We start from the raw sequence: 72,089 nt of genomic DNA, 5'->3' as shown, positions 1-72,089 counted from the left end.
ACTTAGGCACTACCTAACTTGTGCCATGCCCTATTTGGACCTTGATTGTTAATGTTTATTTTTTATTTTATCTCTTTAATCTTAGATTTGTTTGTGATTGCACGTGATTCATTCGTTTGTTAACATGCTTTCTTCTTTTGGATTAGATTGATCCATCCGAGAAATTGGATCCTGAAGTTGAAGACATTCTTGTGGATATAGCAGATGAATTTGTCGAGTCTGTGAGTAGTTGCACTTCCTGTTGATTTCTTTTTTGTTGATGTTAGCATGCTTTCACAAATGTAACAATGCTGCTGATGTTACGATTTTCCCTGCTAGCTAAATATGTTTTCCCCCCTTCTTCCAAGTGCTCGTGATTCTTGAGTCCATGCCAAAAGATGCTGGGCATTAAAACTAGCTCATGCACAGATTATAAATTCATTTCATTTTATAAGGAAAGGATTAGAAGTATGAAAGGGTGGTTCTAGCGAGGCTTTACAACTTGATTGCAAGCCTTGAATTGATTAGTATTTCACCTCTGTAATTATGTCTAGGCTGTGTATGTCTTCTATTAGTTCTCTGGATCAATCCTAAATTATGGTCTTATTATTTTCTTCTTTACCAGATTACAACATTCGGTTGCTCATTAGCTAAGCATCGAAAATCGGAAACTTTAGAAGCAAAAGACTTACTTCTACATCTTGGTTAGTTATACAAGAGAAATCCTGTAAGGTTTATATTCTCAGCTTGCTCATGTATGATCCTTATCTTATTCTACTGTCATATTCAATGCAGAAAGAACCTGGAACATGACACTTCCTGGATTTAGCAGCGATGAGATTAAAACCTTCCGAAAACCGGTAAGAACTTGCTTGGATTACTTCTTGAATTTCATCTTTCAATTGCAATAAAAACGGTAAAACGTTGTTGTCGTGTGACCGAAGGCCACGGGTTCGAGTCTTAGGAGCGGCCTCTTGCCAAATAAATTGGCAAGGGAAGGCTTGCTCCCAGTGCACCCTTGTGGTGGGACCCCTCCCCGGACCCTCGCTTAGCGGGGACGCGTAATGCACCGGGCCGCCCTTTAATTGCAATAAAAACTAAGCCTGATTCTGACAAACAAACTTACTTGGATTACTTGTTTGCATCTTTCAATTGCAATAAAATTCTGACAAACAAACGCATTTCTTTACCATTTTCACCTTTTTGCTGAACATTTTATTTTGGTTGTATTTCAGTTTACAAATGATATCCACAAGGAACGCCTTGCAGCTGTAAGTTTTTCTTCTTTTAGTATCAAATCCGATGAACACGTACCTATATATCACCTTCTCTTTATCTCTCCCTATTTTGTAAATTTTGATCTTTCTGCATCGTTTTGGCAGATTAAAAAGTCAATCTTGGCATCTGAGGTACAAGGTGCTAAAATCACTGGTGGGCAAGCTGCTGGAAGTGCAAAGAGTAACATGACTAAGACATCAGCAAATGCCATGATTGCGCCTAATGTTAAAATTCGTGAAGTTACTTAATGGTTAGTATTGGGTGCTGCATGTGAGCAACTTTTTGGCTAGACAGGTATCGTCTATGCAAATAGTATAAAGTTGTCCTTGTAGTATGAAACTCGCGTTTTTTTATTTTGATCCTCATAAACTATTTGAATAGGAATAAGGTATCAAAATAAGCTCAAGATTTTTGGAGAGTTAATTTAACCCCCCACATACAAAATAGTGTAATTTCAGTCCCAATGTTTGTTAAATGGTGCAATTAAAGGCCTCACAAACAGAAATCGCCGCATCAGATTATTTCTCTATAGCTACTCTCCAGAATTTCCAACCCCTAACAACCCAGGCGTAACAACTCAATAATCTATGTTAATTTCTGTTAGTGAAGCTTTTAATTGCATCATCTGATAAACTTTGGGACTAAAATTGTATGGTGCGACTAAATTAGCTTTTCTCCATATTTTATCCCATTTGAATATGATGGTGCTGGTATAGTAATAAATAGTATTGGTTGGAAATTTTAGTAATACAAGGCTCCTGATTATTCCGATTTTGGTGGATTGAACTCGCTCATCTACTATTTCAACACATCAAATCCCGTATAATTTAGTTTTAGTCAAATTAAGTCCTGCTTGCCAAATTAGTTAGCTATAACATCTAACAATTTAGTTAAAAGCATGTTATTCATTTTATCTATGTCTAAAAGTGTACTTTTTATAATTCAAAATCATTTTAAAAGTTTCTTTGTAGCTGCATCATACATAAAGAACTATTTTCAAATTGTTAAAAAATGCAAATTTTGAACTCAACTAAAATAAGTAACACTGTATTAACCGAATTGAGTTTAAAGTCGACTTTTCTATTTATCTCGGACTTATACACTATTAAAAGTAAAAGATCATACCTCAACATGCTTTTTGCCTAGTTATTCTGCTTTTAGCATATATTGCTGTATCTGACATGATTTAGTTGTCAAATGGTTGCAGGTGGAAAATTGGGCAAGAAAGCAATGATAAGAAATCAGCTAAATTTTGTCTGCCTTGATTGAAAAAACAAGGCATGTGAATCTTTTCATTTCATGTATAAAGTGCCACAAAAGGATTTTAATTTTAAAATGTAAAATATACTCTTTTTAACGAATGAGAGAAGGGGAAGTAAGTTTGCACGGGCAATTCTTTTGTCAAATGCCATTCTTTTAGCTGTGGATATTGCAGAAAATCATGTTTGCTAATGTGGTTCTTTTGGTAATTACAAGTTTTGTTTCCCTCTATCTAACAATGAGTTGAAGTCAGCTAATGCTATATCTCATAAGTCTGGTTGAATTTGAATCTAATCTAATGGCTGGCTTGGAAGTTAAAGAAAGAACAATGAAACATGGCTGCAGTGACGGAGCCTAAGATGAGGGTCCAGGTGTGCAATTTCGGGACTCATTTCAGATGCTCTGCCTGGAATCACCCCTCTAGAGTGAATTACGGTGGCCGGAGTGCAATGGACTGTGCGTACCCCTTCCTCCGCAACTCACCTGTAAGGAAGTGGAAGGCAACCCGCATGTTCCTTCCAAAAACAGCTTATGATCCAAGAAAAAAAATTAGTCAATATCAAGAGCTATCAATGAAAAAAAAACCCAGATTTTTTTAAAGAAAATATGTAAAAAGAGTCAAAAGCCCCCGCTAATTTTAGTATACGTTTGTAGTACTATTTCATTATGTAATGTTAAGATGATTGGATTGATTAAAAAACCGTAATTGATTAAAAAGCACGTAAAAGGTTGTGGGTTCAAACCCTTGAACCTCAATTTTTAGTCTAATTGATTTTTTTACTAAACTATTTTTTTTTCCAAATATAATTTTTAGAAAATTAATATTGGAAGTATAAAACATTAAATATATATATTTTCAGGTTTAGCACTTTTTTTTAGTATACAACACACCAGCGTTATTTTTAGAAAATTAAATATGTTTACATTTTTTATGTTGGACCCTTTAAATTTTTTAGTCACAAACCAAAACGAAGTAGTTTTATTATGTTGGAGGCTAAAAAAATTTACCACAAACTATTGAGCTAAAATTAGTCCTGTAAGTGTGAAATCCTAGCTTCACCAATAGTATTAAACATTTCACGTTGCTAAATTAAGAAGTAATACGACTTCTTAAATTGAGAGGCAATACTCTCATTTTGAAGTATCTTTTGGAGTGAGTTAGATTTTCATTTACCAAATTTTATAAATAGAGGTTACGTGCTTTATGAAATTTGCAGTTAAATAATATATTTATTAGTTTTTTAATTAAACAATACTTATGGTTTATTTAATTTATAAAATCGGAACTTATATTTTGAATAATTTATAAAGTCAATTTTTTAATTGTTCGAAATCATTCTCTTTTAAATAAATAAATACACTATAATCAAAGCTTTCAAAAAAAAATACACTATAATCAATTTTTAAATCATGGAAACTGTTTATAAAAATCAACCGTAACACAAGATTTATTTATTTTGTATGTTTTTTAATTTTATTTCTGAACAATAAGAACAATAATAATTTGGCATGTGTAAGCACATGCATTCGGTAAGGATGATGATGTGTGCCTCAGCAAACAGCCAAAAGTCCACTCAATCCATTTCCACGTGTATACCATGTGTTCTTGTTGACGTCTCAACTGAAAATTATACTAAAAGAAATGTTAGTTAAAAAAAAAAGATTTTATTCATTATTTGCAATATATGTTTTAGAACAAAAATAAACATTTAAAAATAATTGCCTAGTTTGAATTCTTATTATGGTAAATTTCAAATAAAACTCATACGGTTTCACTAATTTTCAGATAAAGGATTGTAATGTACTTTTTGTCAAAACAAATATTGAAGTTTTCAACTTTAGCAAAATAAACTTTTTGATTGATACTATTAAAATCACCCTTGACGCCGGCTCCACCCTTGAGTAGAATTTGTTCGGTACTTGATAGCCCCCCCTAATTATAATATATTAATGCGTTTTGTAGTATTTTAACAATATGTTGAAATGGTTGGGTTGGTTAAGAGATTTGTTTTGTTATGAAATGTCATGGGTTCAAACCCCCTCAACTTCTTTTTTTTTTTTTTTGCTATTATTTATCTAATTGAATTTTTCCTTACAATTTTTTTAAACTTTTTTTTTCCAAATATAATTTTTAAGCAATTGATGTTGGATTTATAAAAACATTAAATATTTCTACTTCTTTTAGGCTTAACATTTTTAATTTTTTAGCATTAAAAACGATAAAAAATTTAGGTGTCTTAGTTTAGGAAATTAACATTGGACATACAGAAAATTAAATAAGTTTACGCTTTTCACATTGATCAAATTGAAGCAGTTTAATCATGCTAGAGGCTAAAAAAATTTTCCAACCCTAACGGGCTAGACTTTAAAAAATTACCACAAACTACACAACTAAAATTAGCCCCCCCAAACCTCAAATCCTGGCACTACCACTGCTTGACGACTTCAAAAATGACATATTTTAAGAACTAATAATATTCTAAGCAACTTTAATTCTTCAACTTTTTTATTTTAAGATTATTTAGATGATGTTTGGTAAAGAGAGAGAAAGTTCCAAAAAAGATGATTTTCGAAAATCGAAAATGTAGTTCCGTAAAAAAATATGACATTGAACAACTTTAATTCTTGAAAATTTTCATTTTCAGAACGTTAAAGATGGTTTTAATAGCATTAATCTAAGTGTGAAACCTCAATCATCGTTTGACAAAAAGTAAACCACAGTCTTTTATCTAAAAATTAGTGAAACCACAGAGGTTTTATTTGAAATTTACCCTTCTTATTATTATTCCTATCAACTAGGCATATCCAATTGTGCCATTTTAGAAATTTTTCTTAATTTATGCACTTAACATATATTTAATTTTTTTACATAAAAGATATATATTACAAAACAGATGAAACATTACAAATAAAGGAGGTGGATTATAAACCACATGCCACGATTAGACACAGAACCAGTTGTTCGGACAAGAGAGTGAGCAGACATATTCGTTGATCTCTGGGCAAAACAAAGACTACTACTATCTATTTCATCCATAATGGACTTGCAATCATCGATGACAACACCTAATAGTGAAGTATGTCGAGTTGGTCGGGATCAAAGTTAACCTTTAGCATGCTGGTTAGTGGATGTGACCAGCCCATAGCAGCAAGAGCATCCGGGCAATATTTATGAGGCATGCTCAAACATATATGTTGCAAGAACTGCTAAAATCATGAGTTAGAATAGAAAATTAAATCCAAAATATCACATGCTTATATCTGTTAATATATACGAACCAGAAATATTTAACTAGACAAAAGCAGAGTAATCGAAGAACATATTCATTAGTAGAGAGAATAAACTAAACACGACACTCTTTGCTACTTCTTCTTTAATTTTAGAGCTTAAGCATCAAAAAAATTAGGGATGAAACACAAACCTGAAGAGACCTGGAGCTTTTGTTCTTCCTCGAGACCTAGATTTTCTTCCAGGCCATGAGTAGTTGCCAGACTTAAGAAAACAACCACGAGAGAAGAGGGATTGGGTCTGAAAATGAAAGATGTCGAATAGGAGGGTGGAATTTGTGGATCGATCTCTGGAAGCCATTAGGAGAGAGAAGCATTTTAGGGTTTTTGCAAAGATAGTTTGGGTTTTTCTGATTTTTGTGTTCTCTATTTATATTTTTTATTTCTTTTTTTATTTTCTTTTTTCCCCAAAACTTTGCAACATGGTACATAGTTGGTAAATGAAAAGAAGGTTGCTAAAATGGGCAGGATTTCTCCCTCCATTTTTTGCAACAACGAAATATTATTAGCAACGGAATCAGTCGCTAAGTTAGCGACTGATTTTTATCCGATCGCTAACTCGCTGTTTTCTTGTAGTGAATGATGAGAATGATCCAACTTTCGAGCCTGTTTCCATCGAGAGAGAAGTGTAGTACCGTTAGTGAACAAGATCGGGGGCTGACACAAAGTGGTTATTCCATACCCAATTATTATCATCCGTCCAAAGGACCCAACAAATCATATCTGCCACTTCCATTTCGCGACCGAGTAATATAGTCCCAAAATGTGAGGAAGCTCTAGAACTAGGCACTAATGTCCCTATAGCTAAGAACTGCCAAATGTGCCTTGCCTTTCTACACCCTAACTAATGTATGAAAACTATCTTCGATAGCTTGGCCACACTAGGGACAAATTTCTTTAATCGGCACGTGCCGAGCTGCTAGAGATTTTTTCGTTGGAAGGCAATCAGTAAACGCACTCCACATAAGGTCCTTGACCTTTGGTGGGAGAGCCAGACTCCATAAATAGTTCCAATTGAGAATGGGTGGTTGAACATTAGTCACGGTCACAAGACGCATATATCCACTCTTCACAGTGTACTCCCATGTGTTTTCATCCACCCATAACCAGCAATCCTTGATGCGATGTTGAGAAACAGGGATTCGGCTAATCAACAATATGTCCCTTATGCTAAAATTTTGAGCTATAGCAGCTGGATTCCACAAACATGTCTCCTAGTCCCGCAAGATTGAGACTTGAGTATCAGCTGAAGCATTACTGGGATACTTTCAACATACGGATTATCCTTATTCGGAAGCCAAGAGTCTGCCCATAAAGATATCACATCCATCCCCGATTGATCATATTGCACCAGCCAGCACAAGATCCGGAGCTATAAGAATACTTTGCCAAATGTAGGTGGGGTTATTACGAAAAGTACCTTCCTGAAATGTATGCGAAGGGTAATAACGAGCCTGAAAAACCCGAGCCACTAGAGAATCAGGGTTAGTTAGTAGTCTCCACCCTTGTTTTGCAAGTAGGTTAATGTTAAACAAGTGAAGTTTCCCGAATCCCATACCTCCAGATTTCCAATGAATTCCTTTATTATCTGAACCAGACGATCCCCATCAGAATGAGCTCATCATCCTCTCTAGATCAGAGCAAAGTATGTTGGGGAGAAAGGATAAACCCATGGCATATGATGGTAGTGCCTGAAATACTGACTTGATATACACCTCCTTCCCTGCACATGAAAGAAATCGAGACCTCCAACTTTTCATTATATTTTAGACCATATCTGCAAGGAAATTAAATACCTCAGTCTTGTTTTGCCCAATCAAAGAAGGTATGCCAAGATACTTCCCACGATTAGTAACCAGTGAGACACCCAAGTGACTGCTCAAAGCATGACAAACATCATCAGAGATGTTCCTGCTAAAGAAGATTGAGGATTTAGAATTTCCCGACAATACTCTACGATGGCGGACGTTTTGGGACCTCAACTTCATCCGCCTGCATCACAAGGCCTACTACATTTTCTGCTTCCAGGGTGATATTCGCACCGCAGGTATGCGAATTCCTCCATATTCGGATTCAGCGAGATGTTCATTGTCAAGGCTTGAAAACAGGTAAAGAGGGAAGGCAGATATAAGGTGTAAGTGGCAGCGGCAGGATATGGAAGGGAGAGAGAGAAAGAACAACGATGCAGAAAGGCGGCGACCAGAATTTAGGATTGAGAAAAGACGGCGCAGACTCGACAAAAGCGAGAGATTCTTAGATTCTTTAATGAAGTTATTACTTATTTAACTATAAAACTTGTCTTCTTTTAGATAAAACTTACTTAAACTATCCATTAACGGTGCGTTTGGTATTCTACGGGGATATGAATAGGGGATAGAGGTTGGGATATGAATAAAGATAAAAGATTGGGATAAAGATAAAAATAAGATATGAGGGTTTATTAACCCATATTTGTTACGTAGGATATGTATAAATTATTCATTTTACTATATTCCCCCTATCCAAATTTAAATAGAAGGTATATAATATTGTAGTATCAATATGGACCGAAATTAATTAAATTTAATCTATCAACCTAACTTGAGAAATACTTGGAACACTGTATTAAAATTTTAAAATACAAAAAAATGGAATAATTTGAAACATACTTGGAACACTGTATTAAATTTTCAAAACACAAAAAATAAATTAACTAATATATTTAAAATGATAGATTAAATTTAATTAATTTTATTGGACATTTGATAACTCGGGAAAAAATCCTTGATCGGAGCACGTCCCTGTGAGGCGCCGTTGGGATCGGCCGGGGACACTCCGATGCCAAAGTCAGTAAGGAAGATCAAGAGAGCAAACTGAATTGACAAAGAGTAAGTGAATGTGTACCTTGATAGCCTAGGGATGTAGGCTATATATAGCTAAGAAGTCGTAACCTTCAGCAACTAGAAGGTCTCCATTAATGCTCCATTAATGGCGGTTACAGGTTATCTTTAACCTGGCGGTTAGCTAATTGATAGCTCATTAATGGTCTTTATGGCCGAGTCGGCGGTTTGCCGTTACTGTGATGAATCAGGTGAAAGAGGAGATTCGCCTCATAGGTTCGCCAGCGGATCTCACTGAGCTGAACCGTGGAGATCCGCCATCTGGTTCTTCTTGCGGCGTTCTCAAGGTGAATATCCCTTTTGGTCCTTGGTATAATATTCTGTCAGTAAGATGAATATCCCTTTTCGTATTCATTGATCCGTCAAGGCGTATGTACGCTCTCCTTGAGAGCTATGGCGGGTCTCCGCTACTCGCTCTCATCGGGCGTATCTCGTTATGGCGTATCTCGCCATGGTCCACGTGGCGTGGCATAATGCTAGAGACTCTTTCCTTTTCCTCATTATTTGCATATTCTCCACTGCATTAATTATCATTAATTCCACATTAATCATGTATAAATATCTCTTTTAGAAGGAATAATGGTTTGCCATTATTTCTATTAATTTTCCCTTATTCCTTATTCAAGAATAATTTGGGTTGTTATCAGAAGCCCCCCCTAAAGGTATAAAAAGCTCTTTAGGGATGTCTAAATGGTGTTTTATTTTTCTATCTTGGAGGAAAGTGGACCCGCCCTAGATGGGGGATCACATATGGATATGATACGCTTTTAGGGGATTTTCCTTCTTCGTGGATAGGTGGCCAACCGTATCCATTGTTAGCCTCTAGGGGCTTCTTGAGAGTTATATTTCCTTTAGAAAGGAATAACCTGCCCTTTATGGGACCATTTGTTCCTACCGCATAGGATTATGATTCGCCTTAGGGACTTCTTTTCTTCAGTTCTGCCATATTGAGGAGAATGACCCGCCCTTAGGGATCAGTAAGAATGATCAGCCATTTAGGGACTTTTGTGCATTTTGTGGAGGCGAGACTTTGTTATTTCTATGATGAAGATGAGGATTCATTACTTTGATGAAGACGAGGCTTCATTAATTGGATGAAGACGAGACTTCATTAATTGGATGAAGACGAGGCTTCATTGATTGGATGAAGACGAGGCTTCATGAATTGGATGAAGACGAGGCTTCATGAATTGGATGAAGACGAGGCTTCATTACTTGGAGATGAAGACGAGGCTTCATTACTTGGAGATGAAGACGAGGCTTCATTGTTTGGAGATGAAGACGAGGCTTCATTATTTGGAGATGAAGACGAGGCTTCATTAGTTGGATGAACCCTTTGCTATCCAGAACTATTTTTACTAATGCATTATATCTTTTAGCAAGTAATTTTCTAGAATCTAGTTTAGGATTTCTCCGATTGTTTAGGGTAGGTGGCCAGCCGTACCCCAATGTGTGAACCTTTGTGAAGGTTTAGAAGCTGTTCTATTCCTTCTAGAGGAAGTAAAGCTGCCTAGGGGATCAACTTGCTACCTATCTTTGAGGTGAAGCGATCCGCCCGTAGGACTTGTGAACCCTTCTTTGGGAAGGGAGTGAGAGAGTGTAAAGTCCTTGCGTCCAAGGAATGTTTTAACTCTTTCTCGAATGGTGATCATCTAAAGATGGATCCGCCCATGAGAATGTTCTCCTATCTTTGAGGAGAAAGTTGAGGGTGTAATGATCTCATGTTTGAGACGATTTTAACCCGCTTTTGATGGTGGTCAATCCTTTTCCTGTCTTTGAGGAGAGAGTTGAGCTCATTTGAAAGCTCCTGAGGGTCTGTGCTTCTTATCTTTGTGGAAAGGGGATCCGCCCGTGATGGGATCAATTGTCCTATCTTTGAGGTAATTGATCCGCCTGTGGAACTTTTCATTCGCCAGCCACTGGGCGTATATCAGCACTAAAAGCTAGGCAAATGAATATAAAAAGTATGGCGAGAAAGAATAAATTATAAAATATAGGATACTATAATAGTTTAATGCACATATAAGAATATGTAAAAATACTGATTTTTAGGCCCATGGTTCCGTCTTTTCTGAGCAACTAGAACCGCATCCTCAATGATGTTTAACTTATGAATAATCACATCTGGGCTTACTCATGTGGGGATCTCATTCTTCTATGTAAATATGCTTTCAGATTCAATGAGAACTTTTTTAACATCCTCTTTGATCTCAAGTTTTAATCTTTTGGCGATCCGCACCCGCTTTCCATCAGCAATAAGGAGCGTTTCTGTGTCGCCCATAGTTGTAGTGACAAGTTAATATTTCTCACATTCGTCCTCTTTGGATTGTGGGCGGATTGATAGTGACGCCGAGTATAAGTCTCTTTAGCCACTTTTTGGTTCCCGCTAATCATTACTCCTCCTTTGCTGGTGGGAATGTACATTGTCAGACAACGGATGGAAATTAGGGCTGCAACCTCTGGCCCTTGGTCTGGATAGTGTGACCCGTCACTCCAATGATGTCAACAATGGTTGTTTCTATTTGGATCAGATCAACCTTTAGTTTGGCGAATGCACCTATGGTGATGACATTGCAAGAACTACCCGTGTCTACCATTACTAGCTTCATTTCATCTCCCATCCTTCAATTGTCAACGCATCTGTATGTGGAGAGATTACTGGACCTGTTTCAGCAAAAGGAGTAATGGAGGGATGTTTTATCCAGAGCGGATATTTTTGCTTTTTCCACGGATGGCTGATACACTGGTCCATCTGATATGACATTAATGACACTTTTGAATTTATTTTTGGGATCTGTCTTTTGCTTGTCATCTTGTTATTTGTTATTCTGGACAAAGCTATCTAGTTTGCCAGCTCCCAGCAAGCTTCAGTGTGGTGGCCAACCAATGTGGTGGCCAACCTGTAGTACGCTTTGGCGTTTCTTCCAACGGTTACATGCTCCCCTCCTTTGGGTTCGGGATATGTAATGTCCCGCTTATATTGAATCTTTTCTTTTATATTGTGGCAAGTTGGAAGCTTTAAACATTCTGTCCGCTTCGTACCCCAGGATCCGTGCTGTGAATGGCGAATTCATGTTAACTTGATGGCGTACCTTTCTGCATTGTTCTCTTGTCTATATAGAGCGGCATGCACTCGCCTTTCCATCTCATCATTCGTGTGTTCAATGTTGAATCATGATGGTGAAGCCGGTTCTTGATCTTGATCTCGATCATGTTGAGGTTATGCTTGGAGATATGGTTTAACGCGGATGGATGTTGTCACAACCGTGGGAGCCATTTTATCTAGCTTCTGATATCTTTTTTCTGCATCCTTCAACATTTTGCTAACATAATAGATGGAGAACTGCTGACCTTCTTCTTCTTGAATATCCACGGTGCACATAGCTTTATCCATGACAGATTGATACAAATGCAGGTCTCCCCTTCAGATTGGTCTGCTCATCAAGGGTGGTTCTGCTAGGAATTGTTTTATACCTTGATATGCTTGTTGACAATCTTTCTAGTACGATGATCCGCCCGTTCAACCTCTGGATCTTTCTCACCCATATTGGGGCTTTCATTTAGGCGCTCTTTTCACCTTTTTCCTCGCATGGCGTTTATTTAGGCGCTCTTTTCACCTTTTTCCTCGCAAGGCTTTTATTTTATCTGGATTTGCTCTAACTCCTTTTTGGCCAATGACATAGTCAAGAAATTTTTCTGAAGTGACTCTGCATATACACTTCTTTGGATTGAGCTTTATTTTTCATATCAGTGTTTGCACTGGTTGTAGTATTAGCAACTCCCTTGTACCTGTGGGTTAGCACTGAAAGAACTCCAGAAGTGGGGCATACTCTGTCCATTATTAAAAGATTGTGGTAAGTCATAAAAGCTATATTCACTTACCTTGGGGATCAATGGCTTGATCCATGGAACATACTTCATAGCAAAAGAATGTTTACATTTGCCTTGTTGGCAAATATCATGTATGATGCAATTCTCTTTATGGAATTTTTAGTTCATCTTGGAATCAACTTAATAATTCCTTCATGTTGGTCCCTGACTCTAGAATGAACTTAGTCAAAGGATAAAACCGAGTAAATATTATATGTCAAACAAATTCATAATAGAATTTTAATCGTGCTTGTTTTAATAATAATATCACGTATAACGGTCATAACCATAAAGATTGCTACTGCACATGAATATCATAATGAATTCTTAATAAATAACCATAATGAGAATGGTTTAAGAATAATGTCCTTTTGTATTTCAATGCGCATTAATATCCAAGATAGCATATTTATTTTAAACGCCATAAAAGTTATGACATTCTATATTGGGTAAGATATCTTACATAGTTGCTATTTACTTGCAATTAATATTGTGCATCCATACATTAATGGCATTCAGAGATCATTAAAGCCTCATTTGAATGAGGTGTAATTAAAGAAAGGTGAGTGATGATTTAATAATATAGTTATATATAAAATTACTCTTATATCATTTCATTTGTACGAATAAAATAAAAGAGAAAGGGTAATTTTGGAAGAAAAATACATGTACCATGATTCTCCTCCAATTCGGGGTGTATGGAAAATTACCCAAAATTCATCCTCACATACATTCATATACCATCATCCAAACAATCTTTAAGGAATTCTCATGTATATCCTAAGAACTTTGCATAAATTAATGTTCTTATTCAAAACTGACGCTTACACTCTTTTGTAGTTAGCTTAGAACATGAAAATTTTGTTTATCGAATTTGGTAATTCATCATCCCAGAATGGCCTTAATAGTTAGGGACAATTACATGATAATCACAAATTGATTCAATATGTTCAATTCTCTTACGTTGGTAAAAGAAATTCTAATAATGTCAGATAAACAGTTTTTATATGAATAAACACATCCTTGTAAAAAAGGGAATGAAATAACTGTTTGACAAAACAATATTCAAAAATATGAATTTTTGATATTAAAAGTACTATATAGGAGAAAAGCCATATATAGATGGTGAATTGTACAAGGAAAAACCAAATATGATTTTTTTTGTAATTTCTTCTAATAGTTATATGCATGTTCATCCAAAAGACCGACCAGATCTAAATCAATTGTAATTACATGAGCCCTTTTATGATATTTTAATATCAAATGACAAAATCACATTGAATGGATGATTTTTTTTGTAAATCCCAAAATTACGGGTCTTATACATACGTTTGTACTAATTCAATGATAATATCATATTACACTTGTCATGCATAAAAATATGAGGGTATAGTAATCATGCAAGATTTAATGAAAGATTTGTGTCTATGACTTCATCTTTCACAGTTTATTAGATTTATCATAATAACATGTAATGATATTCATAGCACTTTATAAGAGTGAGGGATCTCAATTTTCTTTAATTAAAAATGGAATAAGAAATGGGAGGAAACTTATCTTTTTCATCATAAAATTCCAGATTTAATGTAGAAAACTCTTTCCCACCAATATATGGAGAACTGTATCTTTGGATAGATTTGTTGTACTGATTGAGCCAAAGTTTGAGATTGTGATTTCTATTCTGTTGACTCCATTGTTTTGTTCTTTGTGAAACTCTATACAATCAGGATTTTGTGATCTTCTGTTTGTTAGAGATCCACCTTCACCGCACCAATTGATAACTCGGGAAAAAATCCTTGATCGGAGCACGTCCCTGTGAGGCACCGTTGGGATCGGCCGGGGACACTCCGATGCCAAAGTCAGTAAGGAAGATCAAGAGAGCAAACTGAATTGACAAAGAGTAAGTGGATGTGTACCTTGATAGCCTAGGGATGTAGGCTATATATAGCTAAGAAGTCGTAACCTTCAGCAACTAGAAGGTCTCCATTAATGCTCCATTAATGGCGGTTACAGGTTATCTTTAACCTGGCGGTTAGCTAATTGATAGCTCATTAATGGTCTTTATGGCCGAGTCGGCGGTTTGCCGTTACTGTGATGAATCAGGTGAAAGAGGAGATTCGCCTCATAGGTTCGCCAGCGGATCTCACTGAGCTGAACCGTGGAGATCCGCCATCCGGTTCTTCTTGCGGCGTTCTCAAGGTGAATATCCCTTTTGGTCCTTGGTATAATATTCTGTCAGTAAGATGAATATCCCTTTTTGTATTCATTGATCCGTCAAGGCGTATGTACGCTCTCCTTGAGAGCTATGGCGGGTCTCCGCTACTCGCTCTCATCGGGCGTATCTCGTTATGGCGTATCTCGCCATGGTCCACGTGGCGTGGCATAATGCTAGAGACTCCTTCCTTTTCCTCATTATTTGCATATTCTCCCCTGCATTAATTATCATTAATTCCACATTAATCATGTATAAATATCTCTTTTAGAAGGAATAATGGTTTGCCATTATTTCTATTAATTTTCCCTTATTCCTTATTCAAGAATAATTTGGGTTGTTATCAATATGGACCGAAATTAATTAAATTTAATCTATCAACCTAACTTGAGAAATACTTGGAACACTGTATTAAAATTTTAAAATACAAAAAAATGGAATAATTTGAAACATACTTGGAACACTGTATTAAATTTTCAAAACACAAAAAATAAAATAACTAATATATTTAAAATGATAGATTAAATTTAATTAATTTTATTGGACATTGATACTACAATAATATATGGACAAACTTAAGTTTTTAAAAGTTGAAAGATTAAAATTAACTTGAAAAATATTTGAAACACTCTACTAAATTTTCAAAACACAATAAATGGAATAAATAATAAAACTTGAGGGACAAATTAGACTTTTCCATCTAAATAAGTTATCCTCATGTCTTATACCACATCCCTCTAGGTATAACTTTAGTGGGATAAAAAACTTATCTCTCCCTTGTCTCATTCTCATATCTCCCAAACAAACATAAGATAACTTATCTTTTTTTTTTTTTTTTATCTCCTATCCCACCTCTTATATCCAGTTGCGAATACATGATTGCTCGGTTGGGGGGATCGATTTTACACGTGGTGTGTAATTTTTTTTTTTTGCTAAATCAGTGTCTAATAGAAAAAATTCGGATTTAGAGAGGGCTTAATAGGTGAAAAAAATTAGAAATTTGGATTTAATGAGACCCTAACATGCCAAATAAATTGAAATTTTGGATTTAGAGAGGACTTAACGGGACCTGGACCAATTTTGGGATACTAATAAGTTATCCCCATGTCTTATACCACATCCCTCTAGGTATAACTTTAGTGGGATAAAAAATTTATCCCTGCTGTGTCTCATTCTCATATCTCCTAAACAAACATGAGATAACTTGTCTCGTTTTTTTATCCCTATCCCACCTCTTATATCCAGTGGCGAATACAGGATTGCTTGGTTAGGGGGGGTCGATTTTACACGTGGTGTGTAAATTTTTTTTTTTTTTTTTTTTTTGCTAAATCGGTGTCTAGAAAAAATTCAGATTTAGAGAGGGCCTAATAGGTGAAAAAATTAGAAATTTAGATTTAATGAGGGCCTAACATGCCAAATAAATTGAAATTTTGGATTTAGAAAGGACTTAACGGGACCTGGACCAATTTTGGGATACATCCGATCCAAGCTAAATTTCTTGAAAACAGATGGACGAGAATCACCACAACCTTAAATTTTGTGTAGACAGAGAGGCCGAAACTACTCGTGGCCATGATGGTTCCGACGGTCGGAGGAACCCGGGCTTCTCCGAGCCTCTCTGTCTCCACCCCTGCTTATATCCCCTCTAACAAACACCCCGTAAGTATTATTTTTTTACTATTCTTTTTTGTCAGATAATGTCAAGCCAACCAAAAAAGAAATTCCGGTTCCGTTCTCCACAAGTCCAAACAATTAGGCTGTTTTTTTTTTCTTTTCTCAATGGGTGGCTGATTAAACAACTTTTTATATCTTGATAAGAACTACTAATATTTTTAGAAAATAATTTCGTTGAATTTACAAATACATATTTTTTGTAAAAAAATAAAATAAAATAATATTTTTAGAAAATAAATTCGTTGAACTTCTAATACGTGGCTATTAAGCTTAAATTAAAAATAAAAAGTTTGAAATCTAAATCACAACTATAATTCAAGAAAAGAATTAAAAGATCAAATAAGATGGAGTTGTTTGGAACAAGTAATTTCAACTAATTTCAATTAAATTTCTTAAATATTTATAATATGAATGAGCTGTAATTTTAATTAACATTTAATATGATAAACTCATAAAAAAAACAAATTGGTTGAAACGAAAAAAAAAAACGTAAACAAATAGGGTGAAAGTCAGATTTACCCTTTAAAATTATTAGAAAATATTATCAATTTTAATTTTATTATACTAACGGGGTGTTTGTTAGAAGGGATATAGGAGGTGGGATAGGGATAAAAAAACACGAGATAAGTTATCCCGTGTTTATTTGGGAGATAGAAGAGTGAGACGGATGAGGGATAAGCTTCTTATCCCTCAAATCCTATACCCAGGAGGGGGTGGTATAAGGAGGTGGGATAAGCTTCTGCGATTTTAATAGGATGGAAAAGTCCATCTTATCACTCAAATTAATGTTATGTAATTTAAATAAGGTTAAAATAGTAAAATGTATTATTTTATCCCTATCATTATCTCACCTACCAAACATTGAATAATAATTCTCGACTATCATATTTTTATCCTTATCCCAACCATTTATCCTTACAGGGTGTTTGTTAGAAGGGATATAGGAGGTGGGATAGGGATAAAAAATACGAGATAAGTTATCCAGTGTTTGTTTGGGAGATAGAAGAGTGAGACGGATGAGGGATAAGCTTCCCTCAAATCCTATACCCAAGAGGGGGGTGGTATAAGGAGGTGGGATAAGCTCATGCGATTTTAATAGGATGGAAAAGTCTATCTTATCCCTCAAATTAATGTTATGTGGCTTAAATAGGGTTAAAATAGTAAAATGTATTATTTTATCCCTATCTCTATCCCACATACCAAACATTGAATAATAATTCTCGACTATCATATTTTTATCCTTATCCCAACCATTTATCCTTATCCCTATCCCAACCTTTATCCATATCTCTATCCCAATAGAATACCAAACGCCCCGTTATTCCTATCCTAACCTTTATCCCTATCCCTATCCCAATAGAATACCAAACGCCCCGTAAAGGTATATTTGGTTCAACTACTAGTTAATAGTCGTTGTTTGTTATTGCAGTAAACTGTTTGCAGTTGTTGCTAACTGTTTATTATTAGCTGATTGATTATTGATGTTTGATAAAATTGTAATTAGCTATTATTGTCGGTATGTAAAATGTCTAGGGTAAATAATCTATTAGTCCTTATATTTTTACTTAACACACTGTTTCATCCTCGTATATTAATAATTCAAATATGTGAAAGGCTAACCGTTGAATAGAATAAAAAATAAAAAATAGTGCATCAGTTGCATATCAATTAATTCTAAAAAAAGATTTTACATTTTTTTTTTGTAATTTCATTGTAGAATTGGAAATTAATATTTTCTAATTCGACGAAATATTTGGATTTTTACTTTTTTTTCACAGCTAATTAAAAAAAATTAATATTTTTTTTTATAATTTCACAATAGAATTAGAAATTAATATATTTTGAAATGTGCCGAAAAATATTTTTTTTTGAAACCAAACTAAAATTTATTAAATGCTCGAACTTAAATCATTACAAAGAATCGTTGCCAAATAATCTGGCACTAAAAAATCACTGAAAGAACTAGTATTGGAACGAGCGTGTCTAGTCATAGTGTGAGCCGCACCGTTCGCTTATCTCGGAACAAAAGTCACAGTAAAATCTAGACGTATAGAAAGTAAATGGCGAATATCATCAATAATTCCTCCCAACTCTGTACAATCATTAGCAGCAGTAGACCAAATCTGACTCAAATATTACGTTGCTAAATGACACGGATCTACACCATTCCATCGTCTGTTTAATCGGCAATGTGACGAAATATTTAGATTTTTTTTTTTGTCTAATTCGTATAGTACCATATATTTTATAAATTTTTTTACGTATATATATATATTTATGATTTATTATTTTATTGATAAAATAATACATATTTACCAAGATGACAAGATTCATAACCGAGATTAGTATGTTTTTTTTTTAACGTTCTCCCTAATTATTATTATTGGAAAACGAAAGCAATAGAAGGGTAAAAGTGGAAAAATAAAGCAAGCAAAGGATTCAACAAATAAACAGAATATTCTAGTTGTCGATTGATTATAAGGCACAAAAAGTGAAAAACCTTTTCTCTCAATATCATCAATATTTTCTCAAAATAAAATATTAATAATTTCTACCAAACCAAAACCCAAATAGAAGTCTCAGCAAATTTGGAGTTTTGGTGGCAACTCAGCTTTTCATCAGACTCATCGTCGCTTCGAACCTGACAAAATTCTTCTTGATTATATGAATAATATCTAGTTTCAAGCTATAGATTGAATCACTGATTGTTATTTTAGATCTTAAACGAAGCAACAGTTTTCTTTACGGAATTATGGATGGTCTGATGGATAAAATTAATGGCGAAAACGGCGGTTTCTTCTCTGCTTCTTCTGATATTCCTCTGAAGCTCATTATCGATACTGACCCTGGGATCGGTGAGCTTTTTCTCAACTTTTTTTTTTATTCGAACTTTTTCTATGTGATTTCTTATAATGCGGGAATAGAACTTCATTGAGAGTTATCTTTTACTTTGTGTTCTGATTCTTAGTACTTTACCTGATTTTGTTTGAATTATTCATCGATTGGAGTTATCGACTATCTGTGCTCAATGTGATTGGTTTCCTGGAATTGAAGTGTCGTTGTATGCGTTTTCTTCTCATCTTATCTCTTTCTTTTTGGTTTAGTTTCGTTCATTATGTTTGGCATGTTCTGTGTTCTATAAATAGGTGTGGAGCTTCAGGATATGTAGAGTAGAGGAGATCCTTGATTGACTAAATAAGAACTTTGAATTTCTGATAGTTATAGTTGAAGGATAGATTTACCATTTTTGGAATTGAAGTTTAGGTCAATTCGAAAATTTTCTCTCTCTTATTGAATGAAGTTACCAAATACAAATGTTTGTTGTGTAATGTAAGTTTTAAATTTCGTCTGTTTGCCTGCTCTATCTGTGTTGTGATGTGATTTTTCATCCTAGATTCAAGCTATATTCACTATGCAAATTGCACAGTAACTCCCTGGAAAGATGAGATTAAAAAGTAAGATAGAAGCTGTATTATGCCTTACCTTTCTGCTCCAAATGGATAGATATCTAGTTTCAAGGATTCTAAAAGTTAAAATCATTCAGCAATGGACAAAAGATTTTCGTGCTGTTTTTGTTGTCAAATATGCGTTCAGAAAGTATGGATCTCTGTACATTTTGTTTACTGATCTAATAATTGTTGTGTGCACTTGTTGATCCACAGATGATAGCATGGCAATCCTAATGGCTTTCCAATCACCAGAGCTGGAGATCTTAGGTTTGACAACAGTATTTGGTAACGTAACAACAGAAGATGCCACACGCAATGCTTTGCTTCTGGTGTGTGCGCTTGTTTACATATTTTCATCTTCTGTAGTATGATATTTAAATTGTCATATTCCATTTGTTAACTTATGTTTGGAACTTGTTCATGATCAAATTCCTTTTTTTATTTGCAAAAGGATAGTGTGAGATTGCAGGCCGTCCAGATGTTCCAGTGGCAGAAGGCAGCCCGGAGCCTCTAAAGGTGACTAACTAAATGCATCATTGACTTATTAAATGGTATCATCTCAGTTTATACTGAAATACGACTTAGTTTGGTGTGTCTGGAATAACACTTGATTTGTTATCACTATGGCGTCGCTTCTTAAGTTTGAAATATTGTTATTCTGCGATGTTTTATTCATATTCCCTGTTTTTTAAGTGAAAATTTGCTTTCACCATGTCTATTGGGACTTCTCTTTCAACAAAATTGTCGCGTGTTTTGATAAGTTATCTACTATGCCTTCTTGGGTAGTTTGCAAGTGGCCTTTCTGTTGCTTTTTTTTTTTTCGTTGTATAGATTCTTCCGAACAATTGTGTATCCATTCATTGTGGCAGCAATTTAGATCAGTATTGGTTTTTCATATTTCTTAACTGTGCTTTCTCATGGAAAAGGGAGGAACACCACGTGTTGCTGACTTTGTTCACGGTTCAGATGGATTGGGACAAATTTCTCTACCTTCTCCAAAAGCACAGAAATCGAAGATGACTGCTTCTGAATTTTTAGTTGACAAGGTCTTGGAGTTTCCTGGTGAAGTTTCTATACTTGCACTAGGACCATTGACTAACTTGGCTTTGGTAAAATATAATCCTTTTAATTACTGTCATTTACCCTTCATAATCTGGAAATGTTACTTTACCATTGTCTTGTCTTGATGCTAGGCAATCAAAAGGGATTCTTCCTTTGCAAGCAAGGTCAAAAGAATTGTAGTACTTGGAGGTGCTTTCTTTGCACTCGGAAATGTAAATCCTGCTGCTGAAGCAAATGTAAGTATCAAGTACATATTTCTCTATACTTTGCAGATCTCTTATATTTGACCTCATCTCTCAGTAGATCCTTTCTACTCATTAACTTATTTCTCAATCTCATACCGCTTAATCATATTAAAAAATATCGGTGATTTTTTATCTTGATGGAAGAAGATCTTAAGTACTCCAAAAAGATGCAGCTGTAATTTGTCCAACCTCCAATCGAGTATTATACTTCTATAATATAATGTTTAGCTCTGGCTGCAACTTACGAGTCGCATCCTAAAATAAGTTTTAGCAGACTTAAACAACAGTTTTACCTGAAAATGTGCATCCAGTCCAACATTTTTTTGACTTGCAGATTTATGGAGACCCAGAAGCAGCAGATGTGGTCTTCACATCCGGAGCAAACATTACAGTTGTTGGGATCAATATCACAACCCAAGTACAACTTACAGGTGATCCTTGACCTCTTTCACTTTTTAGTTCATGCTCAAGCTCTTCTTGGATAGTTTATTGATAATTTTTCAAATCTCAGATGACGATCTGCTGGAACTGAGGGAATCAAAGGGGAAGCATGCTCAGATATTATGTGACATGTGCAAATTTTATAGAGATTGGCATGTGAAATCTGATGGTGTATATGGTAATTTTCTTTGTGAGATATTGATGTTTGGGTAGACTATCATAATATGAAATTACTCATGGATTTGTTGCTCCAACACAGGTATTTTCCTTCATGACCCTGTAAGTTTCGTGGCACTAGTTCGGCCTGATCTCTTCACATACAAGAAAGGGGTTGTAAGAGTGGAGACGCAGGGCATCTGTGTAGGGCATACATTAATGGACCAAGGGCTTAAAAGGTACGATTCCAAATGGCTTAATACATCATGGCCCCCTTATTTGGCCAAATAATCCAATCGACCCTCTGAACTTTGAGATGTCTCATTAACTCCCTAAACTTGCTTAAAGTGATATGATTAACCCCCAAAGGCATACGTGGCAGTGCGAAAAATTGAAGCGTGTATCACTTTAAGCAAATTCCAGGAGTCAATAGATCAGATTAAGCAAGTTTAGAAGCCAGTATGTCACTTTAAGTTCACGTTAAGTTCACGTTAGGTTCACGGGCTAATAAGACGTCTCCGAAATTTAGGGGCCCAAACAGATTATTTAGTCAAGTGGAGGAGGGCCCTGATGTATTAAGCCGTTCCAAATAATGTACTACAATTTCCTCATTTTTATATGATGACCATGGTTATCAAACCCCACCCGACCAGATCAACCTAGTTCAACCGGATCCGGTAGCCAAACCGGTCCCGAGAACTATACAATTTTTGAACTAAAAGTTTAAGCTGATAGTTAAGACGCAATAATAACTTTAATATTAATATCTGACATATCTCTGCACGCCAATGCTCAGCTCACTGGGCTTGAAGCATGTACAATATAGGCCATGTGTTGAAGTTAAATCAACAAATGGCGTTGTCAGGATTTAAACCCTCGATCACTTGGTGTAAGAAACTTTGATACCATGTCGTGAACCAATTGAACTAAAGCTTAAGGTCATAGTTAAGGTCCAATTATAGTTTTAATATTAATATCTGAAAACCCGTTCACATGGGCAGTTCAACTGGTGACCCATAAACTCGGTCAGGGTTTACCATTACCTTATGCTGTGTTGTTATATGATGAGACTGTGAATGTTGCGCAGATGGAATACAAACAACCCATGGTCTGGATACTCCCCAGTTGAAGTTGCTTGGACAGTTAATGTGGTAGAAGTCCTCAATTATGCCAGAAAGTTATTAATGAAACCATGAAAAACAAATCATATGTGCCTCAAGGTTTTGGAGATGCAGGAAGGACACTGAAGATAAGATGGGTTAAGTGGAATTGTGTTATTTATGCACAGAGGTCCAACAATTTGGCATTCTTAAATCTTAACCATCATTTGAAACTATTGAGCATGTGCAAAAACGCCTACAACTGTTAAATTAGTTAATTCCACATAGTTAAGTCTGTTATTTCTGAATTCTCTGTAATGCTAGTTTTCATTATAAGTTATAACAAGATACTTCTGACATTTGTGGACACTGAACAATATAGAACTTCTCTTTTGTGTTTATGAAATGCCGACTTTCTAAATATTTTATTACTTTCTTTTCTATGGATTGGAAGTCTTGACTTGTTCATGGGTTGGGCGGACACATCTGTTCGGTGCATTTGAACTTGTATCTAATGGGCTGATAGAAAAAATTAGGGAAAATTACACAGAAATTCATCTTTTAAAAACTATTTACAACTATGTCAAGTCATATTTTTAGATTATGTCAAACTAGTAAAATCAGTACTTTCGATATATTTTAAGGATTAGTATTTATAAATTAGAAGTCTAGAATATATTTTCTAGGGTTTATGATTTATGAATTGGAGTCTAGAATTTTTAAATTATGATGTAAAATCATAATATATAGAGAATAATGACATATTAAGAATTAAGTTTGGTGATATGATTTAGTTGTAATTTTCTATTTAATTATGATATTCATGTATTTGTCCCAAAAAAAAGTTACATAGGTCCAGCAAGTTCAGGTCTGTAATTTTCACATATTTTGACATTTATTTAATTATCTTATTATTACTTCTTAAATATAATAAATAAATTAAATTTTCATTTTTTTTCCTAAATTTTGAATATATACAAGCATGGTTGTCAAAACTGAACCGGTCAAATAACCAAAAAAGACAAAGGGTCAAGGGTTTAAGATTTAATCAGGATCTAACCCAGGGTTCAACAGATAAAAATCATATGCAAATTATATTTCTATTCGTATTTAATTTTATAACATAGTATAATATTAACTATATTCATAAAAGCTATACTAATATAATAGTAACATTTATTTAATATCAAAATATGGTATCTGTTAACGATATTTTCGAAATATGCTAATTTCAACCTTGTCACGTGTGGTTAGGGTGCGGGCGTGCCAGAGAAATTATTTCTCAATTATGAAAGACGGTTAAGTTTGTGAAATTGTGCGCCAAAAACATGAATTCTAATCGAAGCGATTGGCGAGGGACGCAAGGATTGAAAAAGTCCCTCTTGGGTCTCTAGAGCCGTTATAAAAACTTTGCTAGATTAATTATTTTTATTTAAGCTAAGCGTATAAATTGAAGATGGGTAAAATAAAGAAATTGAAAGTACGAAATTGACACAAGATTTGGTGAAAAAAATTGGTATTTTATTGATTTGATCAAGGTTAGAATACATATGTTCAAAAAGTATGATATTGGAAATGAATTACAATTGAAAAATTTCTATACTAAACATATAGACAATCAATTGAATTGGAAAAAACAAATCAATACAATGAATTGAAATGCAATTAAAAGAAAATTGAAATTCAACGACAAACTCGGAGCCACAATAGCTATCTCGGCTGGACGTTGAACTTTGATATCGGCTTGAAATCCTCTAATGCACCACGTTCGGTTGGGTCCGTATGGAATATGATCTTGACAATATCAAAACATGTGGTAGGCAAATGGGGCAGATTTAACCTTTGACTTCGGTGGGATTGATTGAGTGCTTAAGAACCCGGAATTGGACGAGTAAATAGGCTAAATTTAACTTTGGAAAGTTAGGAACAAACTTCTATGAGGGATCGAAGGCTAAACCGGACTCTAAATAGACGAAATTGGGAGTTGAAAATAACTGGCCGAATCTGGGAAATTCTGGAAACAGAATATCTACAAGAATTTGGACTGTAAAGATTGGCTTGTAACTATAGTTTCTGAGCACGGAATTGGGAAAATAAATATACTAGATTGAACCTCAGGACGTCAGGAAAAACTTTGTTGAAGGGATTGAAAGCAAAAAATGACTTTAAATGGACGAAATCGGGCTTTAAAAATAATTGGACGAATCTGGAAAATTAATTTGGAAAATAATTCTAATTAAGGAATTGAGTAAACTAAAGGCTTAGGAATGCTAAATTGAATTAAAAAAAAAAAACTTGAAAAGAGGCTTGAATTAAAGCTAAAGCACACTAAAAGAGCTAGAAAAAGGAAATGAGAACTAAGAACTTGAAGAACAAAGAACAAAAACTAGGAATTAAGCATTGGAGCTTTGTGAGAGGGTTTTGTGTGTTGAATGAGTGATTTTTTTATGAAGAATTGAGGGTCTATTTATAGTATTTTGAGAGGGCAATTTGAGTAATTAATCATCAACTAACCCTTATTTTTCTCTCTAATTTTGACCACTAACTTGCCACCTCACTAACTTCCTCAACCTCCACAAACCACCACTAACTTCCATGCCACATCACCTCACTACCTTGTGAGAGACTTTTAAGGCTTGGGCCTAGGTGTGGGGATGGGCTAGACTTCGTAGGTTAGCTCGTTGTTGTGTCCAGATGCGTTTGGAGAAGTCGGTGACCGAAAACGGGTTCCGGGCGAGGACTGACCTCTAGCTCGCCGAGCTGACTTCCCGTTCGTCGAGCTGGAGGTTTGTTTATATATATATTTATTATTTTTATTTTTCATATTTTTCCTCATTTTTATTTCTTTGATTTAGAAAAATGGAAACTATACCCTAAAATTAAATATAAGCTTTCTATATACATGAAAATAAAATTTATTTATTTTGGGCCAACAGTATCGTATTAATAAATTTAATATGATAAAAAAATATATAAAAATTAAAGAAAAGATATAAAAAAAATTTTGGTTTCGAGAAAAGATATACTTTTTAAATTAATAGTGATTATTTTTATTAATAACTAACATATAAATATACTAATAGCATATCTATTTTATAATTAAACTTAAATTTTAATTTATTAGACTTAAATACTAATTAAACTTTATTATTGAGAAAATAAAATAATTTTTAATGATATTAATCTAAATAGAAAAAATAATACTAAATCATATTTTAATTATTTAACTTATAACATTATTATTTATTTTTAAATAGTTAATAATAAACAAAAGTGAAATGGTAGTGTAGTGGTGAGCATTAGAGTCTACAAACCAAAAGTAAGTTATCTCGTACTTTCCAATACTACACTGACTTAAGCATTAAAGAGAGTTCGTTGGAATCCGACTCTTCCCCGATGTTTACCACTGTTTCAGGTCATCGGAAGCACAACGATGATTACATTCAATATTAAGGACATTACTAACTTATATGAAATTGAGTATATTTAATTCATGCTATTTTTTTATTATTACAGAAAAAATCATATTAAGCCCCATAATATTTATAACTTTTATTGATTAAGGTCATGTTTTTTGTCACTTAATTTTAGTATCAGTAATTTCAATTCAGTTCGGTTCAGTAATTTATCATTATTTATTATTATTATAATTAGAACCATTATTATTATAAGATTTTTATTTTATTTATTGCTATTTTTAGAGTCTAATAATATAATTTCAGTTCAGTAGCATCCAGTTCAGTTCAGTAAAAAAGAACAATGTCTAAGTATATATGATATTTATCTTTTTTTTATTGATTAAACCCTTAATTTTTAATTTTCACACGCTTCACTAACGGTTTACTTAGTGAGAGGATCAATATGTGTGGAAACTAAAATCCAGGGGCTAATCTGAAAAATTAAATGATTATGAGGTTTAGTTATGAGTTTAGGCTTATTAAAACCATTAAACTGGTCTGTTTAATTTAAAACCAGTAAATGTAAATTAAACATAACAAACAAGTTTACTTGTTGCTTTGACATTTTTCCTTACCTCTACTTGTTCAGGAAAGATCAAAATACCTAACGCTTTCTTATGGCGACGAAACTCAATCCATTAATGCTCTTTCAGCAGCAGCAGCAGCAGCAGGAGCCTACGCCGGTAGGGAACCAGAATTCCAACCAACCTCCGCCTGCTGATGCACCGCCGAAGCAGGTAGCAATGGCGATGGACAGGCTAGGACAAGCAGCTCGCCTCATTGCCGAAGTAAGGCTTGGCGCTGACCGCCTCCTTGAAGCGCTTTTCATTGCGGCGCAGCCTCACCAGAGCAATAAGCCGTTGCAGTTATTCGTCAAAGAAGATGCTGCCATGCGCCAAAACCTCCAAGAACTCCGATCAGTTGGTATTGTTCCTTGTTATTTTAGGGTTTTAGGCATTTTAGGTTAAAATTGTTTGCGTTTTCATGTGAAATTAAGTTTGTGGCTCCTGTTTTCTTTGAAATTCAACCTTTACCTCGGTTGCTTTCATGATTTAGATGCTATTATCATTCATGAATTTTGTTAATTTTGTTAGGAAGGCAGCTAGAAGAATCTGGGGTTCTGAATGATTCCTTAAGGTCTCGAAGTAATTCTTGGGGTCTGCACATGCCATTGGTGTGTCCAGATGGTGCAGTCGTTGCATATGCTTGGAAACGGCAACTTGCTGGACAGGCTGGTGCATCAGCAGTTGACAGAACAAGGTTGGTTTGCAGCTTTTTGATGTTGTTACGGCTAATGCCTGTGCTGCCTTTAATTTCTATTTGATTGTATTGTTGTTCCTGCTCATGAAATGAGCCTCGAGCCTTCTAATGCAAGCTCTGTGAATTCTCCTCGTGCCATGGCCTTGGAATGTGAGAGCCTTCTACTCCTAAGTTTTTGTTTCCAAAAAAGAATATAGTTGTTAAAGGCGCACCTTGGGCAAGGCTCAAGGTACTGAGCCTTGATTCTACAAGGCGAGGTGCAGTTTAAAAGGCTCTCGCCTTGTGCGCCTCGGAGCCTGAGTCACGACGCTCCTCAGTAACATATACTGTTTTCACTAGGTTTTTTCTTTATTTTTTTTTACTGTTTTGTGTAAGAGGAATGCTTGATAAATCTCAACCACTAATCTAGTTTAAATAACTTAATCTTAACCCTTGATCTAAATAAGAATATCAAGAGACGTAAATATATAAAGACTATATCTGCTTATGGACTGGTCATCTCTAGAACCATGTAATTCTATTAATATGTTAATGTATTTATATTTTAAACTTTTGTACCAAGACTGCAAGTTAATGCAGACAACCTGTTCATGCCAAACCTTTTTTTCTATTCCTCGTAACTACTGTACCAACAAGACTACAAGTTAATGTAGACAACCTGTTTTTTTTTTGTTTTATGCTCTAACTAGTAATAGAGTATTGGTGATATTATGAAATGTTGATATGCTTTAACTAGTAGTAGAGTATATATATTTTGTTATTTTCTGCCCCTCGTGTTCCACAGACGCACGTCTTGCGTTGCGCTTTGAGCCTAGGCTCCAGGACCCCTTAGCGCCTTAGTGCGTCTTTAACAACTATGGAAAAGAAAGTGGTCGTTTTATTTCCTATTTGATTGTTGTTCCTTGACATGAAATGAGCCTTGAGCTTTCTCATGCAAGCTCTGTGAATTCCTCTATAAATCCTCATGGAGGTTTGTGATTTGGCCTGGCCGTGGAATGTGAAAACCTTCTACTTATAGGTTTTTGTTTCCAAAAATGAAAGTGGGTAGTGTGCAAAAGAATGATTCCTCTCTGTTAGGATTTATATGTTAAGAATAGCATCAATGTTAAGTATATCATCTCAGCATGTATTGTTTAGTGAATGTGCCATTTTGTGTTATATAATTATCTTATATCCGTTTTCAGATTAGCTCTTAAGGCCTTCACGGATCAAAAAAAGCGTTACTTTCCTCACCTAGATGATGGGGTAGATGGTCAAAGTGCAGAAGTCTCAAAGAAACATTGCAGTTCCCAAGTAAAACAACCAACTCTTCAAGAAGATCTTAGTGGTTGCAAAACTTTGTCAGATATCCTAATGCGTTTTGAAAAAGAAATGCCAAATTTCAAAGTTTCCACTTATGAACGACTAGATTGGTTGAAAAGAGCTTCTTCACTGCCAAGTTCAGCAAATGAGAATCCCATAGAAATTTCAAAGGAGCATAATTTTCAAACTTTGAATAAACTAAGGACTGGGTCACAGGGGGGCAGTACCTCTGATAAGGCTACTGTAATTGAATTGTTGTTTCCATCTGTCTTCAGAGTTATAGTCTCATTGCATCCTGCTGGTTCTGTTGATCCAGATGCAGTAGCTTTCTTTTCTCCAGATGAGGTAATTTTGATTATTAAATGTGCATTATTCAGGATTCTAGTCTTCTACAGTGGTATGATTGTTTCGTACTATTGCTCATGTTTGACAGTATTCTGACTATTAAAGTAACTTCACTTTGTCACAAGCATGCCATGGAATTGAGGTTTTAATAAAAAAAAAAATTAATATTTTTTTAAAATTGGTAAAAAGAATTGAAGGACTGAAGTTATTGCATGATTGAATATGCTCTTATTGCCCTATGTGTTCTGTCCCTTTATTCATAATAATCGTAACTTCTGTTACATATTGCCGAGACAAACTGCATATTGACTAGTATTCAATATATTAAACATTTGATGCTGATTGACCAAGTTTAATCAGTCTACTTCCGGCTTCAATTCTAGTTAATGGATCTTGATTGCTCCTCAATGTTAGCATCAAACCACAATTTGAAGTGTAAAAGCTGAAATTTTTTTTGGAAAATGCACAAGTAGCATGCGTTTTGATTTAAATCAGGTTGCTATTTTACAATTGCATATCTTAATTCTGGACCCTAGTTTTATACCTGGGAAATGATTTTTTAGACAAGTTCATTTCCAAATTCAGTGTTCTGCACAGCCTATATAATGATGAATAATGTTGAATCCTTCAATGGCTAGAAGGGAAATAACTATTAAATTGTAATTCCAAAGGCATCTCGGATAGAGATGTTCTGATTTGTGGTGCATGGTTATGGGTTTATCGAACGTACTCAGCCAGGGCTTTGAACATCCAAGTTTAGGTTGGTAAAATTTGTCAAGCTTGTTCTTTAACCGGGCCTAATTAAGCTTTTCAAATACAGTTTGCAATGTTTTGTTGCAGCTCCTCGGATTATGAGGCTACATTTTAGAATGTTATATCAGGATCTTTAATTTAACTAGGAACTGATACAAGATTCTTGCTTATATAGTTATTTTATAGCAAACCACTATGTAGCTTTCATAAATTTATTTTCAATATTCCTTTGGCGCAACGGTAAATGTTGTTGTCGTGTGACTGAGAGGTCATGGGTTCGAGTCTTAGGAGCAGCCTCTTACCAAAAAAAATAGCAGGGGAAGGCTTGCCCCCAATACACCCTCGTGGTGGGACCCCTCCCCGGACCCTCACTTAGCGGGGACGCGTAGTGCACTGGGCTGCCCTTTATTCCTTTCGTATGAAGCGAAAGGCATATGTTGATAAATATAACTTTTCTTTTGCGCGCTGGTTTGTACTCCATGTAATATCTACTTGTTTTTTCCATTTCGTTTCCCTTCCTTTATTCTGAAGTGTATTATAGCTGTATTAGCTGAAAATTTATTCATTTTTTATATTACTCAACAGGGAGGCAACTACATACATGCAAGAGGACTTTCAGTGCATCATGTATTTAAACATATCACGGTAACCATGCTCGCCTCTAATCTATTTCTCGTTTGAGGTGGAAAATGAGTATGAACATTCCATTTCTAGCTAACTTGTTCTAATCCTCCTGCAGGAGCATGCTGCAATGGCCCTCCAACATTTTCTCGGCACCAGGACCGAAACAACCCTATATGTTCTTTTGGTACGGCCCTAAATTCATGAATTTTTGGTTTGATTTGGTTGTTCGTAATTAAGTCACTCACCTTACAAGACATTCATATTGTTCCTTGGATGCTTTTTGTTTTATCTAGCACTGGATATGCAGCTACCAAACACTGTTTACCAAAGTTTGCAGGTGAATTTCTCCTCTTTTGCATTGCATTAATGGTATTATGAAATTGCTACGCGTTATGAATTCGTTAGTTGTTGCTGCAGTAAGTGTGGGCGGCTACTGGCAATGGACCGAAAATCATCATTATTGCTACCTCCAGTTCATCGACCTTATCGGAATTTCTTTCCTCCAAAAGCTTCCTCAACCCAGCCCGTTTCCTCTACTAAGGACCAAGCTTCAGGGGCTTACCATATCGGTTGCTTTTCCGAGGATTTGTAGTTTCTCTCATTTTAGCTGACATAAGAAAGTAGAAAGGTAAAAAGTGTGAAACTTGTGCTTGTTAACCATGAAGCAGTAAAAATGTGCATTTTTCTGTCGTTATTCCGTACCCGAACAACTAAAAGGAATTTCTTTTGCAGATTTGCATCTCTAGTGCACAGAAGCTGCTTTTGGAATTTCAAATCTCACAGTGGATGCTGGCTGTAAAATGCAAAGGAAATCTTGTGGAAATAGCAGCCTGATACAAAAGTAAGATTCTGATTTTATAACGCTATTAATATTAGGCAAAAAGCTCCGATTTTTTCAGCACATCATGCCCGTTAAATCTCGTTATAGATTTTTAAGGATTTGCTCTTTTTTGTAAATAAAAATTTTCTTTGGAAAACTGAAACATCTTCAAAGGATTTGAATCATTTGATGCATTGTAACTTAGAGTTGTACTTTAAATTTTCAAATAGACATTACTGTAACAGCCTATGTATTTAGTTAATTAATTTGTTGAAATGTAAACCTCGTGATAAATATAAGGGTAAATTAGAAAATTGGTCCAAATTGAGAGGCTCGTTTACATATTAGACTCATTACAACACTTTCAAAGTTAACTTTTCCGAAATATCCTTAGGATCTGTTTGGTATGACGTAATGCAATGTAATGTAATCAAAGTTGTAATGTAATGGAATGGAATAGTGATTCCATTACCATGTTTGGTTAATAAATAAATAAAAAATTATGAAATGTAATTACCATTTCAATACTTATATTTGTTTAGTTAAATATAATCATAAAATTTTATTTACACAATTAAAATCAACAAAAAAACATGAAAACGTGAAAAATGAGAAAAACACGAAAAATATGAATTGCAAGCTCTGCTTTTTTTTTGTGTTTTCTCGATATATGTGTTTTTGCTTTTTCGGGTTTTGCATTTTTTCATGTTTTTCAATTTTTCATGTTTTTCTAGTTTTTTTTTTGTTTTATCATTTAATAAGAATTGTGCATAATAAATATTAATAATAAAAATAAAAGAGTTAGTCGTAATGAGGATTCATGCATATTCTTTATGTAATGGTCATTACATCAATTTGCAAAGAAAAAATGAATGATGTATTTGTGATTCCATTACACAAAAGTAATATGGTTCATCCAAACATGGTAATAAGCCTTCATTGTAATGGGCATTCTATTACAACATTCATTACGGCGTACCAAACGGACCTTTAACATATATATTATAACTTAACATATCTCTCCACTTTCTTTCATTATCTCTCTTCTTCTCTAATTTCCATGGTTTCTTTGTGATTTTCTGTTGAAATTTATGATTTTTATTTTTTTGATTTCTTAGAAGTAAAAGCTTCTTTAAATAGATTAATTTAGTTGTTGTATCGATAATGAGTAAATATAGAGTTTTCTGTTAGAAAACAGATTGAAGCAATTGCTAAGCAATTGTCTTAGCTGTTACAGTGGAAGCAACTGCGCATCCAAATTGTAAACTGTAAATCCATCGGGCATAAAATCTTCAAATCTCATTCAATAAAAGTGAAAACTAACTTAAATATCCAAAAACTAATCTACACAGAAATTTATGGATTGATGTATGAAATTGAAATCTTAGATTGATGTATGAAATTGAAGTTGGATTGCAAAGGATGAGAATTTGAGTGAAAGAATTGATTAATTAAGGGTATTTTGGAAAAGTCTAGTGTTAGTTTGGTAAGAAGTAGGGCAATGAGTCTAAATATGGAAATGGATAACCTAAATATAAAAACAATAATCAACCACAAAATACAAACAATATAATCAAGTATCCATACTACCCACCAAATTTATTAAACTAATTTCACCAACTAGTTTAGTCGAATGATTAAAAACTTAATCAATTAAATAAAGTAATATATAATATACCATTAGTTTGCACTAACTAAAAGTATTCTAGTTCAATTGAAATCTGACTTCACACCGAAACTTAAGAATTAGATATTTATTGCCTAAAAGACAAATTACTATACTTGACCTCATCTATGAACTGCAAATAAAGAAGTCAAATCAAAACTAATGCAGTTTATCTAGGCATTCCATCAATAGTATAATTCTGATAGCATGAGGTACCTAAATTTACTAAAACACTATTATTAATAATCCAAATTCATTCATTAAGTTAAAAAGGCAGATTCATAATAAATACAAGATATGCACACTTGAAGGGACATCCTCCATCACAAAACAATAACACACTAATAGAAATAGCCAAGGACGGATTCAGGAGGGGTTGAGAACCCATTGGTTGCCGGAAAACGCTAAATGTTTTTTATGGAAATTGTGTACGCTAAAAACATCCAAAAAATTAATATCAATTTGCACTCATAAATCACGAGAGACCATCACAAACATCCCTGTCTGAATTCTGATTCGTCATTGGAAATAGCCAACCTTAAAAAGAAATGAACAATGAAGTTGCAATTTCTCTTAGCCAAAAGCAAAAGAAATAAAGGTCACAGCTTGCACAAATCGAATGCCATCACATTTAGAGGTGGAAAAAGGGTGCATGATCCATTGCATTCCGGCCACTCGAAAGCCATACTTCAAAATGTCAAATAACTCGACAAAATGCTTCTACATTGGGACTAAGAGGGTGTTTGGTACCTCATTTTCATACTCATATTTGCCTTTTCACTTTAAAATGGAGAGTTCTAGGTGTTAGTTGAATATCTTCTGTTTGCATTTTACCCCTCAAAAGTAGCATTTTACAGAAGCAGAGAATCCATGTTTTTTGGAAAAACAGTTTTTTCCAACAGCAAACAGTAGGTAAAACTAACGGGCCCTAAGTGTCTAAGGCCCGTTTGTTTTACCTACTGTTTGCTGTTGCTGTTTGCTGTTTGCTGTTACGGTTTGCTGTTTGTTGTTGCCATTTGCTGTTACGGTTTGCTGTTTGTTGTTGCCATTTGCTGTTACGGTTTGCTGTTTGTTGTTGCCATTTGCTGTTACGGTTTGCTGTTTGCTGTTACGGTTTGCTGTTTGCTTTTTAAAAAAGCTGCTTTTCCAAAAAGCAGAGATTCTCTGCTTTTGTAAAAGGCTGCTTTTCAAGTGTGAAATGCAAACAGGATGTCACTAACCAAACACCTAATGCTGCTTTTCAGATTTAAAAGGCAAACAGAAGATAACTAACCAAACACCTAAAACTCTCCCCTTTGAAATGAAAAGGCAAACAGGAGCGTGAAAAGTAGCAACCAAACGGGCCCTAAGTCTAATACCATGTATATATTTTCCGCTTAAGGATAAATCCAATTTATTGGGCCTTAGAACTTTAAAAATGCGTCTATGTGTATTAAAAACACAAATTTGCTAATATAATTCAATCGCTTAAGATTCAATTTATTTTTGCTTCTACCGTCATCCTTCAGCGCTCCTTGTTCAGATATTTATTTTTGCTTCTACTGCAACTTGATGTTTAGCTTAATTCACTTTTTCTGCTTTATATTTTGATTATAAAATGATTCCTTTTCTTTTATTTTTTTGCAAATTTTGGTCTATAATATTTCACACAAATTTTGTTAAAGAGAAAATACCAAAAAAGAGTTTAAGAAGGCAAGCTAACAAAACCTAAATTGACTTTTGTTAACAAAATAATCACTAATGAGTGAGTGAGCCACAAAAATTCGGAGATGAACTCCACCAATGAAGATCAAAAGCCTCTAAATCGTACTTAGGTAAAGAATTTGTTGACGGGTTCCCAACCCGGAAAATATGAGAGACCGCAAACTGCATTTTAGAAGTTAAGACAAACAATGCTTCTATTCTTGACGAGGCTCCCAAGGGTGGAACAAGTCGCTTTTTTAAAAGATCCACCACAAAAATGGAGTTTTTCCAAATGAATCATAAGGAAAGCCCCTAGCATTGTGAAAAATACCATCGGAATCGGTTGCACTCAGGAAGCCCGAATCCAATCCGTCAGTTTTAACTTTTATCCAACCAAAGGGAGGGAAGGGGCAGCCTTCGGACTTCTAAAATTTGAGGAGCAACTGTAATCCGATCCAAGATGTCAAGTTGCTGAAGCACTATCGGATATCATGTTGGTGAAGCACATGCAAGTCCTTTAGAGCGTTAGTCTAATTCATCTCAAAATATATCTTAAAATATAATAATTGTAAAAACCGAACATCTTGGGGTTCACGGTTTTAAAACGCGTTGTACGTATTAGATTTTCACCTTACTAATAAGTTTCAGTTTCTCTCCATTTTTTATATGGGATTTAGTTCATTCCTGTCTCTATCGCCATCCTTTAGAGTCGCTAGTTACTCATACCTTTTATTCCAGCACCACCTGCTCTAGACCGGATGGTTACAATAATAGTTTATATATAGAGGATAATATATTAGGCCTGAAGGTAAGAAAGATAAGAACAAACAATACTCGGACAACTTTTCATTATTACATTCCGAGAATTAAATTCCTTTGCTAAAAAAACCTAGCCGCTCTTCATTTTCTCTTAAAAGTCCCTAATAACTTTATTTTTTTTGAGAGGGGAAAAAAAATTTATCTTCCTTCTTCCTCTTTTCATCCAAATTTTATTGTACTTTTCCGTTTTTTGTGTTTTTATTTTGTTTTGAATTCATATATCTCATCGAATTTCTTTTCTATTTTATTTGCATTTGTTATCCGTAATTTTTTCATTTGTATCTTTTTCGAGTTTCATACGGGTGAAAACAATTTATCTATGCATTCTTATCTTCGAGACTCGATTTCTGATTGGGTGGTTAAGTTGATCCAGTACCTTAACCACTTTGAACCATGCGTTTGGTGGTAAGTCAACGTGAATATAATTATGTCCAAACTTGATAAAACTAAAATATGAGTAATCCTATTCATTGTTATATGAAATACTAAATAAAATTATTTATAAAAAGCCAACATGATTGTTAATTAAGTGCAAACTTGAGAGGTGAGAGTAAGGTAGGAAACAAACCAAACCCAATAAAGAAAAAATCAAGGGTTAAGGTGCAAAAATACCCCTAACGTTTTGGGCAATGAGTAATTTTATCCTTAACGTCTAATATGGTGCAATTTTACCCCCTAACGTTGGAAGCCAAGAGCAATTTTACCCCTAACGTTAATAAATTTGGTCAATTTGAGAAATAATTCATCAAACTGTCTTCTCGGTCATGAATCTTGTCATCTACACTTCATACGTGTGTCATTTTATCAGTAAAAAATCATAAACATACGTTGGGATGTGAAAAATAAATAAATAAAAATATACTGTCTTTTTGTATGAATTAGACAAAATAAATTCAAAAAATTCACCAAATTTATAAATATTAATCTCAAATTCTATTATTAAATTATAAAAAACATGAAATCCTTTTTTTAGAACGAATTGTTATGCAATTGGTGATGAATAAGGAACAAAAATATCTGTGTTTTATAATAGTGTCTGAAATTGACCCAATTTATTAACCTTATGGGTAAAATTGCTCTTGACTTCCAACGTTAAGGGCAAAATTGCACCATTTTAGACGTTAGGGGTAAAATTGGTCCTCACTCAAAACGTTGGGGGTATTTTTGCACCTTAACCCAAAAATCAATTAAACCAACTAATTTTCATTTTGAGTTTCCTAATCCACACTTTACCTACTTCATTGAAGTAAACATTTCAACTCTCTCCCACAAACACTTCAACCACCTCTTCCAAATCCCCCCATATATTAACCCATCTTTAAACCCAACATTCCAACAATTTCAACACATAATTAAGTCCTTAAACTTTCACGGTTTTAACGATTGAGTCCCTGATGGTGCGCGATTGTTCATCAACTGCAATCGCGGGGAAGATTTCGTGGTGTTGCGCGTTGTTAACGGTGATGTTGCTGGTTTCGAGCAGCTTTGAAGGTGAGAAAATGGGAATTTTTATGAAGAAAGGATGTGATGAAATTTATGTTGTAAGAGAAGGAGAGACTTTGAATACAATTAGTGAAAAATGTGGAGATCCTTTTATTGTTGAACGAAATCCTCATATTCATGATCCTGATGATGTTTTTCCTGGCTTGGTTATTATGATTACTAATTCTAATTATGGTTAATTACTTGTAAGTTTTTCTTTAATCATTTTACTTAAATCTTGTTTTTGTATCTTTGTTAATGAGGTATTATTTTGTATTATATATGGAGTTTTCTTTTAGGTTTAGTGTTCGTTTGTTTCCATTTTTCAGAACTGCCTTTTGCCTTTCAACGTTAAACAGGAGATAGAAAATGTGGTAACTTGTTGTTTACTGTTCTTGTTTGCTGGTTGCTGTTATGGTTTGTTGTTTACCGTTAGAAAATGGTGTTTTTTAGAAAAGCAGAGATTTCCTTTTTTTTTTTTTTTTTTTGTAAAAAGTGGTAACCAAATACCTCTAAAATCCCGAAACAACTACTTTTTGGAGAAAAAACAACCAATACTTACTGCCTAAACGGGTCCCTAATACGATAGTTGTTCCTGAATTTCTTCAAAAAGTTTGATTGGTCCTCTGAACTTACATAGCGTCTCCTTAGCCCATGAACTTGTTTAAGCTGTAATGATTAAGTTCCTAAATGGCCTAAACCATACGGGACGACCCATTTGCCCCTTCAACTTTAAAAGTGGTATTAGCAACCCCCTGTTGTCATTATAACGGAAACAATTATGACATTTCTCATTGTAAGCACCAATGTCATAATAAAAAGGGTTGTGCACTACTAAAATAAGCTGCAAATGAGGTTAGTATAGACAGTACACAAGTTATCTTGTAAAAATTACATATATGGTTATGCACTACTAAAACAAGCTACAAATGAGGTTATATATATGCAGGCTGGTTCCAATACTTCCATGAACACTTGTACTAATGTTGGAATTTCATTTTGGTTCCGTTATAATGAAAACAGGGGGTTGCTAATACCACTTTTAAATAGTTGAAGGGGCAAATAGGTCGTCCCGTAAGTTCAGGGGGCAAAATGACCAAAAATTGACAAGTTCAAGGGGCTGCGTATGGTTTATGCCTTCCTAAATCTATAAAAACATTATAAAAGTGTAAAAAATATAAAGTTGATTTGTTTAAAAATTTAGAGCGTTTATTTTTTAAGTTTTTGATATTTTTTTTTTACAAATTGAAATGTATATCACTTTAAATAAGTTTAAGGAACTAATGGATCACTATAAGCAAGTTCAGGAGACCAATAGATATCTTTAGACAAATTCAAGTGGTTAATAAATCATTTTAAACAAGTTGAGGAGACTAATGAAACACTTTGTAAGTTTAGGGGTCAATCAAGTTTTTGAGACAAATTAAGGGGGCCTTTCTTTTATCTTGTGTTTATACATAGAAAAAAAAAGTTCACAAGTTTTGTACCTAAATTTACTTAAAAATAAATAGTTAAAGCTGAATCCTATAAATTATATTAATCTTTTATATACCACACATGTAAATCCCTTTTGGATTTGAAGGGGGTGTTTATCGTGATTTATGGTTGCTAAATTGATATTTTTTAAGTATTTTTATATAAAAAAAAGATTACATCGACGTTTTCCATATAGAACTTTCAGCGTTTTCTGACCCGCAATTAGTGATTTTTTTTTTCCATACTTTAAGTTTTAACAATATAACCTAAAATTTGAAGTTGGTCTCAACTAGAATTTAAAGCACTCCAAAAACTTGAAAATACAACTACAAAAAGATAGGGAAAGGATTTGAAGTTTTAATAAGTTTATTTGCTTGGATTTTAATTTCAATTTTCTTATATTACTTTCCTTGTGTCATAATTAGATCTGTTTACGGGTCCGAGTATCTACCAGATTCGTGTCCCCTAAACCGAGGTTGGATATGAAAAATTATTTTAGGCTCAGATCTGCTAAAGCCCACGTCTTTTTTGAACGGGCTTGAAATTTATAAAAATAGCACGGACCGGCCTAGACCGATCCACCTATTAATATTAATTAATAAATTTATATATTTATATATTAATATTTATTTTTAAGTATAATTTTAATTTTTTATTGTTAAAAATTATACATATATATTTAAATGGGTTTATATGGACTAAGTTTTGGGATTTGATTTTTGAGCCGAACCCGATCCAGTCCGAGTTCACCTAAATTAATAGCGGACAAAACTGAACTTGGACTCAGTATTTTTTAAATAAAAGCCCGTTGGGCCCAATCCGAGCCCAACCTATCAACAGGTCTGCTACTAGCGTATTGTACTTCTCATTTCTGATTATAAAAAGATAAATTATTGTAATTTTTTTCTTTTTTGACAAGAAAGGACAATTTATTAAATATCATCAGCAAGAGCAGTACAGACATAAGAAGCTGGTACTGAAATCCAGACCCTCCTCTCAAAAGCAGGTGTAGCTGCACGGACTAAAAGGTGAGCAGCGGAATTCGCTGACCTACGAATAAATGAGATTGACACATTACCTATGTCCTTAATAAGGATTCTGCAGTCTTCAATAACTAGATCTAGAGCCGAATAGCATACACTAGCAATTGTGAATCCGATTCTACCAACACGTTCTGCCTGCCAGAGTCCTTCAGCCAGCTCAATGCCTCGCGACACGAGATCGCCTCAACAAGGAATGGGTCAAGACAACAGTAAATAGTACCGTTGCCCGCAGCTTGGAACCCGCCATCATTATCCCGCAGGATGAATCCATAACCAGCAATACCCAAGTCAGAAAATATGGCCCCGTCAATATTAAGTTTTAACATACCTGGCGGGGGTTTGCACCATTTCTGAATCACTTCAGCAGTCGTCGTCACCGCACCACTTCCATGGCTTTGGGCAGCTTTCCAACTTGAGACAAATTGCATGGCAGTGGAGAAGAGTATGGTATGTGACATGACTTGTTTTGACCATACTCTATTGTTCCGGTTAAGCCACAAGAACCAGCAGCAGACTGCCACCATACCAGTTTCCGACGGGAACAATAACCTCAACTTCTCCCAGAATTCTCTAAAGGAAGAGCAAGAATCTCCTAGACCTGCAACGCTAGTCAGGCCCCAGAAAAGTCGAGCCTGATGGCATCCAACTAAGACATGGAAGTCATCCTCCTCCGATTGCAGACATGATGGACACAAGTTATTAATCGGAACCCTTCTAGCAGATAAAGCGCTCAGCGACGGTAAACAACCAGCTAAGGTTCTCCAAATTAGATTTTTTACCTTGGGAGGAACCTGAAGTGCCCACACTGTATCCCAATTAACTCCATCAATTGTCAATGATGGATTATTGCCATATTTTCTAGACCACGGGTGTTTATACGCACTTTTCACACAAAACTTGCCTCTCTTTCCCCAGAACCATCCCCACGCATCAGACACCAAACGGAGACTTAAAGGAATCCTCCGAATAAGTTCTATATCCCGATCCACAAAGATCCCATTGATTAATTCCAAGTTCCACTCTCCTAAAGGTTGTCGGATGTTATTCACAGTATCCACTTCAAGGCCCGGAAGTCGCGCACTTTCTATAAAAGGGTGGTCAGGGTCAGGCAGCCAAGGGTCTTCTCAGATGTTAATAGACTCCCCTGACCCAACAACACGTCTAGCTCTAGAAATAACAAGTAATTGTGCAGCATGTATACTTCTCCATATAAAACTGGGCTGATTACCAAGATCCGCCACTAGAAAGGAAGAAGAAGGAAAATACTTAGCCTTATATACCCGTGCAAGTAAGGAATCTGGATTGGTTAGTAGCCTCCAACCTTGTTTAGCCTTATTGTAATTTAAAAGACTATAACTTTCCATAAATAGACAAACATAAGTTATAGCCACATTAATATAGATAACTTAATTAAAAATTATTGAATTAAAATTATATTTTAAAAGAATACAATAAATATGCAGTACTACATGCAGTACTAACCTCCATATTATATTATTGGGTAAATAATTTGTTAGTCCCTTACTTTTTACCTAATACACTGTTTAGTCCCTCTATTTTGAAAAACACATTATAAGGTCCCTAGTTTTTACTAATATTAACCATTTGGTCATTTTATCTAGTTTTTTTTAGACTTGTAATCGTTATATTTTAGCATAAACAGATATATATATATAAAATAGAGTAACATAGTCAACTTGTATTATACTGTGGTTGTCCTAAAAGCTAAGATATGTTCGGTTAAAAATCTAAAAAAATATATAAAAGGACCACAAGGTTAATATTGGCAAAAGATAAGGACCTTAAAATGTATTTTTCAAAATAGAGGGACTAAACAATGTGTTAGGTAAAAACTAGGTGACTAATAAATTATTTACCCTATATTATTTGCTAAACCTGACAATGAAGTATTGTAAAATAAGGGTAGTTTCTCTTTTATTTGAAATTATTTTTATATTTTTTTCTATACGAGTATTTATGGTCTTTCTTCCTACATGAGTGGTTGCAGTTTGTCTCTCTATATGGATGTTATCATGTTTCTTTCATAGAAAAACAGAAGAGTTTTATCTACCTGTCACATAGATCTAGCTCATTAAATGATTATAAAGTCATTAGTAGAGAAAAAGATTCTGAAGTCGATTATGGGTGGAGTTTGTTTCCCGTTGTTGTGTCAAAAATAGTTTCAAGCATATTGTACCATTGTTTTATCACGATTTATGGCATTGAAGATGCAGATTCAAGCTTCTATTATGTATTTCTAGATTGTAATTTTTTAATAACTTACGTCGAGATGTGCTATTTTTTTTTTCTATGAATGAAACAATTACTTTTTTCTCAAAAAGAAAAAAAGCAGTTAAAAAAAGTATTACATTTTAAATGTTGAATATTATAAATACCGTGACAATTAATGGAGAATTTCTATTGTACACCAAGTGTAATACACCCGACCAATCAAAAGAGGGATATGGATATCAATTCATGTGAGATGATTGGTGTTAAGAATAAACATGTATATGTGGCCTTTTTTATTGGTCGATGTATTGCACCGGGAGTAGAATTTCTCTAGTTAATGATTGATTTTTTTAATTAATAATACAAATTAAATATTAAATTTAAGGATATTGATATTATTTTAAAAGATAAAATGGAAAAAAAATTATTAGCAAAAGTTTCAAAATTGTTTTTATATAAAATTTTAGAATATTATTTTGGTAGTGTTAAAAACTTAAAATTTTATAACTTAACTAAATTTTGTAAGTAATATTATTAAACAAGTTGAAAACTTATAAGGATTTGATAATATTAATTTTAAGTAGTTAAGAGCATTATACAGAAACCTTTAATAAAAAAAAAAGTTAAATTAGAAAATAAAATATATGAAGTTTTAGAATTTACACAAAATATAATATCAAATCCTTTTTTTAATTATTTTTTTATTAAAAGAAGATTAATATTGGTTTTCAATTTCTCTTTGTCTCAAAACCAAGTCTTTTATAAATGTCAAGGTTTTACCACCAAACAACATTTTTTATTTTTCGAAATAACATTTTTTTTTAGTTTTTTCTCTTTAAAAATTAACTTTCCATCTTAACCAAACAACATCTAAATAGTCTCAAAACAGAAATTTTCAAGAATTAAAAATATATTTTTTTATAAAAATGCTTAAACATTTCATTAGATGATAAAATATAAGATACATCATGAAAATAGCAAGGGATAAAACTTTACACAAGAACAGACTAATACTTAATACAACATCAATAAAGGAAATAAAAGGTCTACAAAAAGCAAAAATAACTATAAAAGGTACAACTAAAACAATAAGACGACAAAACTCATACTTCTCACGAATCCAACTCCACATAAAAGCCACTGCAAATCAATCATCATCATTTAGTTTCTTCCGACTAACTGGACTACCTGGATCTGAGTCGTTTTTACTGGTGCAACCTCGTAGATCCGTATATCTACGTATAAAATAACATGTTTCCGCTCTTGCTAAATCTGAAAAATACGTAAACGACAGTGATATAGCTAAGAGATGCGAATCAGATGGAGAAAATCCGATGAAATGTATGGATCTTCAACTGAAAACAAAAAGAAAACACTAAAAAACTAAAAAAACAGAAATACAGTCATAGATGGAAGGAGGAATGAGGAAGGAGGAAGACAAGTTTCCTTCTCCCTCTTCCGACTAGATCTGACTACTTTATTCTAGCTTAAGGTTGCAAAAAATCAAGTTTGGAAAAGGAGAAAAGGAAAAGGAAGAAAGAAGAAAACAGAAAGCAGAAGAGGAAGAGGTGGTGGGCGGCAAGAAAATGAGAAAGACCTAGAGAGAAGGCAGAGCTTCTCTCTTTAGGAGCCATTCTATTTTTGGTTACACGCTTTGACACAATGGTTAAGAATCATGTAAGAATTAAAAATACTTAAAATATCATTAACTCTTCAAAAAAAATTATTATGAGGCAGTCAACTGTCATTTTGAGGCCTTAAATGACCTCCAACATTGAAAAAGTGTAAAATCTAGTGAATATATCATTAAGAATTAAAGTATAGTAGTCATAATATTAAAATGAGTAAAGTTTAGTAGTCATGTGTGTAATTTACCCGCAAAAGAAGTTTCACAAATATAGAAATTAACAATCTGTTAAAAGTTAGTATAGAACTGGAATAACATAACATGATAAGGATAAAAAGATTTTTACTGAGCATATTTGGAATATAATAATATTATTGATGGTGAATAAAAAAAAGTACTGAGCAGGTTTTAACTTTTTCAAGATTTGATTGCAAGTAGGATGAATATTTTCTGACTCGCGACCAGAAACTTTGACCTGTAAATTCTGACCCTTGGATCCTCGCAACGGAATTCTTCAACACGTACCTATTACACGTGGACGTCACACAACGGAAAGTTATAATGCCACATATTCTAAGCTTAAATATATTTATATGGCTTAATACACTTCATTTAAAAAATAATTAGCGTTCACCGTTAGCAATTTTATCCTTAACGTCTAAAATGGTATAATTTTACTTCTAAGATTGGCAGTAAAGAACAATTTTATTCCTAACGTTGTTAAGTTGGACCAATTTGAAAAATAATTAACTAAATTGTCTTATCGGTAATGAATCTTGATATCTACATTGTGTCTTTTTTTTATCACTAATTAGTAATAGATCATAAACATATGACTGGACGTGAAAAATTAAAAAAACAAATAAATAATATACCGTATTTTGTACGAGTTGGACACAAATTCAAATATTCCATTGAATTGAAAAATATTAATCTCTAATTTTATTATTATATCATAAAAAAATATTAAATCTTTTTTTTTTTTGGAAAGAACGGTTATGCAAGTGGTGCATAATAAGGAACAAAATATACGTATTTTATAATGATGTCTGAAATCGACACAACTTGTCAACATTAGAGGTAAAACTGCTCTTAGCTGCCAATATTATAGAGTAAAATTGCATCATTTTAAACGTTAGGAATAAAATTGCATCAGACTATAAACGTCGGAGGTATTTTTACATCTTATCCCTTTAAAAAATTAAAATATTAAAAAATTAATACATATGATGTTTTATTAGTTTTTAAATTAACATGCATTGTTCCAACGTGTTTTAAGTTTTCTTTTTTGAAATAATACCAAATTTTATTAACTCAAATCAAAAAACATTGCTAAGAAAAAGTGGTGGATATACCCACTCACCCCGAACAGACACAACATTAACCGCTTTTGTTAGAGCCTGGGAAGCCGAATTCGTTGAACGCTTAATAAAGGAGATAGAGCACAACTCTAAATCTCGTAATAAATGAATACAATCAGAAATAATGTCAACTAAATATAAATGACCTTCTAAACCCATTTGAATTACATTGACTATGATCAGACAATTCGACTGAATTTGAATTTTCTCATTGGTGCGATGCATCTTAATCCAACTTAAAACTTCTTTGATGGACATGGTCTCGGTTACATAAGGACTAATATTTTCTTAAAAAGTTTCGATCTTAGCTAGAATGCATTCTACAGAGTAATTACTTGATGATACTATAGATGGAAAAAAGAACTTTTAATGCAAGAATTGAAAAGAAAAAAAGAAACTTGTCAAATGACAAGACAAACCAAACTTATCAGATGATAAGACAAATCGTTAAAAAAGTTTTTCCTTCAATACAATTACTTATTCTGCCTATTCTATGCAGACTTCTACAACTCATGCAAGACCACTCCATAAAAGTTGATCTTTTGTCCAAAACTTTTTTAAAAGTGCCGATTTTTCTCGATCTTAATTGACATATTAGCCTTTCGTTTTGATAAGCAAAGGTGCAGCACACTACACAAAATCGGGATAGGGAGATGTTTTGAGGGTTTTTAGTTTAACGGATGTGTTTTGAGATGTGTTGCAGCTCTATGGATTGCACTTTTCATTTACTTTGTTGTGTACTTCAAGTTTTTAGTTTGTGATGATGTAAATTTGTCAACATGTTTTAAGTTAATTATTGATATTTTGAATTTTTTAAGGATTAATTATAAATAGATTCTATATGGTTTCACAGATTTGTAAAAAGGTACATGTGGTATTTTTCGTTACAAATGTAACCTCATGATTTGCAAAATTTTCATTTTTTGTTGACTTTGCCAAATTTAACCGATAACGACCTCAAAATAAAAAAATTCAAGAGTTAAAAAAATATTTTAAACAATTTTAATTCTTCAACTTTTTAGGTTTGAGGTCATTATGTGTTGTTTTTTTTATGAGAGAGAAAGTTAATATTTAGAGAGAGAACTCTAAAAAAGATGATTTCCAAAAATAAAAAATGTGGTTCCATAATAAATATGATGCTAAACAATTTTAATTCTTGAAAGTTTAAGGTCATTATAAGCCAAATTTGGTAAGGTCAATAAATAAAATGAAAATTTTACAAACCATAAAATTGCGTTTGTAACGAAAAATATATGTACCCATCTAAAAATCCGTGAAACCACATGATATCTATTTGTAATGAGATTCTTAGTATAATTTTTTATCACATTTAGTTATAATATGATTTTATTTAGTTAAATTAAAAAAACCTAAAATATCACAATATCAATTCATTTAAATCAAAACCCTAAATTAGAAATTCTTACATTAAACCCTAAATCATAAATTCCCAATTAAACCACATATTAGAAATCCCTAAATTAAACAACAAATTAAAAATTCTTAAATTAAATCCTTACATTCTGTTTTGGTCCAAATCCAACACTTTGGGACTCACGATTTTAAAACGCGTATGCATGTATATGATTTCTATCTTACTAGTAAGCTCCACTCGCTCTCTTTATTTCCGATATGAGATTCAGTTCATTCTTGTCCATCATCATCCCTTAGGACTACTTCTTGCTCAGATCGTTTACCCCCCACACCACCCACTGTGGATCAGATCATTACAGGCCCACTAGCTTCCACTTGCTTCGTCCCCGAACCATACATCGTACGTGAAGAGTCGATTCTGATAACAATTGTGAGGACCTATCCCAATACCATGTAGATAACTTATGGTTTGGTCCAAATCCAACATATTAGGCTTCACGACTTTAGGACACGTCTGCATGTATTTGATTCTCACCTTACTAATAAACTCCAATCACTCTCTCTATTACTGACATGAGATTCAATTCATTCCTACCCTCATCGTCATCCCTTAAAATCACTTGATAACTTGCGAAATTTTCTTCACCGAAATGCTTCCATGTGAGGCCCCGTTGGGATCAGTCGGGGACACTCCGATACCAAAGTGAGTAATATTTCTGAAAATAAATCGTAAGCACAAAGTAGGGCTTAGGAAATTGTACATTGAATACCTCGTAGTGGTGGTATTTATTCTAATTTACATAACCATCGAAGTAGTACATTGAATACCTCGTAGTGAGAGTATTTATTCTAATTTCCATAACCATCGAAGTAGTTCCTCAATCAATGCCCTTTAATGTAATTTAATGCATCATTCTTTATGTCGGAATGTTTGTGTCTTTAAGGAACCATTCAATGCTATTAATTATAGCGGTTTTCCAAGATAGCTGTTTGGTAACACCATGGGAAGATCTACCTTAAATGGCGTGTGCATATCTGTCTGGTGGACGTGGGTCCTTTATAGCTAATGATTGACAAGGACTTCGTGATGTATGGCTTCTGGCATACGCCTTAGCTTTGACTCGGCGGATCTTCTCTACTGGCGAGCCATTTCTTTATCTTACCCCATCATCATCCTTTAAAACCACTCTTTGCTCAGTTCTTCTACCCCGTTATCACCCACCGTGGACCGAATCGTTCCGATCTGGACTAAAGACCATAAAGAAAGGGACTTATAGGAGTAATGTATGACGAAAATGACGTAAGTATAGAAGGGATAGATAGAGTATCTAATCATTCTAACATTGAAATGCAAAGCATGACAAGAATTTACTTATTCCAAGTAACACTAACCCATGTCCCTACCTACCCATCTACTCCCCCTTTTCTCTACCGCACACCGCGGGTGACCCAATCTAATCTCACAGACATTCCCCCACTTTCCTACTATATATAATTAAATCACAACCATCCTTTTCTCACTTACTAAATTCCAATATGTCCTCCAAAAACACCCTCTTCTTCATCTTCCTCCTCATTTCACTCCTCTCAGGTTAAAATTTAATTTAATTAAATTAAATTTATTTCAATAATTTTAATTAATTTCTTCTTTTTTTATTAGTAATTATGTTAAATTTTTTTTTTTTTTGTATGGAACAGTGTATGGAAAACATGAAAATGGGCATAATTTGTTCAATTTGAAGCCAAGTAAACTGTTTGTTTTTGGAGACTCTTATGCTGATACAGGCAACATCAGGAAATCAATGGCGAATTCTTGGAAGCTTCCTTATGGTATTACTTTCCCCGGAAAACCTGCCGGACGTTTCTCCGATGGCCGTGTCTTGACTGATTATCTTGGTTAGTTTGCTTGCTTCTTCCTTAATTAACCTTTAGCTACGGGATGGAAAATTCCCGATTAGAATTCCCATGGATCGGGTATCGGATTGGGTTGGGGACGGAGTGGGACGGGATAGGTATTCTCAACGTTCTCACGGGGATCTTTGCAAATTTCCCGATTAATTTCCCGTTTAACTTTTTTATAAAAAATTCGTTTTAGAGTTATTAGGGTAAATAAATATTATTCTTTTTGAGCATCACTCAACTCAAATTTAATCTTATTATTATTTATCGTTATATTGTGCAAAATTAAAAGAAGATGAAGAAAAAATAAAAAAGTATTTTATATATTAAAAATATAAAATGAAATGGGGAAAGGAATCCCACAAGTACGAAGATTCCCGCATAATGGGACGGAAATAAAAAATTTCCCATTTAGGTTTCGGGGATGGGACGGGAAATCCTTGATAGACTGGGGATGGAAAATGTAATCCTTGCCCTGTTCCGGTCCATTTGTATCTCTAACTACAAACAAACTTCTTTGTTATTCTTTTAAAACTTCTTAAAAAATCTTAATATATGGTAAGATAGACTTGTATTATACACGTTTAAGCTGAGGTGTGTCGGAGATAATAATAATAATAATGAATTGTTGTTTAATTTTATAATTTTAGTTGAATTGTTCTCATAGAGGACTTAAGTGAAGTGTTTTGGTTTTGAAATTTGTAATTAGTATGAGCAAATTAATTAATTAATTAATTGAAAAGTTTAATTTAAGTGGCTAAACTTTTTGAATAATACTATGCTTTTAAAACTTTATTTTTAGGGGGACATATTTTACTTTAGTGTTATTATTATTTTGATAAAAGGAACAAATGGTGGGTTCCAATTAGCATATTCAGCTTGCATTTGATACCTTTGTTCTTGTGATTATTAATTACACCAAGCACTTGTGTACTTTGCCTTTCTTAAAATAAAAGAATTTATGTTACATTAATTATTGGGGTACAACCTTTTTTTATTTATTTATTTTTGTAATTTTTCTATAAAAAATCAAACATAATATTTAAAAAAAAACATTTTACCCAAAAATTTAACCTAATGTAGAATCTAAAAATAGATATTACTTTATAGTATATTTTAAAGGCGTGTACAACGTAAAAATAAAAACTATGTTTTTATGTGTTGAAATTTCATTAATAAATAAAATTACGATCTTTGATATTATGTCAAAGAATTAACTAATGTAAAAATTTAAATTGATTGGTAAAGTTTAAGACTTTACTATATAATTTGGACATGATTATTATAAACAAGCTTCAAGCCTAAGAAATATTAAGGTACATAAATATTCAAAAAGAAATAAACACTTATTATTAAGCACTTATCTGCAATTTAAATTTTGGGTAAATTCCATCTATGGCCCTTTAATTTTGCTTTTACTTTTTTATGGTCATTAAATTTTAAAATCGGACATAAAATCGCCTGCACTTTGCCTTTTATTATTATAAAAACTCCATTTACTGTTGACCAAGTTAAAAATAACCAATAACAACTTCAAAATACAAAAATCTAAGAATTAAAGTTCTTTAAAATTATATTTTCCAATAATTATTGTTTTTTTTTTTTTGTTACAATGGAGGGGTTAACCCCAATAAAACACAAAAAATAGACTAACCCCTTAGAGACGGGTCATTCTGAGAAGTCCAGACACATAAAATCAGAAAAAAAATGTTTTGGATGCCTGCAGGAGGTGCATCACACTCGTGAAGATCTAAACTCAAATTCCCTACGTACTTTGTCATCTAATCAGCTGTCCAGTTCTCTCCCCGTAGGATATGAACGAGCCGCACCTCCTAACAACTATTTTCGGTCTCCTAGGAAAAAAAGCCAACATAACTGACTTAAAAACCAACAAAATACAAGAATTGAAGTTATTTAGAATATCATTTCTATCGGCGTTAGAATGATTTTTTTTTGTGTTTGACTCTAGAAGCAATAAAGAAAGTAAGGGGAAACTTGAGGGATCATACATGTAATTTACCCTTCAAATTTTTTTGGGTAAAAAGTGAAAATTGAAATTTTTGATATTTTTATAAAATTTCATATAAGTACAAATATACTTAACTTATATGTATCTCTTTTCTTTAACATAACATGGGGTACTTTTTTTTTTTTTTGAGGGACAAAAGATGGAGTACTAGTTTAGTTAGGTTAGTCACGTGAGTTCATTTATTAGGGGTATGGTATGTATGTATTGATTCGTTATATTATCACATCTACGAATTAGTGCCAAACTTTCTGCAATATTCCTTTTCTCAATGCTATACTTTACCCCACTTCCATAACTCCACCTTCCATTCCTTCTTTTCATACCCATCTCTCTCTTTCCCATTACTCTATAACTTTTATCTATGGAAGTTCGGTATTGACTCTTAATATCTCGAGTCGAGCTTTCTCAAATTGCACTTAAACAAATTCGTCATACATATGTAAAATAAGTAAAATATGAGAAAAAAAGTCTTATAACATACTCCACGTGAGTTTAAAATATATAAAAAAAATCACATGTTATGATCAAGATTCAAGAATAGTAAATGTTACTTACGGTCATAGAGGACAAACTAAGAAAAAAATAATATAAAACAATGAAATATATATTAAAGTTTGTAATGTATTTTTTTTAATCAAAACCCATTTTTCGAGCTAAAGGCCGAAAGGCAAAAGCTTTGTTTTATGTTCTTCTGTTGACGAATTAAGTTTTATGTGAGTTGTGAATTGTCGTGAAAAATTAATAATAATTAATGAAAGAAAAATTTAAAACAATTATACATATATAATTTTTTAATAAAATTAATGAAAATATATATAGTGATTAAAAAATAATCGAGCATATTCACGAGCTTTCATTCCAAACCTAAGAAAGCTTAGATCCATGCTCATTAGTGTTCGAGCCGATCCTGAACTCGAGGCAAACCCTCTCGAGCCGAGTTTTGACCGAACTGAGTTCGAATAATTTGCGAACTCCCAAGGCTCATTAACACTCCTAATCCCATGCACGAATGACGTGATCGTTGTGTGTATAATATAATTTATTCACAAACAAAATATTTTAATTAATTACTAATTCATGTTAATTTATGGTTAAGAGTTTGAAATCGTTTAAACTAGTGATTTCAATATCAAGTTTTAACATACGTAAAAAACTTTAATTAAAAGAAAATGCATTTAAAGGGTATCCGACGAATCTCGAACTGACTAATCAGATAAATTAGTATCAAAACAACTTTATTAATTGGTGTAGCTTTCTTTTATAAAAAGCATATAGATCCACGTAGTCTAGTGAACCTTTAATACCAAAAATGAGTTGTAATTCCATAAACTTTATCTTTTCTAATCGTGCTTTGTAAAGCAATTGTTGCAATAGTGGTTTAAATTAAAACTAGCAATCAATAACTCACTTTTGTCTCCTTTTCTTTTCTTAAAAAGCATACATCTCTTATTGTTATTATTATTATTATTAGTCCCACTAAAGAATATACAACAAAAAAGAGTGCTCTAAATATTCATAATTAACACTACATCTCACTAGGAGAAAATTAATACTAGCAACACTTTCTAACTACAGTAGTCTTATGACATGTTTTAAACAGCTGTTTCATGTTACAGTTTACTGTTTTGCTGCTTTTCAAAAAAATAGGGATTCTCTGTTTTTATAAAAAGCTAATCAGCTATAAAAAGCAAACATGAGTTGTCTAACTAAACACCTAAAACTCTTATTTTCAAAGTGAAAAAGCAAATAGGAGATCAAAAAGCAGCAACCAAACACCCTTTTAGAGAAAATTCTAAAAAAAAAACCCATATAATTTTTCCGACTTACATTACATGGATGTATGTAGTTTTTTTTGTTGTTGCAAAAAGAGGAAAGAAGTCTTCGACCGTTAGCAAAACCAAGGATTTTTAGGTTGGCACTGTCAATTTGATCATTTATGATATCAAAATAGAAAATTTCAAGAATCGATGATATTTAAAACAACTTTAATTCTTCACGTTTTTATTTTTGAAATCACTTTTGTATTACTTGGTTAGGAGAGAGAAAGCACCGAACATGACGATTTTGGAAAATCGAAAATGTGGTACTAAACAAATTTAATTTTTTGATTTTTCAATTTGAAATCATCAACTATTAAATTAATAGTGTCAGTATAAAAATCCTCGATTTTGCTAACCACGAGAAACCTAATCCCACTTTTGTAACAAAAAAAAAAGAAACCAGAAGTAAGTGGGTTATTTTTAGAATTATCTATTAGTTTTCTGCCTTTTTTCATTAATTTTTAATCATGTTATTTCATTTATCAACAAAAACAATAATAAAAAAAGTTCACCAATTTAGTCTAATATCACGTAAATATTGTTCGTTTTGCTCCAAATCCAACACATTAGGCCCCACGACTTTAAAACGCGTCTGTATCTATTGAATTCTCACCTTATTAATGCGAGATTCAGTTCATTCCTTCCCTATCATCATCCCTTAGGATCTCTTCTTGCTCAGACCTTCTACCCGACGCCACACACTCCATACTGAATCGTTATAAAAAAAAAGTTTATCTTTGACATATTTCATGTTAAAATTGAAATAGAAATAAAAGTATATAATAATGTTATTTATTATTCTCAAATTTTGCAGCTAGATTTATTGGGGTAAAATCTCCAATTCCATATAGATGGAGAAAATATGCAGTGAATCGGATGAAATATGGAATGAATTTTGCATATGGAGGAACTGGAGTTTTTAATACTTTCGTAGCTGAACCAAATATGACTACTCAAATTGATCTTTTACAACAAATGATTAATCAAAAAGTCTACACTTCCTACGATCTTCAATCTTCCGCGGCTCTCGTTTCTCTTGCCGGGAATGATTACTCCACGTACCTCGCCAGAAATGGCTCCGCTCAGGTAATAACATCCTCGTTTTTTTATTATATGACGTTTTATAATTTATACTATCAATGTACGTATTAGATATATGCTTATTTATCCTAAGTATTAATATAGATAATCCTAAAATCATAATATTTTGATATGAAAAATAGACTTTTAGGAAAAAAAAAATATATTGTTTAGTTAAGAGTGAGAAAATGGTTATTTAGGGAGAGAAAGTTCCGAAAATAGCAATTTGGAAAAATTAAAACAGTAGTTTTATGAGAAATATGGTTGTAAACAACTAGTGGTGGAATCGGACACAAAAACTCGAGGGATCAATAGACACAAATTTAGTAAGAAGACATGTTTTTGGTTGAACCAAGAATTAATGACGGAATAATCTCCCGCTAAATCCGTCGGTACAGTCGAATTTGTCAAATATTCTGTAAGTGCCAATTATTCTAAGGGATTTTTATGTTTAGCAATTATGTCGGTAAATTTATTTTTTCATTATTTTCTCCCGAAGTCGGGGTCAACATATCCTACATGACCAGGGGTTAACTCAGATGTCTAACTGAAACCACGTGACAGCCACATGTCAGTTTTTTTTTTAATTAAAATTTGCGCACAATGCGCTTACATTAAAAGAAGAAAGAAAAATCCTCACCAAACCTAGATGTGATTTGAACCCATAACCTCCCTAGTCATAGGTAAGCTCTCAACCACTAGGCTAAAAGCTTCATCACATGTCAGTTATTTTTATGAAAAAAACTAAACTTTTTTTTTCATAAAAATAACCGACACGTTATGCAAAAGTGGATGTCATGTACCATTTCAATCAGATATCTCAGTTGATTTATGCTGATTTGTCACTCATATCATTATTCCGATCATTTTTAATCATTGAAATCGTCGGAGTGACAGATAAAACTCAAAGTTGAGTGATTTTATTGAGATAAATTGAAGTTGAGCAAGAGTGTTATTTTTTTTTTATTAATCTGAGATTGATTTTCATAGTATATTAGTTCTACAATAATACAAGGTTTAGAAAGATATCCAACCATAAACCATAAATATATTGTTTGTTTCGGCTGTTTCGATTTGTTGTTTAATGTTTGTTTTTGATAGATAGTGGATGTTAGTTAAATTTTTTTCGGAGAAAAAGAACAACTGTTATGAATAAACTTCTAAAAATAAGTAAACCAAAATGCAGTTATTATGTGATTAAATTAAATTATTATTATGTGATTAAATTAAATTAACCTATAGTATAAAATAAGAAACGAAAGTCAAATATAGTTGACTTATTATATTTGCGGCGTCGGTGGACACTTTTTAATTGATGACATAAAATAAAAAAATCTGACAGTAAAAATGGACCGTACACATATTTACTGTGAATGGAACTCAAATATTGACTGTAAATTACAGTCTTTTTACTTCTATTTCTATAAAAGAATAGATCGGTTTTATCCTTCCACCATTTTCCTTTTGGATTATCTGTCTGGACGACGTCATTTTCAATAACTGATACTGTTTCCAGCTTTTTACAATATACTATTTTTTTTAAAGATTTTTAACATATAAAATGCTGTGAAAATATTTTTAATTATGGCCTTATTTTACTAAAATATTTTTAAATTAAAGGATAATGTAAATACCCGTACATTTTTAATTAAAATCAATTTTAATTATAAAAAAATTCAACTTTAGTTTTATCATTCAAATCGTGCAATTTTACTCCAATATTGGTAATGTCATATATCGTTTTGATGAAACCGTTTCTTCAAATCATTAACCATTGAAGACATGAGAACACAAAAATTATATACATTTCAACTTTTTCGTTCCTCCACGTAGATCGGAGAGTTAATCATATTAATTAGGTTTAATAGACACCCAACCCCCTAAACTTGTAACTTTTTTCACTTGGTCTCCTCAATTTAGGGGACAACCTCTCAACCCCCTCAACTCTCCAAAAACATCACATACAACCCCTTACACCCCTATGTTCGGTCAAAATATTGACCAGTGTAGAAAATGCGCTTGACTGTTGACCACACCAATGTCACGTGTCATTTTTTATTAAATTTTTCCATTGAGACCACTGCTCGGCGAGCAAGCCCAATTGTGCTCGGTGAATAACTACCAGAGATGGATTTCGATCAGAATTCTTATGCCATAATGGAAAATTTTAATAAAAAAATGACACGTGAAATTGGTGTGGTCAACAGTCAAGCACGTTTTCTATACGGGTCAATATTTTGACCGAACATAGGGGTGTAAGGGGCTGTATGCGATGTTTTTGCTGAGTTGGGGGGGTTGAGAGGTTGTCCCTTAAATTGAGGGGGCCGGGTGAAAAAAAATTACAAGTTTAAGGAGCCGGGTGCCATTAAACCTAGTTTAAATAAGTTAAAGATGCTAACCAGATATTCTGTAAGTTCAGAAACTCAATCGATTTTTGAGAATAAGTTCAGGGACTCCTGATTATGCTTATTTTGAAATTAAAAAAAACGTAAAAATTAATAATTTTGAACCAATTGATGCAGAACATGGAAATATAATATCCGTGTTTTTTCAATGATTTCTGAAATTGGCTCAATTCTCCAATATTAGAAATAAAATTATAAAATTTTGAACGATACCAAAATTTTAGTGAGGACTCTTCGACGATACGAGTAAACAATATTTTAAAATAATAAAGTATTTTATTTAAATTGACATTGGAGAATGTGATTAGAAAGTAGAGTATGTTACCTTATCTTATAGAGTATGTGATTTAAATTGTTCTACACTTTAGAAAAGCTGACAAAGTACTTGTTCTTAAGCTTTTTCCATGTTAGGTGATCTGGAACTGCTATATATCATGTGCTTTCTTTTCTATTTCTATTTTCTCTATATATTCTTTATTTCACTTCAATTTGGAATATTTCAGATTTAGTTTTAGATTTTTTTTTTTGAAATCCGACAGCGTTCACATGAATCTTGATAACCACGTGAATTTGCTCATTCACCGTTAGATCTACCCTGATTAAAGCTAAACCTTATGATACTTTGAATCTCCATCCTAAGATTTTAATCAGTCTAAATCTAACGGTGAATGAACAAATTCACGTGGTTTGAAATCTGATTACTTAATTATAAGTGGAATTTCTCCAATATGATCAAGAAACTATAGAGGATTAATCAAATATTTTGTGCTTGACAAAATTCATCATACAAGAGTCCTTCTACTTTACATTTTGTATATTTTATTTAATTTTGGTTTAATAGGAGTTTTGTAATTGGTTGAGTAATTTGACCGGTTAGCTTTGTAAACTGGCTTAAAATGATATAATTAACTCCCTCATGTCCTACGTGACAGAGTAAAGTACAATTTTGGACAAGTAAAAAACATATATAACTTCAAAAAAAATTAGGGGTAGTATGTCGTTTTAAATAAATTCAAGGATAAATAGATAATTTTAAGCAAACTCAAAGTATTAATAGACAATTTTAAATAAATTCGAAACTAATGAAACATTTTGAAAGTTCAATGCTAATTAGATTATTTGACCAAATATAAACATTGCATGATTTTTAAAGCCTTTAATTTTCTTGCTTGCTTTCTTTCTTTTTTCGTTTTGGGAAATCATTCATGTTGCAAATGTTATCAAATAATATGTCAGAGAGTAAAAATGACCGTATTGAATAGGTCGGGGCCAGTGGCGGATCCAGGATTTGAGGGAGGGGGGCAAAACTCTATGTAAATTTTTTTTAGACTAATGTTTGTAGCCAAGAGCAAAAATACCCTTAACGTCTAAAATGGTGCAATTTTACCCCTAATGTTTGTAGCCAATAGCAATTTTACCCCTAACGTTGATAAATTGGATCAATTTCAGACACTATTATTAATATACAATCATTTTTTTTCTTTATTTTGCACCAATTGCATATCAATTTGTTCTAAAAAAAAGGATATAATGTTTTTTGTAATTTAATAATAAAATTGGATATTAATATTTATAAATTCGGTGAATTTTTAAATTTTTTTTTGTCTAATTCGTACAAAAGACATTATATTTTTAATATTTTTTTCTTATCTTTTTCACATCCCAACATATGTTTGTGATTAGTTACTGATAAAATAACGCATGTGTGAAGTGTAGATGACAAGATTCATGATCGAGATGAATTATTTTTCAAATTGACCAAATTTATCAACATTAGGGGTAAAACTGCTTTTGGCTTCCAACATTAGGGATAAAATTGCACCATTTTAGACATTAAGGGTAAAATTGCTCCTGGCCCAAAACGTTAGGGGTATTTTTACACCTTAACCATTCCTTTTGGACTAAATTTTTTTTTTTTTTTTTAGGGATGAAGGGGGGGCATCCGCCACTGGTCGGGGCTAAATGTTACCAAATAATAGATAAAGGGTTCAAAAACAATATTTTGAATAGGTGAGAGACAAATAGTGATAAAAGCCATTGAATTAACAATTTGCATGATAGAGATCTTTGCATCTCAAGTTGAGTTTGTGGGACGGGATCTCGGGTTCGATTCCCACTAAATACATCCGAAGAGAGGAGCGAGGAGCTTTAATTATGACTAAGCTCCAAACAAGATTATCTCAATGAAAATACATGTTGTTTAGACAATTAACGTATGAAATAGTATAAATTTAACTATAACATTTCAAAGCAATGTCAATTTTAGCCATATATTATTAGAAACTTGAAAAGACTTATTTGAATGTCGCATCAGACTTCCAAATAAATTTGTTCAGTAAACTAGAGTAATTTCATACATTTTTTGTTGGCTATTTGTAAATTGTAACTTTTAGCAGTGATTAAATTATATGTGACATCTAAATAACAGTCAAACCGGTGTGTTCAAATTTTCGGTAACATACGGCCAAAAATTGATCTTACTTGCAAATGTTATGATTAAATTTGGACAATTTTATATGTTAGGCCAAATTTCATCCTTATACCTAGTACAGTACAGTAATCGTCTATATTATCCAATTGACCCTTAATTTTGGAAATATCTCATTAGCCACCAAAACTTGTTTACAAGTACCTATTAGCTAGCTCCTAAACTTTTTCAAACTGATTTATTAGCCACCGGAATTGATTAGAATGATCTATTAGTTCGATAAACTTGTTTAAAATGACACACGTTTTGCTGTCAAATTCTGATAACATATATTTATAATTTTGACACAGGGTTTTGAAGGGTTCATTACACAAGTGGTGAATCAGTTGGCAGAGAACATAAAACAGATAAACAGAATGGGAGTTAAAAAGTTGGTAATAACTTCTTTACAACCCATAGGTTGTCTTCCTGAGACAACATATGACTCCTCCTTCAGACAATGCAATTCAACTCAAAATCAACTGGTCAACTTCCACAACCTTTTATTGCAACAAGCCCTCGCTAATTTCAGGAATCAGACCAAAGATTCTACTTTCCTCGTTCTCGATCTTTATTCCGCTTTCACCACCGTTTTAGGTAACTCACTGAACTCACACTCTTCAAACATGAATTAACGGTCAAAATTGCTCTGGTTGGTGTTATATTTTAACAAAAGCGATTCAATTACAATCAGTTTTAATAATTACAATTTGTGGGTTGTTAAATACCGTTCCCAAATTATTTATCACCGTCTCTATTTGGACTTTTTTTTGCCATACTCATAATTTTGATCAAAAACTGAAAATTCTATTACTTCAAAAACTATTAGGTATTGTAAAAACTTTGCTGGAAAATAAATTATTTTTTAGTGTTTGGCAGTGGTTGATGTTTTCAAAAGGGTAAGAGAAAACGGAGTATATGGTTTCAAGAGGTTTAGGAAAATGTTTTACTGTTTTCAAAAGTGTAAAACATTTTTTCACTTTCTTCTTCGTATATTTTTATATTGAGGAACCTAAAGTTTCTAGTTAACTTATTTTTTTTTAAATAAACAAACACCGAAAAGTCAGAAAAACATTTTTTTTACACAATGTTTTCCGGCAAATAAACGGAATAATTGTAGACAAATTGACCTTGAATTGAGGGTCAAATTGCTTTTAAAATTGACATTCGGAATTAATTTAGTTCAAAACGAATTTGGTATTTTAATTTCGTTTCAAATTGATAAATTTTGATAAATTGGTCTAAATTTTATAAATTTTAAACATTAAAACAGATTATATTTTGATAAATTATTTTAACCAATTTGTCAAAATTTGTCAAATTAAGGATTGAATTAATGCCTAAAATTCGATTTAATCTAAGTTGATTATTATTGCCAATTAAAAAGACCATTTTGTCCCTTAAGCGGAGGTAATTGACCCTACGTGCACAAGCTAAACGAGTTTTACACTGTAAAATAATATTTTTGGTCCTTATATTGAACTAAATTTCAATTTCTAATCCCAAAACTTTAATTTGGTGAAATTTAGTCAAAATATTTTATAAAAACATACCATTAATTGAATTAATATACTTAATTGTCACGCTTAGACATTACTTATCACAAATTTTAACAATTTGGTCTATCAAGAATCAAATTTTAACAAAAAAGCTTAAATCAATCAAATTAAACCCAAATGTGAAATTAAATAAATTTCCAAATCTTATTAATTATTAGAAATTGATATATTTTTTTTGTGTGTTATTAATTTCAGGAAGTTCAAAATTTATGAACCCATTGAAACCATGTTGCTATGGAATAAGCAAAGAATATTCATGTGGAAGTTTAAATGAAAAAGGGCAAAAAATGTATACAATGTGTCCTAATCCTCAAAATTCATTTTTTTGGGACACTGTTCACCCTACCCAAGCAGGTTGGAGGTCTATTTATTTATCATTACAACCTTCTCTTAGGCAACTTTTTAATTAATTTATAATTTATAAATTAATTAAATCAATGCACCTCACTCAATAATCTTATATATAATAAGATTGTATTTATTTTTGTATTTTAATTAATTCTCTTTAATTAATTTTTTTTTTTTTGTTTTGTTTTGGAAAATACTGTTTGTTACCAACCATCTATTTTGACTATAAGTAGTATAATTATTTAGTTGGTTAGGTAATATTTGTCGATTTCTATTTTTGTTTTTATATATAAAATTAAGAAACTTTTTCATAATGTTGTACCAATTTATTTTCTTCTGTTTATTTTTTTCTGTTTATTGATTAAAATGAAATTAAAAAATTGTACTTGGAAGAAGATCTATGAGATAATATTATAGTAGTACATTGAGCATTTTAATGTAAGATTTGCCTTGTATAATCTAAATTGTATATTTCTATTAGAGGAATCAGAAAATTTATGGACATTGTATTTTTTTTATTATTTTTTTTAATACATTAGGATTTATTGTATTTGAATAAAATAATCTAATCAATTTCTAAACTTTATAAATTTTAGGCTTAATACATCATTTGCCCTGAACTTCTCCACAAAGCTTAATTGACCTTCTGAACTTTTAAAGTGTCATGATAGCTCTTTCAACTTATATAAAATATTCAGTTAGCCTCCTAAACATGCGTAAAATATAATTAATTGATCACTCGATTGCAAAAAAGTAAGTTAAATGTGGAAAATGTACTCCACGCATCTTAAAATGTTAATACATCATTCAAAAATAGATTAAAAATGAAGTTATTATTTGCTCAACTTTAATAACTTGTCTTCTCTAATATTAGAACCACATATTCCGATCTTGGTTGTTTTACTTTTTTTTAAGACGCGTGCAATAATTCTTCCGCATTTAACTTACTTTTTTTTCAACCGAATGATCAATTGATTATATTTTACGCAAATTTAGAGGGTTAATTGAATATTTTATGCAATGTAAGAGGACTATCAAAACACGTTAATAGTTCAGAGGACCAATCAAACTTTTTGAACAAGTTCAAAAATTAAACCTAAATTTTATAGATCTCTTATTAGAGCATTTTTTTTTTAAAGAGCATTAATGACTAAACACTATTTTTTTTTTCAAAAATATCAAGCTCGTCTATTCTTACAACTCTTCTTTCAAAACACTCTTCTACAAAAATCCTAGCTAATGATTAGACATTCTGAGTGTATAGTTTATGGGTCTTACTAATTATGTGGGCTTGGATAGCTATCTTGAACATTAGAGCTACATTAGAGGATGCCTAAAAAAGTGTCAGCTGATGTGGCATCAGGTTTGACAACTTTTAAAGGGTATTCACTATTGGAGTGATTGTGGGTGCCAATGAAAGTTGTCAATTTTTGGCAACCTCTTGACAACCTTGTTTAATATTTTTTAATATAAAATACGTAGTTCCTTTCCTAGAAATAATAAAATCAGGAGTCTTTTATTTTTAATATTTATAATAAAATAATAATTTATAGGATTATAATGGTAACTTTTTAAGCAACCTCTATTGAAGCATTTTTTAAGTAAAGGTTGCAAAAAGTGATGTGGATGAAAGAGACAATAAAATATTATATTTTGGGATTATATGTTAAGTTTTGGCACTTTTTTAGGTACTCTTTATTGGAGATACTCTTAGTGTATGCGCCATAGAAATCGTCATTTAGATAACTGTCTTGAATATTAGTGTATGCGTCATGAAAAGCGAAAATTGTAGTACTAATTTTGTACCATCCGTCATTGTATAGAGTGTAGTTACTTGCAATATTTTTTCAATAATCGTTCTTCTGTTGATCATTGCCCACGACAAGATCTGCTGTTATAACCAATCAACTAGTGGATAAATCTATCTCGCGTAAAAATGTTCCATGAAATTTTCGTTGATATCTAAATGTTTGTCGTGCCCACGTCTCTTTCCTTTTTGCACTTCTTGATGCTCGATTGGAAGCACTTCAGACTCCACAATGAAGTTAATATTTGGAGATTCTACTTGCATCTTAGACGATCCCAAGTTATCCCTTCTCAGACTTGAATGAACTATATATGATTGTGGAGGATACGAGGTACAAAAGAAGTAGCTTGGCATCATAGGACGAATACTCGATTGATATATAGACTGGTACCAATTTTTGAGATGGAAGTACATTTAAGGTTTCGGGGCATATGAAATATTTTGATCATGCTGAAAATTACAGGGATTTGGTTGAACCAAAAATATCTTAAAATTATATTGGTCGGACGAAATTTGAGAGTTTTGACTTTCAAAGTTTTGAGAATTTTCATGTTGGCTCGATTGATTCTTGATATTATCCATTTGAGGATGAATTATACTTAAAATTCTTTAATTTTACATTTGCTTTCATTATGTTGCTGAATTTTAAAAACATACATTAAAATATATATGAATTTTGCACTTTACTAGTACATTGACCATTTTGACCGTTGGTTAAGTCATTTGACTTATGACGAACTCAAAATAGAAAATTTAAGAATTAAAGTTATTTATAACCACATTTTTTATGAAATTACTATTTTTGATTTTCTAAATCACCACTTTACAAATCAAATAATACCTCATTAACCTTAAAATAAAAAAGTTCAAAAATTAAAGTCACTTAAAATATTATTTTTATAAACTTTACAATAGAGAGGGTTACGTTGAAATTAAAAAAGTTATGTAAAAGATCATTACAATACATAATTGTAATGTGCAAAATTAAGAGGCTTTAATACTTTAGTTTTGAAATCCAAAAACCGTAATGAAAGTAAGAATAAAATTGGCGATATTTTTGAGTAAAAAAATATTCCCTTTACAACCTTGACTTGTGCGGAAAAATGCGGGCGTGTCAGAGAATTAGGTTCTCAACCTACGTTTAAGAAAAACGGGTCTTATAGATATGCGACTGTGTCTAATGCATAACTGACTAATAATCAAACAATTGTACGGGAAAAGCAAAGATTGTGAAAATGTTTCCCTGGGTTCCTAGTTGTCGTAGCACAACTTTAACTAGAATTGGACCAATAGTTTTCAGTAATTAAAAATATAGGAATAATAAAGCAAACACAAGAATTTGAAATTTTTTCTTTATATTTACTTTAAAATAAGAGTTTTGGGTTACAATAAACCGAATAAGAATAATTACAGCCAAGACAAATAGCAAATTGAATATCCACAATGTCAAAAGAAGTAAATATGATTATCATTGAGATTGAAATGAACAATTGAAATAAATTAACCGAAAGCAGTGAACCGTTGCGTCGAACCGTCGCGTTCAAAAGTGATCAGTGGCCTATTTCGGATTTCCTGCATTAAAAAAAATTAGTTTAGTAGTATTTTCCACTTTGTCACTCACTAACCCACTACTTAATCACCCATTAATCCACATTCTTCTCTCTTTTTTTTGACTATTTCTTTTTTTATTTTAGGCAAAAAGCATATTTAAGCCCCTGAACTTTACCTGTTTTAAGGATCAAGCCCCTGATCAATTATTTTTCCACATTGAACCCCTGATCATTGATTTTGTTATGGATTTGGCCCTTATTTAACTTTTCTGTCGAGTTTGGACTGCATACATCATTAGGGCGATTCGGCTTGTTGACATGGACAAATAAAAAAAAGATTTCTTTGACTAGGAGAGATAAAAATTAAAAATTAAAACAAAATTATAGAAATTAATTTTCAGTATATTCTTCCAAACTCGATTTTCTTCTCTCCCATTTTGTGATTTTCAACATTAGAATTGCCAAATCGATCTTTTCATCTCCTAAACTCGACAAAAAAGTTAAATAAGGGCCTTAACCATAACAAAATCAATGTTTAGGGGCTCAATGTGGAAAAATAATTGATCAGAGGCTTGATCCTTAAAACAGATAAAGTTCAGGGGCTTAAATATGCTTTTTGCCTTTATTTTATATTTTTTTATTTCATTTATGTATTTCTTTTATTTTTCTTTTATTTCCTTTATTTTTTACATCAAAATGATAAAAATGACAACTATAGGTTATAATTATAATTATAACATATGGTTTGAATGCGAATAATATAAACATTAGTGAACTTAGGTTATAATTATAACCTATGGTAAAAATGTAAATAAATGTAAAAATTACATTTACCCCCAACACAAACATATAACTTACCATTGGTTGATTTTAGGGAAATTTATATAGAAATTTAGCTTTAAAAATTATTAATAACTATAATTAATAATAATTTAAACTATTTCAAACTAAGGCCCTGTTTGGTAAAGAGCGTTTTGGGATAAAAAGAGCGGTTTTGACCAACTTTAGAGGTTTGACCACTGAAACCGCTAATTGGAGTGTTTGGTGGAGAGAAGTTTGATAGAGTTTTGGGATGAAAACGCTAATTTAGAAAAAGCTCTTAAAAGGAGTTTTTTCAATTAGCGTTTTGCAATATTAAAATTAATGGACTTCTTTAACCCTAATAGATAGACTCTCTCTTCTCCTGCGCCAAAATTAATGCTCTTATTCGTCTTTTTGCACAAACCGCTATTATCAATCAACTAATTTTTACCAAACAGGTCTACACAAACAGCTAATCAAATCAGCTAGTCAAATCAGCTAATGTAATCAGCTAACAGCTAACAGCTAATGTAATCAGCTAACAACTAACAGCTAATTGCCAAACAGGGCCTAAATAAATCATTATTTTTAATATATTTTTAAGAATTGTAATTCATAAATTAGGGGACGATGACATATTTTTTAGGATGTAGGTATGAATTGAAATAATAATTTAAAAACTATCATTATTTTTTAGAGAAAATTATAAAATTAGGTCAAATGGGAGATCCTTTTACATATTTAGCCCATTTATCCAACCTACTACGTATCTAGACTATATTATTGCGACTTTTCCAAAATACCCCACCTTTCATCTCCCCCTTCCCATTCCTCTTCCAATTACATGAGTTCTCTTCCCCTTTCTAGACCTTTGATCTTCCTCTCTTTCTTTATATTGCTAAATCTGCACCAATTTCTTCATCACCATGTCCTTCTGTTCTTCCTCTCTTTTTCTCTTGATTCATCATCTTCCTATTTCTAGAAAATTAAGCCATGGTTCTTCATCTTCCTGTTTCTTCTCATCTCTTTTCTTTCTTCTTGTGCAGATCGGAGACATCGTTATTCGACGTTATTTTGATTGTTTTTCTGCGTTTATCATATGGTTATTGACGATTTCAATGATAAAAAATGGAAAAAATATAAGTATATACTGTTTAATCTTCATTTTTTTTCCAGAAAATCACTTTGCGAAATGAGGTTTGCGAAGGCCTGCGAGGAAAAATAGACTGAAAAGGACGATTTTACTTCGCGAAAACAGATTACGTGAAGTCTGCGAAAAGAAATGTTTATGATTTTTATATTCGCAGACTTCGTGTAATCTTGTTTCGCGAAATAAAATCATCCTTTTATTGTTACTTTTCTCTTCGCAAGTTTCGCGTATTAGTTTTTTCGCGAACTAAAACCGTCAGTTTATTGTTACTTTTCTCTTCGTAGACTTCGCATAATCTTCTTTCGCGAAGCCAAATCGTCATTTTTCTTGCTAACACGACTTAATTTTTGTGAAGGTGGTTGAATACAGAGGCATCAATCACAATAGGTGGTGTACTGGGATGTAGGGGAGGTGGGAACCTGCCGGTTTTTCTTAGATTCTTTCCTGAAAAGAAAAGAAAAATCACCACAAACTTTGGATTCCGTTTCTCAAACTTCGGGTGCCATTTCTCATCTCAAAATGACGCTTATTCCGTCGATTTGTTCCTTTTGCTTATGGGATTTAGGGTTTAGGTTTTGAATTATTGTTGCAATCTTGTTGTAAAATTTGATAGTGTTATGATTTTAATGTTATTATTGTTGCAATCTTATTGTAAATTTTGATAATGTTATGATTTTAATGTTAGAATTATTGTTGCACCTTTATTGTTATGTTTTTTTTTTTGTTATATACCACTTCGCATATTTCGCAAATATGCGAAGATAATACTGGTTAAAAACACGTCTTTTACTTCGCATATTGCGAAATCTGCGAAAATGAAAGTTATTATGTGAATTGCTATTGTCTTCGTATGCTTCGCGTGTTGCGAAATATGCGAATTAAATTCATGTTCAGAAGCAAAATATTATCTTCGCATACTTCACATATTGCGAAATATGCGAAGTCAAACGGAAGGGAGAAAAAAAAGACTAAGAAATTTCTAAGTGTTATAGATATATGAAAGGAACTTTGAAAAAGTCACAAAAATATAATCTAGATAGGTAAAGAATCGCGTAAATGGTCTAAATATGTAAATGAGTCTCTTATTTGATCCAAATTTGTAATTTTCCCTTATTTTTACTATATTTTAAGAATTAAAATTCATAAATTAGGGGTCTAGAATATAACTTTTAGAATGCATGTATGAATTGGAGTATCAAAAATATACTTTATTTATAATATATAGAAAATAGTAACATATTGAGAATTAATTTTTATAATATTTAATTATAATTTTATAACGATTTTAATATAAAAAATCCTATAAAACGATTTTTTTGGGTGAATTACATAAATATCACGAATGATTATAATATTTTAACTTTAATCAAATTAATAATTTTTATTTATATTATATCAAATAGATTAATTTTCATTTTAAAAATAGCATACACTAAAAGTAAACACCGTCTTTTAACCTTTTTCAAAATAAATAGTTACGAATAACTTAATTTCTTTTTTTTTTCGGCCATGGGTCTATCATTCTACAATTATTCATCAAAACAAGTTGTCTCCTCCTTTTTGTGATTAGTCGGATTATTTGGTTCAAAACAAGTCCCCCTCGTGCCAATCAAAATATAGTACGTGGACTAGTATTCAAATTCAAAATTCCAATTTAAACAATTTTGACCCCTTAATTACAGTTGAGCCGAGCTTTGACCGATACATGCTTAACTCGTTAGAAAATTGACGAGTTTGAGCTCCACATTATATTAGTTGTTACCGTAATTCTTGATAATTGATCTTTGACTAAGCTTCCGGTCACCTGAAAATCACAAAGGACGTTAGAAAAGGGGCTGGAGTTCCGGCAAACCCTCTCCGATGCTAAAGTCACTGATATTTACGGAATATCAAGCTAACGCGGTTATAGAAATAGAATTCTGATAACTGAAAATAAGATATCTGGGATCTTGGAATGCCTCTGATATTTATAGATGATTTGAGATGCATTTTATACACGTGGCATCTCATGATAGGCCTTGGGACCTTATCTTTACATGCTAGTGTATTTATGAAAGTGAAGAGCATGTGTTTGGAATCCAAAGCGTTGATTGGTCCACGTGTCTCCAAACACTCCTCCGAAGACAACCTTCAACAATATTAGGATGCCCGAAGCTTTGACTTTGGTCAAGCTTCGGTCAAGACTAACCATCTGAGGTCTCCGGGTCATGATAGATCTTTCTAATAAAAGTCCAAATGACTTAATACTATATCATTAGTGAACTGTAACGCTTTACTTATGTGAAACTCGTTAATTATGTCCATAAACTTCACTCATGTGCAGCTCATTAATCATGTTAATTTGAAATTTCTTTAATATAAAACTACATTGTCAAGCTTTCTCACGAGCATGTTCATAAACATTACAAGCGAGCTTATTCATGAACCTATAATCGAATCTGCTCGTGAGCTTTCAATCTGAATTTTGTCGACTAATGATGGATAATGAACTTCTGGTAACCTGAAAAGGGAGAAAACCGTCAGACAGGGGGGCTGATGATCGGTGAACCCTCTCTGATGCCTAAATCAGTATGTGAAATACGTAATTTAGGAAGGATGTAGTAGTGTAATAGTTGAGAGAATTGTGTACATGTGTTCCTAATTGCTATGCTATTTATAGGCATTTGTGTTTGTACCTTTGTACACGTGTTACTTCTTGATTAGTCTGGAAACTACATTTCCGCAATAGAGTGACTTAAGCGTGTAATTTGGAATCCAAAACTCTTTTAATTCCGGAAAGGCCCTTCCTTCCTAGCTGGGTGGGCTAGCCAGATATATGAAATAGTGAGTCTGGACTTGTATGTCCAAGCCCATTCTCATATTTCATACCATATCAGTCGTATTCAAGCTCGATTATTTATGAATCGAACCGAACCGAATGCCGAGCTACTCTGCGGATTCTCATCCCTAGCCTTACCACCTAAACCGACAGTCAAAACACATTTCCCTAACTTAATTTGTGGGAGGATATATCCAAATGTTGCACGTGATGTACTAAGGTGTGGTCTATTTTTCTCTTGTTGTCCAGTCTTAGATCAGGAAGAGTATTCATACTCATATAATAGCTGTTCTTAAATGTTTTTTTCTGATATTATTATTTGCATTTGATTGATTTCATATATCTTCAAGTAACTAAAAAACACAAGCAAACGTTGTCGTTTCTTAAAAAGTAACTAACTAACTACCAAAACCTATGTCTTATGATATGACAACATCTCCATAGCAGGGATATTTTCTACTCATTCCAACACATTCTATAGAACCCAATTTATTCTTCTTCTAATAATTTTATTTACATCATGCTTAAAGTAAGACGAGTTTGCTTAAAGATTGTTCTTTTCGGAATGCGAAAAATCAACTGATGCGGACATCTCCAACACGAACCCGATGAGAGGAGCTAATAGAACCGGAGTGACATGCCATGTCACTTTCTGCACGTCGTGTCACTGCAGCTCAGCACAGTGGCGGATCCATGATTTTATATATGGGGAGCTAATTTGGCCCTTGCGACTGGTGTCGAAGTTAGATTTATAGAGATGTAGGAAATTTTAGCCTCCATCATCCTAATTTTTCATCATTTCAGTGTGTTGAATAATAAAAAATTAAAAGTGGCTGGTCTAAAAGAAGTAGATATGTTTAATATTTTATAAATCCAACACTAATTTCTTAAAACCGTTTTGAAATATTACAATTATACTACAAAAACGCGAACATAAACGAAAATTACAGGGGGCTATCAAGTACTAAACCAATATTACTCAAGGGTGAAGCCGGGGGTCGGAGCCCTCCTAAGCCCTGGGCTAGATCCACCTCTAGCTCGGCGTGGGAAGCTCGTGTGAAGCAAGGGCGAAATACACGTGCAAGATCAAAACTGGACCCACACGCCGTGTGAGTTATATGGCACGATGTGCGGAGGCGTATGAGATGCCTTTTTCATCAAGTTGGAATAAAGGGACAAGGGCTAGAACCTCTGGATTTACTATTTTGCCACTAGATTTATTTTACTTACTACTATTTGTATCAATTATCCCTATTCTATCCCTATGGCTCTTTAGTTGCTTGTAGTAGTGGGGGTATTTTAGTACATTTACTTAACCCCCTTATTTGTAATGAAAGTAATTTTTATGAAATTGAATAAAAAATAGTCTTCATTGTTGAGAGTTTTGTCTTCTAGACTTAGAGATTCACTTCTTCAAGCAAAGACTTGAGAAGAACTTCTTTATGGATTTAAGATTAAAATCCTCCTTTCGAGATAGATCTGTATCATAAACTCAATCCATTTAGGGGTGACAATGGAGATGAGATCATTCGAAAACCGCGAGTATCCGAACCGACGGGGATGGAGAATAACTATAAAAAGTGAGGATGGGACACGCGACAATTTTTTTCTGAAAACTAAATGGAAATAGGGATTGCTATATCCGCCTCGTTATCGTATAAATTTATCCCCGTGGGGATCCTGAATAAACTTCTTAATTTTGAATATCCCTCAAAGTTTAGTTGATTCAATGTATTAAAAGAAACCTTAAATTGTAAATGGTATTTGACACAGTTTAATATAAGACATGTTTTTATGATTTTATGTTTGTGTCAAATACCAAAAGTCTCTGTTGCTGATAATAAATGCAAGGATGTAGCTGAGGTAAGTAGTGTGTTTCATGTCTTATGAACAGATGAAAAAGGTTTTGGGTTGAAAGAGCACATAATATAATAATTGTGGTCACCAGACGTTACAAATTAAGTGTATTTGTTTAATTAATATTGTTATATTATTGGACATGAGGATTCTTTGTTACCTATGGGGATCGCATGGGAAGGGGATGAAGATGAAAAAGTTCCTGAATCATTTAATGTGGGTTCTCCGAAACCATTCCCATAAACATTGGGGACGGAGTGAGAAATGCATTTTCGTCCCCACCCACACCGTTGCCACTCCTAGTAACACATTAGACTTAAAATTATAAATTAGTCGGGACAAAAAAAATGAATACCTCTTATCTGTTGGGTGCAATCAGCATCCTACAAATAAAGATGAATGTATGGATATAGAGAAAAAAAAATCGCTACAAGGGTAATTTATAGCCATCAGAGGTGCGTTAGCACGTCTGTACTCCATGCCTCCATTGTTAGATGTAAGTAAGAGTCTCGTTTTATAGATCAGTTATTTTATTTTGGGATAAGGTGTAAAAATACCCTTAACATTTATAAGCAGAAACAATTCTACCTTAACATCTAAAATGGTGCAATATTATTCCTAACGTTGGTAGTCAGGAGCAATTTTATCTGTAATATTGACAAGGTGGGTCAATTTTAAATAATATTATAAAACACATATATTTTGTTCCTTATTCTGCATCAATTGCACGTAAGTTGATTCTAAAAAAAGATTTTATATTTTTTGTGATTTAATAATAGAATTGAAGATTAATATTTTTAAATTCGGTGAAATATTTGAATTTTTTTTTTGTTCAACTCGTATAAAATACAATATATTTTTTTTTAATTTTTTTCACATTTAATCATGTATTTGTTATCCATAAAATGACGCATATGTGAAGTGTAGATGACATTATAAATGATCGAGAAGACAATTTGATGAATAATTTCTCCAATTGACCCAACGTTAGGGGTAAATTTGCTTTTGGCTGCCAACATTAAAGGTAAAATTGTATAATTTTAAATGTTAGAGGTAAAATTGCTTCTAAGTGTAAACGTTATGGGTATTTTTGCATATTATCCCTTTTATTTGAAACCAAAATTGCAATGTATACTGTTGTTTGAGTTTAAAATTGTGTTAGGATATATATCTACATTTACATTTCCAAAAAAAAAAACATTAGGAATTTTATCCTATTATTTTAATATCATTTACTAAATTATTTCTTCTGGTTGAAAGTGAAGTATGGGCTTTCTTAATTATAAAATTAATAGTGGGCTATTTATATCCAATACACATGAGGCAAAATCCTAACTATACTGGGCCCAAATGTCTGGGCTTTATCCTGGACTCTAATTTAATTGGGCTTCCTACATGAATATCATAATTAATTATAAAATTACAAATAAATCATATTATCAAACTTATAAGGTAAAGTTTAAATAAAACCCTTATAGTTTCACTAATTTTCAGAGAAATGACTGTGGTTTACTTTTTGTCAAAACAAGGATTGAGGTTTCAAACTTGGATTAATGCTATTAAAACCATCTTTAACGACCTGAAAATGAAAATTTTCAAGAATTAAAGTTGTTCAATTTCATATTTTCTATGGAACTACATTTTCGATTTTCGAAAATCATCTTTTTTGGAACTTTCTCTCTCTAAACACTAACTTTCCATCTCTTTACCAAACATCATCTAAACAATCTCAAAATAAAAAAGTTGAAAAATTAAAGTTGCTTAGAATATTAGTAGTTTTTAAAATATGTCATTTTTGAAGTCGTCAAAGGTGATTTTAATAGTATCAATCGAAAAAGTCCTTATTTTGTTAAAGTTAAAAACCTCAATCATCGTTTTGACAAAAAGTAAACCACAGTCCTTTATCTGAAAATTAGTGAAACCACAGGGGTTTTATTTGAACTTTACCCTAGTTTCTAATATGTCATTATTTGCTATATATGACAAATAAAATATACTTTTATACTCTAATTTAAAAATTTAAAAATCCAATTCATAAATCTTAAACCCTAAACATTATATTCTATACCCGAATTTGTGAACTCTAATTGTTAAGAATAATGATTTTACTAGTTTGATATAATTAAAAATTATAACTTACATAATTGTAGATAGTTTTTCAAAAGTGAATTTCTATGTAAATTTCCCAATTTAATTTTCACATCAATGGGGGTAACATCACGAGTTAAATATTTTGTAAACAAGTGATTTAGCCTCAATCACACTCTTTCCATTTCTAACG

At 32.8% G+C, this 72,089-nt stretch overlaps 5 protein-coding genes across 6 annotated transcripts in view; all 5 read left to right on the top strand.

Annotated features, from left to right (window-relative positions):
• LOC136208864 (transcription initiation factor TFIID subunit 12) overlaps nucleotides 1–2,748 on the top strand; it is a 5,980-nt gene extending 3,232 nt beyond the window's left edge. The window contains exons 4-9 of one of the 2 annotated variants that reach the window (XM_066000122.1): nucleotides 147–221; nucleotides 605–683; nucleotides 775–839; nucleotides 1,215–1,250; nucleotides 1,362–1,507; nucleotides 2,465–2,748. In XM_066000122.1, coding sequence (XP_065856194.1) covers nucleotides 147–221; nucleotides 605–683; nucleotides 775–839; nucleotides 1,215–1,250; nucleotides 1,362–1,505 — 399 coding nt within the window. In that variant the 3' untranslated portion in view covers nucleotides 1,506–1,507; nucleotides 2,465–2,748. Of the gene's footprint in view, nucleotides 1–146; nucleotides 222–604; nucleotides 684–774; nucleotides 840–1,214; nucleotides 1,251–1,361; nucleotides 1,552–2,464 lie in introns of both variants that reach the window. The other variant, XM_066000121.1, reaches the window with a different exon arrangement.
• A 16,195-nt stretch (nucleotides 2,749–18,943) lies between these two features.
• On the top strand, nucleotides 18,944–23,324 carry LOC136209687 (uridine nucleosidase 1). Its single transcript, XM_066001242.1, has 9 exons — nucleotides 18,944–19,295; nucleotides 20,103–20,218; nucleotides 20,346–20,405; nucleotides 20,816–20,998; nucleotides 21,083–21,187; nucleotides 21,531–21,627; nucleotides 21,708–21,815; nucleotides 21,897–22,032; nucleotides 22,881–23,324. Exons 1-9 carry the CDS (start codon nucleotides 19,193–19,195, stop codon nucleotides 22,987–22,989), a joined length of 1,017 nt encoding a protein of 338 aa, XP_065857314.1. The 5' UTR covers nucleotides 18,944–19,192; the 3' UTR covers nucleotides 22,990–23,324.
• Nucleotides 23,325–26,902: 3,578 nt separating this feature from the next.
• Nucleotides 26,903–31,779, top strand: LOC136209662 (mediator of RNA polymerase II transcription subunit 27). Its single transcript, XM_066001212.1, has 8 exons — nucleotides 26,903–27,275; nucleotides 27,446–27,611; nucleotides 28,796–29,258; nucleotides 30,597–30,656; nucleotides 30,751–30,819; nucleotides 30,929–30,972; nucleotides 31,053–31,263; nucleotides 31,368–31,779. The coding sequence occupies exons 1-7, from the start codon at nucleotides 26,969–26,971 to the stop codon at nucleotides 31,225–31,227; spliced, it is 1,284 nt and encodes a 427-aa protein (XP_065857284.1). The 5' UTR covers nucleotides 26,903–26,968; the 3' UTR covers nucleotides 31,228–31,263; nucleotides 31,368–31,779.
• Nucleotides 31,780–36,909: 5,130 nt separating this feature from the next.
• Nucleotides 36,910–37,409, top strand: LOC136209522 (uncharacterized). Its single transcript, XM_066001015.1, has one exon. It carries the CDS (start codon nucleotides 37,018–37,020, stop codon nucleotides 37,303–37,305), a length of 288 nt encoding a protein of 95 aa, XP_065857087.1. The 5' UTR covers nucleotides 36,910–37,017; the 3' UTR covers nucleotides 37,306–37,409.
• Nucleotides 37,410–47,752: 10,343 nt separating this feature from the next.
• On the top strand, nucleotides 47,753–60,060 carry LOC136209994 (GDSL esterase/lipase At5g03610-like). Its single transcript, XM_066001651.1, has 5 exons — nucleotides 47,753–47,809; nucleotides 47,917–48,114; nucleotides 52,781–53,052; nucleotides 58,230–58,515; nucleotides 59,673–60,060. Exons 1-5 carry the CDS (start codon nucleotides 47,755–47,757, stop codon nucleotides 59,885–59,887), a joined length of 1,026 nt encoding a protein of 341 aa, XP_065857723.1. The 5' UTR covers nucleotides 47,753–47,754; the 3' UTR covers nucleotides 59,888–60,060.
• Nucleotides 60,061–72,089: the final 12,029 nt, after the last annotated feature.

The sequence above is a fragment of the Euphorbia lathyris genome, chromosome 10 (genome assembly GCF_963576675.1).
Source record: "Euphorbia lathyris chromosome 10, ddEupLath1.1, whole genome shotgun sequence".
Taxonomy (NCBI): domain Eukaryota; kingdom Viridiplantae; phylum Streptophyta; class Magnoliopsida; order Malpighiales; family Euphorbiaceae; genus Euphorbia; species Euphorbia lathyris.
Note: the sequence above shows the minus strand (reverse complement) of the source record. Positions and strands in the feature narration are given on the sequence as shown.

Bases quoted from the DNA above. Each gene is read 5' to 3' on its own strand.
- LOC136209687 (XM_066001242.1), top strand. From the start codon at position 19,193: ATGGATGGTCTGATGGATAAAATTAATGGCGAAAACGGCGGTTTCTTC. The intron at 20,999-21,082 runs GTAAAATATAAT...TCTTGATGCTAG, and splicing joins CATTGACTAACTTGGCTTTG to GCAATCAAAAGGGATTCTTC. The intron at 22,033-22,880 runs GTACGATTCCAA...AATGTTGCGCAG, and splicing joins ATGGACCAAGGGCTTAAAAG to ATGGAATACAAACAACCCAT.
- LOC136209662 (XM_066001212.1), top strand. From the start codon at position 26,969: ATGGCGACGAAACTCAATCCATTAATGCTCTTTCAGCAGCAGCAGCAG. The intron at 27,276-27,445 runs GTATTGTTCCTT...TAATTTTGTTAG, and splicing joins CCAAGAACTCCGATCAGTTG to GAAGGCAGCTAGAAGAATCT. The intron at 27,612-28,795 runs GTTGGTTTGCAG...ATCCGTTTTCAG, and splicing joins TCAGCAGTTGACAGAACAAG to ATTAGCTCTTAAGGCCTTCA.
- LOC136209522 (XM_066001015.1), top strand. From the start codon at position 37,018: ATGGTGCGCGATTGTTCATCAACTGCAATCGCGGGGAAGATTTCGTGG.
- LOC136209994 (XM_066001651.1), top strand. From the start codon at position 47,755: ATGTCCTCCAAAAACACCCTCTTCTTCATCTTCCTCCTCATTTCACTC. The intron at 47,810-47,916 runs GTTAAAATTTAA...TGTATGGAACAG, and splicing joins CCTCATTTCACTCCTCTCAG to TGTATGGAAAACATGAAAAT. The intron at 48,115-52,780 runs GTTAGTTTGCTT...CAAATTTTGCAG, and splicing joins TGTCTTGACTGATTATCTTG to CTAGATTTATTGGGGTAAAA.